Raw genomic sequence first — 72,089 nt, forward strand, 5'->3', positions numbered from 1 at the left:
CAGAGATTGTGAGTTTCCAGATATCAGCTGGTGGCCTTTGGCTCTTGGAGAGCTCTTGATTCTTGAAAATTCACAAGGGAAACAGCAGGCAAAGCACAGTTATGGCACAGGGTGCCAGGGAGGCAGCTGACTAGAACAGGGGGATGATTCCTGCTGGTGTGTCAAATCTCATCTCTTTGTAGCCAACTCACTTGATAAAGTATGCCAATATTCTCCAACTAGTATATTAGGCCCCTGAAGCCTCACACATGATCAGTACTGGTCAGACTGAAGATCAGGCTGAGATGATACTGTTCAATTTGAAACAAAGTGTGTGTGCATGGAGGAAGCAGCATTCATTTTGAAATAAAAATAAATTCTATCAGAAATGATGCATTGTCAACATCTCAATACCAACTAATATCAGAGGTTGTATTCTTCCTGCATGAACTTCACTTCTGTCTCCCAGGTTAGTTAAAAAATCCTGCAGAGGATGCCAGAAGCTGTATGTGTTCAGATCACCACTGTAGAATGACAGAACTTGTTCTGTGCTTAGTCTCTTGTACTCTCAGTGCATATGCTGTTTGACATACAGTTCAGGAGGATGGCACAATGCAAGATAGTGGGTTTCAGCCTCAATGCTGAAGAAAAGTAATGTTAGAACACTTCCTTTTTTTTTCCTACCAAAAGTTTGCCTGCTTATAGCACTGCACAGCTTCCTTTGCTGCTTTAGCACTCTCAACAGGGTTTAAAAATTCTGCGCCAATTTCCTTAAGTTTTCTCTAATTACCACTGGTGACAAATTTTTCTAAGGATTTCTTTTGCTGTGTTACTCCATGCTCTCATAAACTGCCAGATTTCTCTTCCACTATATGCTCTATAGCAGAAAGTCAGAGGAGCTGGGGGACAGAAGAGAGCAGGATTTCTTGAAGATATATTTAAGCTAAAAGAAACAGAGTAAGAGCAAGTCCAAGTGGAATGTGCATCAGAACGCCTATTTTGAGGGCTGTTTATTAATCACAGGATCAGAAAGATTGGAAAAGACCTCTAAGATCATCAGCCCAGCACACCTGTGCCTACTAAACTGTGTCCCAAGGTGCCACATCTACACATTTTCTTAACACTAGCAAGGGTGGTGACCCCACCACTTCCCTGGACAATATGTTCCAATGCTTGACTGCTCTTTCAGTAAAGAAATTTTTCCTAATATCCAATCTAAACTTCTCCTGGTGGAACTTGAGGCCATTTCCTCTCATCCTATTGCTCATTACTTGGGAGAAATAACAAACGCCTGTACCACTACAGCCTCTTTCAGGTAGTTGTAGAGAGTAACAAAGTCTCTCTTGTACTGAGAGGCCCAAAATTGAACAAAGGACTCAAGATACCACCTCAACAATGGTGACTACAGAGGCACGATCACTTCCCTACTCCTGCTGTCCACACTATTTCTGATACAAGCCTGGATGCTGTTGGCCACGTGGGCACACTGCTGGCTCATGTTCAGATGGCTGTCAACCAACACCCCCAGGTTCTTTTCTGCCAGACAGACTTGCAGCCAGTCTTCCCCAAGTCTGTAGTTCTGCATGAAGTTGTTGTTATTGAAGAGCAAAACCCAGCACCTGGCCTTGCCAAAAGTCTCATACGATTGACCTTGGTCCATTGATCCAGCTTGTCCAGATCCCTATGCAGAGCCTTCCTAACCTCAGGCAGATTGACAATCCTGCCCAATTTGGTGACATCTACAAACTTGCTGAGAAAGCACTCAATCCCCTCATCCAGATCTTTGATAGAGGTATTAAACAAGACTGGCCCCAACATTGAGCACTGGGGAACACCACTTGTGACTGGCTGCCAACAGAATTTAGCTCCACTCACTACAACTCTCTGAGCGCAGCCATCCAGCCAGGTTTTTACCCAGCAAAGACTATGCCTGTTCATGTCATGAGCCACCAGCTTCTCTAGGGGAATGCTGTGGGAGACAGTGTCAAAGGCTTTACTACAGCCCAGGTAGATGACATCCACAGGCTTTCTGTCATCCACTAGGTGGGTCACCTGGTCATGAAAGGAGATCAGGTTGGTCAAGCAGGACCTGCTTTTTATGAACCCTGCTGACTGGGCCTGATCCCCTGGTTCATCTACACTTGCCTGGTGAGTGCACTCAAGATGAACCAGTCCATAATCTTCCATGGAATTGAGGTCAGGCTCGCAGGCTTATAGTTTATCCTCCTTTCAGCCCTTCTTGTAGCTGGGCATTACATTAGGGATGTCTATTCACACTTTTTCAGATCTTATAACCCGTTATTAGTCCCATTGATTCTGGCAGGGCTACCCATGTAAGTAAGGCAAGGTTCTCTCCTGTCTTCCCATTCCTGCATGACTGGCAAGAAAAATCTAGAAGAAACAGAGCAGAAGAATAGATTATCTGACAATTTTATTCATATCAAGCCTAAGTAGTTCTTAAGAATGCATACATCACAAAGACCACAGTTGAGGAACAGAGCTGAGATTCAAAAATATCTTAAGCACCAGATGAACTGTAAGGCAGCAAATCACACAACATAAACTACCACTGACAGTAAACATGGAATAAAGAGTGATGAGTGTTGCAAACAAAAGAAAGAGCTAGGGTTAATTCAGGTTCACATTGGGCTTTGGATCTGAACTAAAAATATATCTCTTAAATGCAAATAGAGAAAATGATCAGCATTTGCATGATTGACAGCCTTTCGAAACAGAAGTGTTGCTATAATTAAGCAATAATGTATGAGTGAGTGTACATTATGACAAATTGGAAGCTTGGTTGATTAGATTGAGCATATAAGCTGTCAGTATAATTATCACATTTTAATCATTTTTCTCCATTTTTTATAACAGCATTTTCTTCAGCCTCATTTGGTGCTTATTAGATTGATATTCTAAGAGGAATTGTACAACGTAAAACATGTCCTTTAACAGGATGAACTTTAGATAAGACTTCAGGAATGTCTATAAACATTTATAATGACTGCTGTTGTGTCTAAACTTTTTGCTACATCTTATATGTCAGACAATGTTGGTTTAGAGCTTTCTTTATCATGTTAACATATTATAAACTGTAGATACTTTATCTCACTAAATACTCATATACTCACTGTGTATTTCAAGCTGTCATAGTGAAGACATCATATTGCTACATCTGAACAATGAATTGATGATACATATTGCAGTGATTAACAAGATGCTAGGTTGATCAGTGTGGGAAGAAGATTTCTCCATTTTCATGCAACTATGCTGAAATGTATGTAATTTTTTTAAACAAGACAATGTTCTTTGCTAACACCAAGGCAAAACCAACATTTTAAGCAATATAAAAGTTTTGATTTTATATCAGTTACATTTCTAAAATGTAAACCACTGGAAGAGTACCCCTGCAGTATTACAAAGAAAACAGTGGTTCTTAACATGGTCATGCTCTTACAGTCTTATCCTATCTCAAATTAGATCTGAGCAGCTCTTCAGCACTGTTGAAATAACAAGGTGGAAGGTGGATTGGATGTTAAAACACAAGTCTGTGAAACAAAATTCTCCAGATGCTTTCACCATTTCTGCCACTGGTTTGCATCTTGGCCTTGGGCAAGATGCTTATCTTTTCCTCAGATTAGTGGGCCAGTGGGAAACAGAGAAGATTAGTAGCTCGTTGGGAAACAGAGATACACATGTGCGCTGCAGGGATTATTGGAAAATTAATGTGCTCTAGGTCTCAGTTTACTGCTGTTAAAATTCACATTGTGTAGCCTATACAAGGCTTTGCAGCTGCTGTAGGGACAGAAGTATAGACTTTATACGGCCTTTCTGGCCACTGGTGAATTTCCTTGTTAAGGATAACTATCAAAGACAACAGTACAATTGTTCAGTAAGGAATTACATAGAACTAATCACAGCAATAGAAATGTCTTAATTATTCTCTAATTACTTCAAAGTGCTCAGTAGCAATGGTTTAAATTACCTTTTCTGTGAAAATTTGGAAAACAATTGCTTGAGACAAAATTCCAGGCAAAATAGGTGTCTTCCAGAAATTATTCCTTCCATGTCCTCTGCAGTATATATTAAATAAATGGACAGCACTATCTTTTCTCAAGGTACCTTGTGATATTGACAGTGAAATCTGAGATAACAAAGTCCTCATTTATTGATCATTTTAAGAAATGGAAAATTGTTGAATAGTCCTGCTTTGATATAGCTTTCTTTGCCTGTGTTTATTACCTTTCTTAGGCTTTCTACAAATTTTCTTTGGAGTTGATGCTAGAGATGTTCTTAAAAAAATATATATTGTAGGCTCAACTTGGAGAATATTTGCAGAAACTTATTTTGAATTCAGACCTGCAAATTTTCATGCAACAATTTCAATATAGAATTTTCTTGATCCTTTGAACCTTCTAACCTCAGATTTTAACTTTCCAATCTTCCAAAAAAATGCTTCAGCATTTCAACAATCTTCACTAAGTTCAAGGTGAAGATGTTATTTGAAGTCTTGGATATTGCTGTCAGTGCAGAATAATCATGCACAATTCTTAATTTTTCTGCTACTACTTCTAATGACCCAATTACCAGTAAAATGCATAAAAGCAAGATTTTAGTATTGATTTTTCCCTTGATTTTCTCAATAGCTTTCACAAACCTGAACTTAACATGCTTTTTGTCAAAATTATAAGGGTGTGATGTTGGATCTTACTAGGTTTATTTAGCATTTCGAGAGACTAAGTGAAGCCCCTTCCATGAACTTATTAAGGATTATCAGTTACTAAGTGTGATAGGTAAAGCCTCATTGTGATATGAAAATTATGTTAGAAAATTATAAGTGAATAGTGAAGTCTTGATTTTAAAACAACAACAGAGTACCTCAAAATCCAGTATATTTATGTCATTGTTGTTCAAGAGATTTAGTCTGCTAAGAGGCTTGAAGACACAGATGACTAGCAAGGTACAAAAGCTTGCTGATTGAATCCATCAGTTAGCTCAGTGAAGTTAAGGGACTCTTCCAGGTACAGCTTTCTATTACAAAATTTAGCAAGGGACAGGTGAAAACCCCCTGGCCTGACAGGCTCTGGTTGTATTTTGCATCACCTTGAGATGTCTGCATGGGTAAGTAACTGCAAAAGTGCAGTGAAGATAAGAAATGACATGTCTTGAAATTGCTGGCACTACTGAGGGACTAAATCAGTGTTTGTGTTCATTCTATCAAAGGGCACATGGATGCAATACAGTTTGCAGAAGCAGTATGAGGATATGTGCCAGGAGACCTAGTGCCACCACCCACTCGAGGCAGGAACCCAACTCACAGGGAGGTAGCTCAGGTGATCATACTAGGCTCAGCACAGCAGAAGAAAAATGCTGTACCTTTCTGGGCTGTGGGTTCAGTAAAACAGAGTGTGTGCACCTCTGAGATATGTTTTGAGGCTTTCAGATCAGCTACACTAAGAGCTGCAGGTATGCACAAACTGATGGAGGCAGCAGGAGCTGCTGGGGCTCTGTGCTACAGCAAGGCAACTGTATGGTGTCCTGACAAGATTTGGCTGGCAGCCAGCCACTGGGGAGCATGTATAGAGCAAAATTACACCTGTCTATATGCATCTGTGTATACCACCCAGCCAAATCACACCAGCGCTCTCAAGGACACTTTCTCCCAAATGCCGTAAAGTGCCACAAAAATACAGTTATCTAAACATGTTAGGCAACACTGCCACAGAAAGTGACACTTGAGTATCTGTGCTGGGACAGGTAAAAAGCAAAGGTAAATTTAGTTTTCAAATTACAGAAGGCTAATTTCCTTGCTGGTGAAAGCAGGCTTTCTCTATGGCATTTATCTCCTCATACACCAGTGCTAGCTCTGGGACAGCAAAATGGAGAAGGTGATAGAAATCATAGTATTATAGAATCACAGAATCACCAGGTTGAAAAAGACCTCTTGGATCATCGAGTCCAACCATTCTTATCTGCCCCTAAACCATGTCCCTGAGCACCTGGTCTACCCATCTTTCAAATATCTCTAAGGATGGTGAGTCAAACACCTCCCTGGGCAGCTTGTTCCAGTGCCCGATGACCTCTTCTGTGAAAAATTTCTTTCTGATATCTGGTCTGAACCTCCCCTGGCACAACTTGATGCCATTCCCTCTTGTCCTGTCCCCTGTCACCTGGGAGAAGAGGCCAGCTCCCTCCTGTCTACAACCTCCTTTCAGGTAGCTGTAGAAAGCAGTAAGGCTAAACAACCCCAGTTCCCTCAGCTGTTCCTTCTAAGACTTGTTCTCCAACCCTTTCACCAGCATCGTTGCTCTTCTCTGGACTCACTCCAGAGCCTCAACACCCTTCTTGTGGTGAGAGGCCCGGAACTGAACACAGTATTCCAGGAGCGGTCTCGCCGGTGCCGGGTATGGGGGCAGAATAACCTCCCTGAACCTGCAGGCCATGCTGTTTCTGATACAAGCCAAGATGCCATTGGCCTTCTTGGCCACCTGGGCACACTGCTGGCTCATGTTCAGTCGGCTGTCAACCAACACCCTCAGGCCCTTCTCCTCCAGGCAGCTTTCTAGCCACTCTTCTCCTAGTCTGTAGCACTGCATAGGGTTGTTGTGCCCCAGGTGCAGGACCCGGCATTTGGCCTTGTTAAATCTCATGCCATTGGACTCTGCCCAGCGGTCCAGCCTGTTCAGATCCCTTTGCAGAGCCTCCCGACCCTCCAGCAGATCGACACTTCCACCCAGCTTAGTGTCATCCACAAACTTGCTAAGGGTGCACTCAATGCCTTCATCCAGGTTATTGATAAAGACATTGAACAGGGCTGGACCCAGCACTGAGCCCTGGGGAACCCCACTTGTAACTGGCCTCCAGCTGGATTTCACACCATTTCCCACCAGTCTCTGGGCCCGGCCATCCAACCACTTTTCCGCCCAGGAGAGTGTGCGCCTGTCCAGGCCAGAGGCTGACAGTTTCCTGAGCAGAATGCTGTGAGAAACTATGTCAAAGGCTTTACTGAAGTCCAAGAAGACCACTTCCACAGCCTTTCCCTTGTCCAGTAAGCGGGTAACCTTGTCATAGGAGATGACTGGGTTACTTTGGCAGGACCTGCCTTTCATTCACATTTTGTTAGGAGAAAAAAGAGCAAGGTCTTATATTTCTTCCTATTTTAAGAACTTTGTTTCACTTCTCATGGTGTTAGAAGATTAATTTACTTTCCCTTTTATTTCATACCAGAATGTACTCCGTAGCATTAATTTATTCCTCAAGGTCTGATAACATCAACTCTGTGTCCATTGTCACCAAACTGTATGGCTGATGTGTAGAAATGATAACAAGGTTGCATTTTTTTTTCCTGTGCTTGATGCCTGTTGTACAAAACAGTCTGCTAAGCATTCTTCTTCCAATTTCTCTATTGTTCAGCTTGCTGGAAGATCTTGAAATATTTTTCTGCCCTGTAAAAAAACCCCAAGATTATTTACTTAGTTTAGATATCAGAGAAATACTGACTTTCAAAAATAGTTAATAACTTTTTTTTGAGGTCTTCAACATAAGCACTCTTTGTTCTTGAGGTAGTCTACAATTTCTATTATAAACATTGTATTTTCACTTCTTACGCACTTGGCAAACTTTAGCAGACTCCTGCTAGAGAGAAATGCTTTGCCCCTGCTAAAAATTCTGCATATCTCTTCAGAAAAATGTAGCATTCTCATACTCTGACACCAGTGATTGAAATCTGGCAAAAAGATGGCCTTTATGTAAGGGATGTTCTTCTGTCATTCAAGTGAGCCAATCTGTAACCCCTTTAAAACAAGAAAAATCCCCTTTTAACACATAATACAGGTTTTTAAAAGTTAGCCATACAATCTCCTAGTGGTGCAACCTTTCTGAACAAGGCTGAGTAAAAAAAAGCCAAGCAAGACTCTTCCTGCAATTGTATCTTAGAGTTGCTAGTTTTGCATTGCCAAATGTTGCAAGTTAATCAGGTTTAATAGAGTCTACATTTATCTAGAAAGTGTAAAAGTTGCTGTTTTAAACTTACTCGAGAGACTTAGGCTCTTTGGTTCCAGTTTAATCAAGAGATTAACTTTAGGCTGCTACCTTTCCTTGAACCTTAAATTTATAACTGAAACCTTCCATATGGCTTCATGTTTGTGTACCATATTCAATTAGGGCTCCTGTCCTGTAGACCTCAGACAAACCCATTTTTCGTGGTGACTGTTCGAAACGTATTTTTTCTGTTGTTGTATTATTTGCAGAGCTACATCTCTACTGGGTCTAGCCAGGTTTTAAACTTGCAGAAATTATCTTGATCAATGGTTTCATAAGGAGAAAGATACCTGAATAAACAGAGAGAAAGTAAACATGAGATTACTAAAAAAAAATACATAAACACAAGGAATGAGAAGTGCTTTGTTTGAAGTTCGGAAATACACATTTGTTTTTAGAAATGTGTTTGAACTGTATCTACATGTGGAATAGATCTTTCTAAACAAAGGATTTATCATCAATATATGTTTTATGGAAGTAGAATTTGCCATTTGTAAATGCATGGATACAAAGTTTATACATTACACAAATATTTGGAAACTGTGCATCTTTTTTCACTTTTATGCTTGGAAGGCATCTGTTCTGTCCATTGCTAATTATCTATCCAATGCTAATTACAGGTTTCAAAAGCAGAATTCCATTTTCTGAACGACTGCTATTTTTCACAAGAACTAAGTCACTGACAAATTCTCTTTTCAAAGCAGTTTCCTATGTACTTGTTCAACGTTATTCCACAGATTTGCTATTGAAATGAAATACTGCAGTGACCTTTTTAATTCCCCTGACTTTTTACAATCTTTGAAATTTAGCACAACAGCAGGAGTTTAATCATATTCACTGATGTAAAAGACAAAATAAGGCACCTCTACATTCAGATAGAGATATGACCTCAAAGGTGCAGAGCCTTCAGAGACATGCTGGAGATCCCCAAGGACAATTACAGCAATCTTGCTTGTGGTCTTTCTGTAATCTCTGACTTTGCCTCCTGATAACATTAGCAGAAATTTTGCACTTACACTGTGTGCTGGAGTATTTTGTTTTTGCTCCCTGAACACTGTTGTTTTCCTATCAAAGAATAATCTCATATTCACTTTATCTCTCTGTTCTGGTTTATGTTCATTTCACAACAGTTTCCAGATGTGATTTTCAAGGTCTTGGATTCTTTAACTGCTGTAAGGTCTGAGGCTTTGGTTTCAAGCTCATCTTTTTTTTTCTGTCACTGTATGAAAGTTCAGCAACAAAACAACCTAAACCACTCATCTGCTGGTAGTTGTCTGTTCTGCCAGTGGGTTTATCACTTTTGTTGATTAATGCCAAGTGGGCCAAAGGAAGATTTTAAAAAGTCCCGGCATTTTTATCTTTTGCCCCAGAGTGATGTGGCAGATCAGCTCTCTTAAATTCTCCTCCCACACAGCAACAGTGATGGGGTGGCTGATGAAGAATCTCATCAGGTCTGAGCTTTTTCCAGTGCTATATTGGAGCAGAGATTCAGTACAAGTTCTCTCTACATATGTTTTTGACAGCTTAAGAGTTTAAAGTAACATGTGAGTGCTTTTGCCTGAGTGTGGCCGCACATAAATAAGCAGTACTACATCAAGACACTCCTTTATTAAGCACTTACAAAGATAAAAACCTGCTGCTTTTCTTCCACAAATTGTGTCTTCAATGCAAACAATCATTCTAAATGCTTTTAAAATTATTCTTTTTTATGTTTATTTAGTGCAGTTGACCTAAGAAATAAGCTAGATGGAAGGTCTATTGTTAAGGATTAATATCAGAGCACTTCAACTTTTTTTGTAGCTAACATCATTGTCTTCTATCTAGGAAGATCAGCACTGGCTGGTACATTCTGTTGTGAGGCCTTTTGATGGCCTCTGTGAATTAAGTCAAGAGCTGTTGTCCAGTTAATCAAAGGCAGAGACAAAATCTGTCATCCCGAGCCACCATCAACAGCAGAAATAACAAGGACTTGAAGCATGGTGGCTCCTGACACTTCTCCTGAGCAGGAGATTTGCATTTATACTGCTTTGGATGTAACTGTTTTGTTAAAGGAGACTATGATTGTTTGGAAATTATTCAAACACCAGACATAAGCACTAAATTCAATGGTTTGTTAAGAAATGCACCTTACAATACTTTAAATCTTGTTCTACTTGCTTTTTGCACATAGCTCTCAGTTATGCAATCTTTCAATAGCTTCCAACATTGTTGGAATTAATAGCAATGTACAGGAGATGCTTAATGTAGTTGCAGAAAGCCTTGCAAAACTTTTTATGTGAATTCTAGAAGTGATTATTTTTTGTGCAGAGTTTATGATGTGTCTTGATTTTGTACGGAGATACTTTGATGATATATTACATAAATCAGAAGCCTTCTTCAGTGTATGCTCTTTAAGAATTTTATAAATAAGCAAATTTATTGACTGATTTGATGAAAGTACATTCCAAAGCTGCATTTTTAGTTACGTATCTAACAATAATTTTCTAAATGAACAGCTCATTGGAAATCAAGGCTCAGCATCAGTCATGAAACTTCTCTGAGTGATCTTAATTGACCTAAAGTCTTCAATGAGCAAATGCCAAGTTGTCCTAATCTGAAGTTTTCTAGTTAATCCATAGATTAAGTCTGAATAGTGAATAAATACAAGAATTCATCATCTGCTCAAAGGGTTGCAGAAAAAGGGTTTAACCATCATAGCCAAATTATTCATTGCAAATTATTTGCTTAGCTCAAGTTCATAATTTTTAGAGTGAGGCTTGAGGAAATTCAGGTGGCTGACGTGGCCGATTAACAGCCAGATGATAAGCCTTCTGAGAGAAGCTAATTCACATGTTCAGCTGAGATACTATTCTTAGATTAAAAAATGCAGTCTTTTATCTGAGGACACATGTTTTTGACAATATTTTGTTTGACCAAAAGCTACTAAAAAATACATTAGTATAGCAATACTTGCTGTTAAACTTGACATCCACACAGGGATCTTTAACAAGTCATTTGTGGTCCTTCATTACAAAATTTACTGCACAATACTTTATGTGCTTCATATCCTTCACATAAAGCACTGTACAGTAGTTTCAATAAAAATTTGTGTGCAGTGCTTTACAAAACTCAATCTCGGCAATGGGATTCCATCAGAAGGACCGAGTATCACAGTATTAAACTTTTATTTGTGAAGTTTTCCCCTGTAAATGACTAAATCGTTATTCAGATGAGAGACAACTCACTGCAAACAGTGTATTGCTTCTGGATATATCACCTCTGATCAATAGGCTTTGTTTCTGCCTCAGCATTTGTTAATATTATATACAGGTTTGATTAAATGTTTAAAAACGTTTTGTAAGTGGCAGAATTGAAAAGGATGGACTCATTATAAAAAACATTCAGCTTTTAATGTAACACTAGAAAACATTTACTGGTGCTATATCATCTGAGGATGTGATCTAATCACATCTAATAACTTACATCAGGCTGCCCTTCATTAATATCTGGATAGGGGACTCATGATCCAAGGGAACTCTAAATTTTCTGAAAGAGGTGGCACAGATGAGATCTCACCACCTTGTTGCTGTTTCTCTTAATTCAACATCATCTAGAGTTCCTTTTTATTAGCTTTTGTGATTACTTCCTTTTGCTATGTTATTTTTTCAGTCTCCTTTGCTTGTCTGACAAGTCTTAAACCCCAGGTTTTTCACAGAAGAGCTACTAATGCCATAAACATGCAAAATTATACGGACAGACCCACTCCTTGGCTTGTCTAAGCATTTGTGACAGTGACAAACACTTCTAGCTTGATATAGGAAGTGCCTGTGTTGCTGGACCCCACAGGTCAGAGAGTCGAAGGTCAGTGTTGGAGGCCAAAGTCTGTGATTTTTTTGACATTTGCTCTTATTTATTGAAGTAAGGTGTAAACTATTTATTTTGTTGCGCATTCATCTTCGGGATCCACAAACACTGTACCTGAAACATATCTGTGAAAGAAACTTTAGAAGGGGGTTCATGTGGGAATACTCAGAGTTTGGGGAAGGCAGTTTCCTTGACCCACTCATTTGATTATGCTCAAATGACATGATCATTAACTGTATTTTCTACAAGATTTTTCTCCCCTTCACTGCATGGGCTGCATGACGTGTACTTAAAAAGCAGCTATTTAACCTCAATTTTTAGAGTATGTCCCCATGCTGTGAGTACACACAACTTCAATTTGACTTTAAAAACTTGGATTAGTTTATCTTCACATGTTCTCTGTGTAGTGAGGTTATATCCCTGTTTAGTGGAAAGGGAAATGAGGCACAGAAGGATTTAATTTAGAAGGTTCTGATACTAACACCCTGATTTCTTTGGTGTACATGGTATTAAGTAACACACTGAAGCTCTGAAGCTCATCCCTGTGGATTCCAGCTGCAGCTATGACTGGTGATTGGTGAGTGATCCTTCTACCATCTAGCTTTTCTTCCTTTTCTTGGAGGCCTCTGGGTGTATTAGTAAACGCTTTCCCAGTTTGACTCTAAACAAGATCAAACTATATTTAACTTAATTTGGCAAATCAGCTAAATGACTTTTCCATCACACAGTCTCTTATTTGACTTAACAATTAGTCACATCAATGCAGAGACTGCATGTGAAAATGTTATTGCTGAATCTGGCAAAAAAGCTCAGCTTGACTTTGCCTCTGAGGCTGGCCTTTTAATAAGAGCAGACTCCTTTTACCATGCCAGCTTGAACAAACTCAACATCACTGCCAGAGGCAAAGAGCTAGTACGTACTATTCTTTAGCCTAGCCTTCCCTCTGAAGATCTACTTTTCCTTTATGGTTTGTCTCAGTTGCTCTTTATTTACCTTCTAGTCTTGAAAAAAGCAAAACAAACCTAAACTAGAAAACTCCCAATGCATTCTTGTCCCACTCTATATTTGTTTCCCATATCCATTTTCTGTTCTTTGTTCCTTCAGTGTTTTAGACTGAAGGTTCCTTTTAATCTGCTGAACCAGTGCCAAGGACCAAAGTCACTGGAGTACAGGACAGGCAAATATTCAGACCTAGTTACTGTCTCTTTTCTGGCCTGGTATAGCCATTTCCAGAAGCCCAATTTCATTTATCTGTGCCTGGACTGAAATGAACTAGTTCTACTGCCTATGAGGATGCTATTTGCAACCTGCAACATCTGTGTGTGCAAAGAAAGCAAAGCAGAGAAAGGAACAGAAGAATCTGAAGAGTTTAAGCTGCTGTATTAAAATGGTACGATTTTTCAAACCTAAATCTTGGCCACAAGGCAGGTGGTTTTTTCAACAGGGACAGCAAATGGCTCAAAACTCATATTGTCTGCCAAAAGACTCAGGAAAAGTTGTATGGTTGGTGTTTTCCAGTTTCATCCCTTTCATCATCACCATCCTCCTCTCTCACAGCCAAACTGTGCGTTAGTTTCTTCCTGGCTTTCTCTGTAGTCCCAGCCACCACGAAGAGTAGCCAAGCTGAAATGAAAGACTATAAGAAGTAAGTACAGGTACCTACAAGTCAGTAGGGACTCTAAGCACACCTCCCTTGTTCAAGATCAAACTCTCTCACCTGTATTTGTTTAGGACACTGTAGAGACATAGAGGCTTTTGCTGTTTCCCAGATCATCATTGTTTTCAGCCCATTCAACATTCATCCTCTGAATGTTGAAATGCTTATTTTCAATAATGAATATTTCAGCCATTGAGGTAAACAGCTCTCATTTTACAGAATTATAGAAACTGGTTGCACACGCTTCACTTCCAGGTGCTTGCCAAGTGCAAGGATGACTGAACTTCACAGCCACAAATCAGGCCCTGAAAGTCAGGAGATTGCCTCTAAAATAACAGAATCATAAAGAATAATCAGTGCTGGCATTTTTAATTTGATGCCTGGTTTCTAAGCCCTTGGGGATTATATTTTTCCTTTGCAAATCCACAAGGACAGAAACTTTCACATATTTTTAATGAAAGAAGAGATGGGGTAAGCACAGGGTAAAAAGCAAAGAGTCCATGAGAGCTGACAAGACTGACAATGGCAGGCATGCTCTGCAACTACAGTGAGAGATGAGACTTGATCCCAGCCTTTGTGGTTTGCACAATACCTTGAGAATTCATGCTGGTCTCTACTGCAAACAGAATTCAGCATCAGAAACCATCTACAAAACCAAGTGTTGAAAATCAGCCCCAAAAAATTCTTAGGCTTTCTTGGTATGCAATAGAAGTAGTTTTATATACTAGCATCGTATTAAAGATATTTTTTCTCTTTCTAATACAGGAAATGCTTAGAGGTGGAAGGGAATTGTAACTGTATATCAGGTTTCTCAAAAAGACTTTAAAGCCTGACCAGGAAAGGATATAGTGAATACAAGTGTAGATTCCCTGGGTAGCATTGTCTCTACTAATGTTCTATACAGGGAGTAGTGGTCATTTCTGTGCTCCTGAGGGCAGACTAGTCCTACCTTTACAGAGCTATAACAGTCAACAACTTTTGTGAATAATATCTCCTTCCTCCCACTAAAACATATCCTCCAACTTTTCTCCTGTGTTTCTGTTGTTCCTTAGCTCTTCAGGTGTTTGTAGGTGAAGGTCTGTGGGGCTGGAAAGAAGCTGGACCAGCACTAAAGTTTCTTTTTCATGAAGAGCAATATGTTCTCCATGGTGTGTTGGTTATGAACATACATCTGGGGAAGGTGAAAGGGAAAGAAGAGGAGTGAGAAGGACAAGAAGGAGAGGGACCTTATACTTTTGAGGAAAGAACCACCTGTGTGGTGGTTCACAAGGCAGAAGATGAAGGGAGGGAAGAAAGGAAAGAAGTAGGGTTGGACATGGAAAATGGAAATATTCCAGTAGCAGGGATGGCAGGAGTTGCCTTGAAGTCAGTGCATAGGAAGCAGGACGGCTAAACCCTAATCCCAGTTCCGGCACTTGTTCTGAGTGACGCTGAGGAAGTCACACCCATTTCTGTGACTTTTTCTTCATCTGTGGAAAGTAGAATGACACAGATTCAATCTTCGAGTTAATGAGAAGTCTTGATGTGGGATTGTCATCATTAGCACTACTTAATAAAGGTGCCTCTGCCTGGCTTGTGGGCTTGTGTCATCAAAAATATCACTCTAAGAGCTACTTGGGAGCTGACATTGCTGCCTGCGGTTTCCATTCATTCTTGGTGTATCAGCCAGTCTCATCGGCTCATTTGTGTACCATGTTGCTGTGCAATGAAAAAGCCCAAACTGCCCCTTTACTGAAGGGGATATAACCATTTGGCTGGTTTTTTACAGACTTCTTGTGATTGTTTGATGCACCCTCAGGAACTTATCTTTTAAAAATATCAGTAAGCCATACTTTTTCTTCTTCTTTATTGTACAAGCAAGACACAAATCTGTAAGACCCTTGAAAAGTTGCAGAGGTCAGTCTATTCTTTATCCTCGGTGAAAGAGCAGCACTTCAATGTTACTCAAATTTATTGTACTTAGAGTAGTTCTATGAACTTGACATGCGTCAATGATTATCATCCTTCCCTGAAAAGCTGCATGGACAATGTACAAAGTACAGAAGGCAAGTAACATGAAAATACATAACTACTTCTTGTTTTGCTTTTTATTAAATTACCTTTTTAATAAACAGGATAGTATTAGAAAAGTGTGTTTAATAAATACCTTGGGTTGAGCCATCTTCCCATTTTATTTATTTGGAAAAAAAAAAAGCAGATTTGCAGGGAAACTGAAGGACTTGGATGTGGAAGAAATCTGGCATGTCATTATGTCAAGGTTTCTAGTACTACCTAGAATGTTTTTGGAGCTCACAGGAAGAAACTTTCCAACTGGATAAATAATAACCTGAAAAAGGCACTAGACAAAACATCATACAAAGTATAAGATATGAAAAGAGATCAGCAAAATAACTCCTGGCTTTCAAGTCCAAAAGCATAACAACATTCTATGCATTGTCAAGAGCAAAGCTCAGTTACACCTTAAAATGCATATATACTGAAAAGTATAAACCCAAATACCTGAATGTGCTCAAGTCAGAGGGTTTGAATGCAAGATTTGGCATCTGAGATAAAAAGTATGGTAGCAAGTATCTGTTTTCTGTGTGCACTAGAGTATGTAAGAAGAACTAATATATTTAAGAAGGCAGGAACAGATTTGGGGAACATTTTAGTCTCATTCCTTTTTCTGTAAATCTTAACACCTAATTTTTAAGGAAAGAACAATTCCTAAAATATGGACACAAATGTAGAGTTTGAAACACCTCTCTCTGAAGGGTGGCATTGCCCACCTGATATCTGCTTTTGATTTCAAGACAAAGGTAAGACTGGAGACAGAGTACCTCTGAACTTCAGTAAGGCATCCACTAGTTTTATCTCAGGAGAGATCTCAGGTGGATCGCTGTTCAATCTTGGCCATCTTTCTTCAACGAAGATGATTAAAAAGTAAACTTGCTCACAGAAGAGGTAGCATGGTGATGAATGGAGAATATCTGAAGAGAGCAGGCTATAAGAACCTTTTGTCATTGTCTATAAGTGTGCTTTTGGTACATGAGGGAGGCAGAGTGTAATACTATTTAACCTCAAGGTAGCTTGGAAAATTAACAGATAATTCTTAGCTTGTTAAAGAAATCTGGATTAGGAAAAGTTTTTGGATGAAAAAATCTCTGTTCTTCAGTGGTGGAACTGTATCATTTGTGGACAGCGTTTATATGATGTCAACACGTGCAATGACAGGGAATGGACTTGATATTTTCTTGACAGTCCTTTTGTGTTCTGTGCTCCTTCCCCACACAGACCTTCATCATTTCCGCCAAGAGTTAGTGCAGTTCAAGGAAGTTAGGAAAGGATGTTATTTTCATTAATTTGGTTGTGATGTGACATATTGTAATGATTTGGAAGAGAATAGGAGGAACACCCCTTTCCCAGAATGGCACGTTTGTGTCTTGCCCTCCTAAAATTCTCCTAATTCTTTTCTGGTCTTCCATGTCTGCTTGTGGGGAAAGAAAAAAACAGCCTGGGGCAGTAAATACCGGAGGTTCCTACAGAAGCAACAGCCCTTACCTATGCATGCTCTGGAAATAATTAGTTTATGACAAGCTGATGAGCTAATTCAGGCTGGGACTGCCTTGCTTCTTTTTCAAGAGGGCTGCCATTTCTTCCGTGGACCACCAGATGCCAGACTTCTACTGTAAAACTCCAGCCCTCTGCCTTCACAATGGAAATAAGCGTTTATGGTCTTACATTTTCCTGGATCCCTTTAGTTTTGTGTTTTGTGAAAACCTTGTAAGCCTTTTAAGCGTAGTTCTTCATGCCTAAGTATATGGCCAAGCATATACTATAACTGTTTAAGGTCATTTGTAAACTAATTGTAGGTACTTACTGAGAAACAGCCTTTTTCTAAACTACTGGCCTCTGTGACAAGACAGTGAGTTTAATCTCTTACCTCAAAATTGCAATGAAAAATGGGCAATTAAAAAAAGCAGTGCTGAAATGCACAAAAGGAATACTATAACACATAGTAAAGAGAAACAGCAAAATGTTTAAATTCTTTAGCTCAGAATCAATTGTATTTGTCATCTTCATTGTTTTAGGTAAACAAGCAGCAAAATAATTACAAGCTCTCTTTTCCACAGAAATGTTAAGAGAAATGCTTCTTTTCATGTTTTTTTCAGTAATTCAGGATAGAACTGTTTCATAGTTTTCCTTTCTAACATAGACATTTTATCTACATTTAAAAGTTTACAAATCTATTTACTTATTTTTGATTCATTCTAAAATTTGATTATTGCAAAATTATGCAGTTTTGTTTTTCCTGTTCAAATTATTAAGATGCTCATTCCTATTGCAGAATGTATTATTTTAACAAATTGTGCATGGTTTTATAGAATTTAAAAATATCAAATTAATTTGTAATGAATAGACTGTTTAGTACAGAATGGAAATATTGAACCATAAATTATCCATACTGGGCTAAGTAGAAAGTGCATTGTGCAAAAAGCAAGAAGAAACCTACACAAACATAAATACAAATATAAATAAAAGAAATACAATTTTGGTAAAAAAAAAGCAATGGAAATGTAGCAATTAAGATGAACAGTGACATTATTTTGGTAAAAGCAACAGTAATTTTTTTTTTTTTTTTCAAAGTTGCTTTGCATTATTTTAAACATTTTTAACATTGTAAAACATAGTATCATTGTTGATTTATTTTTTTTTATTCCTTCACACCACTATATATCACATATCTATTACTCTGTGTGATACCAGTTGTTACTGCTTTCAAAACTAAAAATTCCAGGTTAAAAACATACCAACATATGCGAAATAAATTTGCCTATACATTCTCTTCCTATAAAGAAAGATCATGCAAATATCATAAGATGTTCATAAAAAATTCTGACAGTTAAAGGCTTTCATTAATAATTAAAATAAAGATGATGACAGAACACAATGCTTTATTCTATAATGAAATGATGTTGGTCTACAATTATGGTAACACTGGTTCTCAATTTTGCATTATTTTGTGGAAATTAAACAGAAAAAAAGACAACGCACTTATTGTTTGGGTACTGGGAAAGAGAGCAAAGTGATATAAAATACTTACCATAAAGGTTTCACCAAAAGTGTATGTGTTACTGAGATAATCAAATTAAAAACATTTACATTTTCACAGCTCAACTATCATTACGACTTTGAATTCGATTTCTCTTTTAGTATAAAAATGTTATATGCAAGAAAATATGTACCAGAGTATTCCAAAGGCTTTTTTCCCACCATCTCTCAGTGTAGAATCAGGATTTATTTGAACTTGACTGAATCACCCATGGATAGCAGAAATCACTATTTGTTCTTGATTCAAGAAGAGTCTTTTCTTGACATGAAAATGTCAAAAAGTTTCATAATGATAGTTTATGATGTCATTATAATTCTTCTCCATTCTTTAAAAACAGAGCATTAAGTCATTCCATTACACTGCCTTACTCTTAGTCTTTTCCTTTTTCTAAAAAATTGACATATTTATCATTGATTTTCCAGCAGATGTTGCACTGGATGCCCTTTTTTATAAAGTACCTCAGTTAATCTGACCTCTCTTAATGATTGCTCACATATTCTTTAGTAAGTGAATAAAACTTTTCTTTCACAGATAGCAGGTACTTAATCCTCATTATTGAGAATATGCTGAAACCTTGAATACTTGTCAAAGATTCATTTTATAATCCTGAGGTTGGTTTGCCGTCAGTGATTTACACAGGGGCTGCGCTTGCAATAATTGATTCATTCCATACTTAAAGTCTACTGCTGTCATTAAAATGACAGTGCAACACTTGCTGTTGCAATTTAGATTTACTTTAAAAGAGACTTAATTCTCCCCTGGAAATACATGGTATTGAAACAGAAGAAATAATTTTCTATGTCAAAATAAAATTACAATAACTTAATTTTTATTCTCAAAGTATTAAGCTGGAAACATACATAAAACACCAGCTAGCTCTTGTAAGGTTTGATATAAGTTTATCCTACAATTGTATGGACAACATACTCATATCTTTCTGTTACTGTCTGTTCAAAGAGTATTTTTCAAATCCTTTTAAAAATCTGCCTTTGAAATTAAGTTTTAAGGTACAGCTCCTATAGTTAATTAGCATCTCAGATGCAATGTATATCAATGCTAAGCTTTTATAATAGAGCCAATAGTCATTTTGAACTGTCAGTGACAATGCTAGACATAAAAGTGTATGTACATTTACAGTTACTCTATATAAAATTATACAAGCTGCATCCTCCCAGTATGTGTTGTCTTTTGTCGAAACAGAGCCTAATGAAAAGTGTTTAACTGATTCCTCACACTTACAATGTGACATGCAGCTTTCATTTTCTTGAGTGTGTTTGATGAGGGGATTAACTAAGTGCTAAGGTACAGTAGATTCCTCTAAAGGACACGGCAGTGTTTCCCTCCTGCAGATCCTAGTTTTGTGAAGCTATTGAGGAAAGAGCTCCCAGTGAATGCACTAATGCACAGCAACCTACAGTAAGTTAAAAGTTCTATTTAATTGGAAAAAAAAATGAAAAGATTATAGAAGTAAAAAGTTTTGTACAGATTTTCCAGTAATATCATGTCTTGTTAATTTTAATGAAGCTTCATTTAAGTTGTCAGGTAAGTAAGGAAGATAATTGTTGTTCATTAACATTGTAGTTCTACCCGTAGCTGAAAAATATGCTGGAAAACATTAATAAGAGGAAGGATTCAAGTAGATGGAAGGAGTGTGAAAGAATTAATTAAGCCACAAAAAACCTGCATAATTGGTAGTTTAGTAAACTATCACGAGACAAGAAAAAGTTAAGTTACAGTGAAATTGTATCCTTTCCAACCTTCATGTGCCTCAGCAGTAGGCCACATGCGAAAGCAGGTCACTCAGGACTGAATTCTGACCACAACAGCAGCTCACTCTCCTCTCATCGAGGTCTCTTTGTCTTTTGTACTTATTCAAGGACAGAGCAGGGTCTTCATCATTTAGTATATCTTTTGCAGAGTATAGTTAAAGGGTTAAATAACTGATTACTTTTTCCCCTGTGCCTGACTATGTAACCCACAAGATTTCTTATTAAATTTAAATACAGAATTCTAGTTGAATTGCTGTTGAATAAAAATATTTGGGAGAGATTTAGGGCTCAGTTGCATGTCTGAAGGAATTTACTGTGTGCACTTATGCACAGCCATGTAAATGTGTGGCCTCCAGAAGCAGATCTTGCATCTAAAGTTTCAGTGAGGAGGAAAATATCCCTGTCAGAGTTATAATTGCTCATGAAGAGGAGTCTATAATATAAAAAAACACTGTTGTTGGGCGTGCAGGGAGAGTGCTTAACCACAGCAATGCTTTATCTTTCTTCACATAAAATCTTTTACAACTAAACATTTCGCCATAATATCAGACGTTTCTTCCAGGAAAATAATCTCTAATTAAAACACTTGGGTTTGGTGTATTTACAAGTTTTTGATGGTTCACTTAAATATTTCTCTTTAAATAGATTATTTCTGAAACAGAGAAAAAGTTGCAGTAGCATATCCTATTAGTGGCAGAGCTAAAAGACTCCACATAATGGGGCAAATCAATTTATTGAAGGAACTGGTAATCAAGAAAAATAAGTGTTTTGACAGTATGTTCCACAGGTCATTGAATTTCATTTAAGGACTCTTCTAAAGAAATCTGGTAATTTGGAACAAATACTGCCTGGAATAGATCTCTTCTTAATTCAGTGAAAATCCCAAAATGCTTATTTTTCCTGAAATTTAAATGTTCTATTGGTCAAAATTAAAACTACTTTGTCCTAATATAGATTTGTAGCAAAGCTCTTAAAGTCTGCATGAAGATATATAAAAAAAATAGAAAAGGCAGCCACAAAGGAACTAATTACAATTACCTTTGTGTTTTTGCTATTAAATCCATAACTAGAAAACTTTGCTGTCATTTAATTCTCCATGAAACGTTTTGTTAACTTGCAGTTAAAAGTAATAATAAGCCACTGCTTTTTCACTGAAACTCTTTGCTTTCTTGTTCCCTGAAATATCAGTAGGAAACCTGCACTGGAGTGTTGCATGCAGTGTTAGAAGCATAATCTATGAACTAGCTTTGTAGAAAAATATTGATGTACACATTGCAGGAAAGTTTTGATTTGGTTTGATCTGGGTTTTTTACTTGCAGCTGAAAAAGTAATTTGCTCTGCATAACAGCTGAGTTGCATGTTTTGTTTAGGGGCATCGTGTGTCTCTGAAAAAATGCATTCTTTTGTGTCTGGAATACATTCAAAACTCCATGTGGTGTGCACCCATGTACAGGGAGCTACCTTGGTACCAGTTCGTGTTTCTGTAACTATTGTTAGGAGCAGACGGATGGTTCTTCCTGCCCCACAAGCTGTTTTGATGACTGAAACATTTCTAATGGGAGACGGTAGGAGGAGAAGGATTCTTTGCTCCTGGCAATTAGTCTCCACATCAAAAAGTCAGAAGATTATTGCTATAGGAACAAAGATGCTGTGCAGTAGGATGTGATACCAGATATACTATATTGGTCGTAAATCACAAGCAGCTGAACTAGCCTGCACATAAAAAAAATGGCACTCTAATTTTCTGTTGAAAATCCAGACAATCTTCTCACCTTGTATTTCACTATTCTGGTGCTGCTCTACAAAGGAGAAGAAAACTGATTAGCAAATTGTTAATCCAATAATTGTAACAAATAATTAGCTTTGTAATAATTAGACAGAGAAGCATATAGAATAGGAATTACATCAAATATGAACTCTCTCACTTCTCCCTCCCCCCCATTATGTTCACAACTGAGTATTTGCATAAAAATGTCTTTTATATGAGATGCCAGACAATGTTTTCTTCTTTTTGTATGAAAACATTAAAAATAAATAAATTGTAAACCTAATACGATTGTGAACTGAACACCAGATAAAAATAGCAAGGCCAAGATGTTTTCTTTGACCTTCCTTTCTTCTCATTATCCCTTCCTCAGGACATTCACTCCTTGTTGTGACCCTTTGTAATTTCTCTTTTATTATAAATTATTAATATAAAAATGCTGTGGCCCATGAAGCTTCAGGTATGAAAATGCTATTCATGTCAGGAATAAAATCAGATTGACGTGCCAGAAGAAAACACTTTTAAAATTGGTTAATATTCAGCCTTGGATAGGATTGCTCGCTGGTTAGACCATCTCACCTTATAATATTTCTTAGGTGTTTGTCAGCTAGAGAATCTACTCTTGCAGTTTTAAGGTCCATTATAAATATTGCTAAAAAATCATTTTTCATTTCAAAAATTATGTGAATACTTGTACTTGTACTGAAGCCATGTAATGTGACTCAGAACTAAGAAAAATTAATAATGTTTAAAGTACAAATAAACTGAATACAGATTATTTGACGAAGGCGACATATCCACCAGGCATGGGAGTTCTCTTACAAGTCCTTGGATGGATGAACTATGATGGCAACGCCTCGGGTACCTGGAGAGACTCCCTTAGCACAAGATAAAAAAGACTGTACTGCCGTGGCTGGGGCCTGGTTCTTGCATTTGGGACTGAGAGCTCTTTTTCTGTAAAATCACTTTCACTTCTTTGCTTGTAACCCCCATTCCTGCCGAAATCAGGCAACCTCAGTCTAGGAGAGCTGCTTGTGGGTCCCCACCCTTCATCACCTCTAAAAGAAGCTGCTTCAGAGTTCATCTCATTTGCATGGGGAGATTTAATTTCCATCCCTTAAATATGACGAATTGCCGAGATTTCCTTCAGTTAATGCTTTTAACAGCTCCCAATAAACTTCATTAATCAGGCCAGCTCTAGGCCCAACGTGCAGCCTGGAAGCAGCTAATTTGCCTGATGAGCCCACGACTTTAGTGAATAAACAGGTGGATAAGCCGAGGGTTTTATGGCCTTAATTACACTCTAATCAGTTCAGCGCTTGGCGGGCAAAAGGGAAGAAGGAAAAAAGAGGCGGCAGCAGCAAGAGCATCAGCAGCCACTGCTTCTCAGCCCTTCACTTCCTCGATCAGCTCTGCTCTCCTGCTTTACCTTCTCCTTTCCTGCTTTCTCTCTTTCCAGTGATTACCTCTCCCCTTCTTCTTCCTCTGTTGTCTTTCCCCTTTTTCTCCTCTTTCCAACCTCCTGTTCCCTTCCCACTGAAATCAACATCTGATGGAGAGAAAGGCTGTTTTGTTCTTTCTTCCCTGCTATTTTGCTGCCTCCCTTTCCCCTCTTTCATTTTTATTTTTCCCTCTCTGTACCTTGTTCCCTCTCACCTCTCCCCTGCCTCTGGGCCCTGTCTCCCCCCACCACCCCCATCCCTCTCTCCCCTGCTACATATTCTCCCTGTCACAGTTCGGCCGCCTGACAAATCACTTCAAGGGCAGCCTAACTTTGAAGGACAAGACAAAGCTTTAGCATATGGTCCAATCCCCAGATGTTTATCTCTCTCTTTTGCTCTCTTCCTCCCCTCTAAGAAAGGCTACTTGGGAAGCCCTTTTTTTTTTATGTTGTTGTTTTTCATCCTTTCCACCCTCCCTTCTAAGAAGGGCTACTTGGGAAGCCCGGCTTCTTTTATTTTGTTGGTTTAGGGTTTTTTTAAATCCTTTTGTCTCTTCCTGCTGCAGAGCTGCAGCCGGCTCTTGCCAGATCCTCCTTTCACCCCGAGATCTGCGGGTCTCTGCCCCAGTTCGCACGATTCAGCTGAAAAATACACAGCTGTAACAGCCTGAGAGGAGAGTGTCGCAGAGAAAAACTCATTCGGCAGCATGATTTTCCTGTTGGGATCTTTGTTGTCACTTCTCTCCATAACTTTTCTCCTCCAGTAACAGCAGCACCTTGCACCATGGTCCAGCCAGCATGAAAATTAAAATGTCTGCATCCGCAGCTGCTGAACGTACTTTAAAAGAAAAAAAAAGAAAAAACTGTTCAAAAGGTAACTATGCTCATGCCTAGCAGTGAGAAAGCGCAGCTTAACAAAAAGGCATCGCTGCTGCTTGCAAATGAACACCAGAACACGTAACTGGCAGCTAAAACTGGCCACAGAACTTCCTAGAAGCAAATATATTTTTCCTTTCCAAAAACTTGTCATGAGAAGGATTTGAGCTTTTTACCTCAGCTGTCAAAGACATATTAAGAGAATAAAAGATAGTATTCTCCAGTAGCCCCTTCTTAATACAGTTTTTCATCCTGTACTTATAACAATATTGAGACATAAAAAAATGAACTGTCACAAAAGGAAAATGGATTTCATCTTTGTCTTTCTGATTTCAGAGGAACTAAAATGTTCCTGTTATTTTGGAGGCTGACATGATTTCCACTTGAAATTTGCATGAGTTTCTTTATGATGTGTCCTATTTATTTTGGTTTTAACTGTGCTAATTAACGCATTTCACAGCTTCATAATAGATATCTATAGTATATGATTAAATTCCATTTTTAAAAATCCTTGGTTTATATGACTAGTATATATTATTAACTGTTACTTATTTTTTATAAAATCAAACACAGTGTATTCTTTGCAGATTAATTCAGAAACATTTTCTTTACTCAAGACATTTCCTGCTCACACTAATTTTTAAAGTGGAAGATTGATCATATTTATCTGTAGTTACTTAAAGCTTTTTTGACCAAAACTAATTATGAGGAGGTGACTCCTTCTTAAAATTATCTATGTAAAGGATACTTTTGAAGAAAGTTTTGCTGTGACCTGTCTTTTCATTTTCAGTGGTTTATGGTTCTAAGAATCTCAAGTGTACTTAGTGGTAGAATTTTTTTGTCTTGCTGTTATGATGAAGTGAAATCCAGACACTTATTCTATGGTATAAAGCAAATGGATGGCAAAAACTTGCAGTTTTTACTTATTGTACTCAGATTAAATTACCTACCCCTTAATAAAATTACACCTTGTATCGTTATGTTGCCTTGATGGAATCTGGGATTGTAGCACCCTACAGTTCATTTCCAGGTCTGCGTATTGTATTACTATCTGATAATCAAAGTGAATTAAGATATTTTTTAAGATAATTTTTTCCCCCCAAGTTCTGTGAATTCTCAAAGTGGCCCTGGAGAAATACAAATGCACAAAGCGACAGGCGAAGCCGGGCCTGTGTTCAGCACTCCATCATTCCTTGTCACAGGTGCAGCCACTATGCATTATCCTGCCGTGATTGATAGAGTGGGTTTGTGCAGACTGGGGGAGCTGGGCACGACTCAGATGGGGCCCTGTCCTTCTGGCTCCATTTCATACTACCTGTAGGGAAAAGGAAAACTTTGCTAGGATTGGAGGTTTGGCACTGGTCAGAAATTTTACTTCTTTTCCCATAATGTAAAGGTCATATTCCCTAAAAGTGAAATGATGCTTCTAGCTTTACATGGTAATGATCCAAGGATGGGAAGTAAAGCAAAGAAGTCCAGACCTCACTTATATGAATAATATCAAAATAATAAAATGGCTTTTAGGTTATCAAGTTTGTTTCTTTGTTTTAATTGGAAACTACTTCATTGGGCAGTGTAGTCAAAGACTCTCCTTGTCTTTTGACTCATTTATTCATCAGAAGAAGCTGACAGAAGGCCCATGCTTTCCATGCAGTGCTGCCCTTTTAAGATTAATGCGGTGTTGGTGTTACTGGTCAGGAAAATACAATAAAATATACATAAAGTGGATTATTATATGTAAAACCAAAGCATAATAAAATTCTATTCCCAGTATATAACAGGTGACCAGAAAGTCTACCTAAAGGAGCTGTTATTGCTGTAGGATATAATGTAATAATTTATGCAGTTAGAATCTTTGACACATTTGTGTTCAGCTGGGGAGAAGAGTTTCGTTTTCTTTGCCTGTGATCATTCAAGATCTTGACTAATTGATGTAAGATCAAAGATGACAACAATCTCACCAGTGTTATGTAAAACTGTAATATCCTCCAGTTCCTTCATTTCTTCCTGAAATGGCCAAAGGCAAAATAATTTGCATAAAAGGTCTCCAGTTTTAAAATGTAAAATTTCTTTCATTGGGACTTTTACGTGATCCCAAAAGATTTCTACAGATGTTTACAAACTTAATCAAAATGAGCATATAAATATTATTGCAAGTGATTCTGGGGGAAAACAGAGCTTTGTTTTAAAGTATTAACAAATTACAATAATATGGAATGACATTTAAAAATGTGATTTTTGAGTTCACATCACGATTCATAGTAATTATTTTCTGGAAAGGGCCACTTTCAGATACTAACTGATGAATCCTAATTTATCATCCTCTAAACTCTCCCCCTCCCCCATTTCATTTCTTTGGGCAAAACTGCCTTGAAATAGTAAAGCAAGAATGCTGTGTATTTTGCAACAATAAAAAAAAAAGTGAAAATTACTTTCTACAACCAATTACTTTAAAAATTAATCTTGTTATATTTTTCTGTGCGGGTCTCTTTTATATATGGATAATGAACAAGCAGGTTAAATGTATCATCACCTCTTTAAGACTATTCCATGCTAGAATTTGTGCTTTTAAATAATATTCAGGGAGTTTTAGAGACTGTGTCACACCAGCAGACAGATATCCATGTAATTTTGGAAAGATCATATTTCTTTCATGAGTATTTTAGATAAGAAAGGAGTTTACTTTATGTTGCATCTAAGGTATTTTAGGCAAAAAGAAAGCATTGACCTACTTGTCCATATATTAATGTATATATTTGCATACACTCACTGATTTATATATAACATGAGCTTGTACAAATGACTTTGTTTATTTTATTTAAATATGAAGTAAAGATAGCAAGATCATTCAAAACTTCATTTCTTTCTCTGCCCCTCACCTGACTGGCAGCATTTTGGAATATGTTCCCCTTAAACATTTAGTTCAGATGGAATACTTAACTGTGGTTTAAACCTGCCTTTGCAAGTGTGTTATACCTAAACACGTAAAAAAGTAAAGCAGCTACTTAAAAAGTGCTTACCAGTGTAGGATAATTAACATCACCCTGGAGTAGTACATCATAGCTAATTCAGTGAGCCCTGCTTTACAGCTGCCACCAAGCAACAAGCAGTAGTTATAAAATGCTCACGTATCAGGATATTCCTTTAACACCTCATTTATTATTGTAACATGAAAAATGTCCTCTTCCATTATTTTATTATAATATCACTGCATTAAGGATCTGAGTCACAAAGAAACAATTTGTATATGTACACATATAAAGGTGCAGGTTTCTTGTAAAACAGAGAGAATTTGTCTAATGGATTCTCTCTGATGCAAATGAAATGGATGATTATTGAAAAGAGGACAGCTAAAGTTGAAGAAATGGAGTTGTGTGCATAGGTAAAGATAACTTCACTTAAATTAATAGCTAGGGAGTATCTTGTGTTTTTCCGTGTGTTTAATGCTTATTTTCTGTAAAAAAACACAGGGAAAAACCAGCTATAAGCAGATAAGAGGAATGCCGACAAACAGACACACAGGCACACACGTGAGTGTAGGTTGACAGTCCATCGCCTTTATAAACATATGATAGACCCAGAGGCAAATCCAAAGCTGCCAACATAACTACTAAATGAGTCTGCCAAAGAGCCAGATGCTGCAGCTGGAAAAGCGTTTTCATTGTCTTAGCAGCTGCATATTGTGATTGCTATCCCAAAAGGAGGGGAAAGAATTGAAAGTATGGTTATCAATGAAATGTTACTTGGTTATGCTTCTCTGTATGTATGCTTGTGGGTGCATATGTGTGTAATTATGACAGCAGCTATGTATACTAGCTAGTGAAATATATTATTTTTCATTTTCTAGTGACTTGTCAGAGAATCGTTTGGGGGGGTGTCATATTTTAAAAATATTTAATATGACTACTTCTGATTTTCTGGGGTTTTTTACAGTTGTTTGCTGAGAGAGGAATGATAAATGCTCACTTGTGCCCTTCTGGGGATCCACAGAAAGATATAGCCTTCCCTCCCGCATCCCCCACCTCTAAGCTATGTATGTAGGATTTTGATTTGGTAAAATGAATCTGAGCAGTCCAAATGTCTTTAAAGTACGGTTTAATAACTACCAGGCTCAGAAAGAGCCCCAGAAAGCTTGGAAAGTAACGCTGTTACCTTCACTCATGCAGGGCTCTTCATGAAAGCAGGGATGACTGGGAGAGCCTGCATAGCAGAGAGAGCATGTGGCTTCACAGGGATGCTTGAGTTAAACAACCAACAGGAACAGAGCAAACCTGTCTCTGTAACGTGGTCTTTTTACCCGGAATGAAAAAAGGGAGAAAGATGTGCAGGAACACAGATGACCACACCAGCTCTGCTGGTGAGGCAGCCTGTGGTCTGCACTTCCATGGTGCTCAATTTAGCTACTGTAAAGGCTGTGCAGCCACTTCTAGCACAAGGTGATATATATTTGAATTTATAGTGACTTGCAGAGACAGATGTGTGTAATTTATGGAACTGGGCCACTTGCAATTAGGAAACATGAAAGTTGAAGAGGTGTTCCCATCCTTTTTCTAAAAAGCTGCACAGATTTGTGCTCTGAACTAATGGAGAGGCCTTTATATAAAATTAGAGATCGGGAAAGTATGTGCTAAAGCCTCCTTGGATAGATAATTACTTTTTTGTCATTATAATGACCTGTCGTACTAATAAAGTTTCTGGTCTTTTTGGGTTTTGTTTTTTTTTTTTAAAAAGTTCATCAACCCTGGAAAGGAAGAAATTAGAAGAGAAAATCAATTGAAATAATTATTTCACAGGCTAGATGTATTTTTAAATCTTACCCCTTAAGTGGTTTTATATCATTACATACTATTTGTATCATAAAAGTGGCAAATTATTAAAAATCTCAGCCAATGAACTGGTACTAAGTGCAGATCTTGTCTGGTGAAAAGTGCCGATAGAGCCTATGTGTATGTATATCTATATGCTTTTAGAGGCAGTAGAACTGTGCATGTATTTATGATATTAAAATATTGAATCTGAAATAACATTGCATACATTAGCTTTCAAATTTGTCTTGAGAGAAAAAGAGGAAGGGTACTGTTTGAGAAAGAATAGTTGTTCATTTTCCTGCACCTAGTTTTTACTGGGAAATTTTTATCTTCACTATACAGCAGAAGGAGGAGTAAATGTTTTCGCTTTAAAATAATGGTGCACAGAGAATGTGAGTTCCATCACATTTAGAGACAGCAATTTTCTGTCTAATGGAATATCCATGAACACTTCAGAGACTTTTAGTAAGTAAATACTATTTTCATACTTCTTTTTTTCACACAATCCTATTTTTTCCTTTCATTTTTGACTTAAAATTTAGTGGCTACTTCGTTTTGTTGCTCCTAAGTCAGCTGTGAATTAGAACAGTGGATGCAAAGAAGGGACAGAATTTCACATGGAGCTGGAATAAAGTGGGGAGAAAAAGAGAAGGCAGTGTCCTACAGAGGAAGTTGCAAGGTAGATAAAAAACTTTTGTTCGCCGTTTGGTGGAATACTTTAGTCTCCCAGTAGGCTGAGCAGCCTGGCTGATACATCCAGAGGGGACGGGTGTCAGGCTGGTGCAGGTGTCAGTGGCTGCCAGTGAGTGATTGCACCATCAGCCTCCTACCGTGATCCATCATGCGGGCCCAGCCGGTGAAGAATCACAGCCTCAGCAAGGTGGTGAGCCCAGCAACATATCATTAAACAAGGTTAACGCCGGCAGATTTGTTCCCATGATCAATCTGGTCAATAACTGTTCCACCTCACTGTACATTTCTCCCCCTTAAAATATAAGCAAGTATTATGAAAGTGGTGGCAAAACAACGTAAAGCTTTAAGATGACTTCATTTCTCCAATGGCAAGCTGCAGGTTTCTTGTAAATACCTTATAAATCATTAAAAGTAACCATTCCTACAAAAAATTATCTTCACACTAATTCTCTGAGCTAATTCCTATTTTATGAATTGAAGTTGTTTATTTCTGACTCATTCTTGGATGGGTTTTTTTTTTCTTTATAATGTTCAACCCCCAATGTGAATTTCTAATATATATGAGGATGTGGTGTGCTATGTAATACCTAGGTCAATTTAGATATGTCCATAAGCAATCTCTCAGAATATAGAAGTAAAGCACTGCCTTCTGTTATTGCTTTGTTTTAATTCCAGTCTCTGTTAACCCTCTGTCAGATCTAAGCAGACCTTTTCCCGCTCTCACGCACCCAGCATCATTGAACTCTGCACAGACACCCCCACTTACAAAGATCCCTGTGTTTGTATTCACACAAAAGCAGAAACCTCCTCTGTATGCACACAGGGACATTTACTTTTTCTGCTGCATTGGTGGGTCACATATTCCAGGGCATTAACTAGGAGATCCCAGAGTCCCTTAGCAGATAGCTACTCACCAAGAGAGTTGTTAATACAGTCTTCATGCTGCACTCAAATGGTTATGATGTGAGAGATGAGGGTCAAATCAGAGAGTTTTATCAACTCATAGGCAGCAATGAATAAGCTGAATTTCTCCACAGCAGGATACTGAGCTTTGGAAAACAAGTAGAGGAGCTTAGAAGGAAAAACAGAGCTGCCGTTCCTCCATCATATCTTTAACAAACAGCTGATCAGAAATACAGATGTGGGAAGAGGCTGAGAAAGGAGTAAATGTCTGCAGTAAGTAGCAGAGTAGACTGTGAACTGGTGTCTTGTCTGTTTGGTAGCTATGCCAGTGGCCACAATACAAGTAATCCTCCTACTAACTGCAGTTTCTGGAACTGTGCACACCATGGTTTAAGAACAGACTGTAACATCTTACTGTGGTAGCAGGTAAATCACAGATGTCATTAGTAATGCTATGCTCAGAAAGAAAAGTAAACCAAGTCCCTGTCCCATATATATAGAAAGTAGTAATTGTGATGCTAATATTTAATGGGCTCAGAGTTAGACTGTTTATACAAGGATAATTTTTCCTTTTGGATGTTGCCAGGTGGATAGAAAAGCTCAGCTGAAATGCTACCTCCAGAAGAAAGTTGCATCCTTCAGAAGAAGGAAAAACATCTCATATTTTAACCTCAAAAGTGTTTTTTAAAGGTTAGCTAAGTGGTTTCAAAAGAGTTCATGAACACTTATTTGTGTTGACTGCCCTGTTTTCTTTTTCCTGTCTTCCAAGCTAAAGAAAGAAGAAGCCAAAACTAACTTCTGCTGAATTAAAAATAATAATTGTGAGATGGTTGTTTCCATTGGTTTGACTTAATCAGTTTTAGTCTTCCCATGTAGACAGGCTGACCATGTCTGTGAATGAATGGCTATTGCTAAACCTGTCTGACCTTCCCATCAATAAGGGTGAGACTGAGGGCTCAGGGGAAATGTGGCACATGGTGCTCTCCTCTCCTTTGTACCTTAGGTCAAAAATTGCCTTGGGTATAATGTCAGCATCTGCAGCCAGACCTGTAGTCCCAGCAGCCTCCAAGCAGTTAAGACTCCATTGCTGCGTCAATCCTAGGGGCCCAGAGAATTACTGGTACCTCAGTTACAAAATTGATGGTTTCCAATATACCAAAAATGTATGCTTTTTTTATAAGCCCCCAGATATCGCTGCTTTGCATTAATTGTAGATCAGAACCCTCATCATATTGTTATGCTTGTAACAATAAATTTTTTTCTATGGTCAAAAAGGATACGTAAAGCCAAAAATCTGTTGTAGATGTAATTGAAATTTGAGCAGTCTGATAAAAGTATTGTTATTATTATATTAATCAATATTAATTTCTACAGAAGAAGAAAAAGAGAAAGGCAAATGAGAAAGGAATGAAAGACACAAGAGAGAAAGAAAGAGAAAGAAAGAGAAAGGAAGAGAGGGAAGGAAGGAAGCAAGGAAGGAAGGAAGGAAGGAAGAGAGAGAGAAGGAAGGAAGGAAGGAAGGAAGGAAGCAAGCAAGCAAGCAAGCAAGCAAGCAAGCAAGCACAGGAAGGAGAGAATACTACTAACCAGAAAAATTCTTATTAATAGTCAAATTGTTGTGCACATTTCCTAATATCCATTCCTGGTGCACTGCTCACCCTTCTGCTTCTCCATTGCATCCTTAAGTTGATGGCTTCATCCTGGTGTCTGATAAGTCACCAACATCATGAGTTCTTCCTGGGGAAGGAACAGAGTGTTAGTTGATGATTTCTTCTTCCTCATTCAAGGATCCACTTGTGGTCACATTTAAACGTTTGCTAATGCGCTTTTACTCCTTGAGCTGAAACTCTGCATTACATATGGCTTCACTATATATGGTGGTTTTTATGTATGTTAGATACTATTTATTTCTCTTTGTTACCTCTAAAACGTGTTCAGTACAGCTCTAGATCTATATTTCTGTCAGTGACAGTTGGTGACAGATGAGTTGTTTATGGCCTTGGGGTCTCCAGTGCCCCCCCACTCCTCAAGGCCTCTTTCCCGGTACACCAGACTCCTGTTTCTCTGCACTGCTTCATTGTGTTAGAGTCCTGCATGGAGGAACTGCTTGTTAGTATTAACTAAATAAAAACAGTAGTTGTACTATCCAAAGATAAGACATAGTCAGTTGTTCACTAGAAACTCACTGTTATAGCTAAATCAAGAACAAAGACACAGGCAGGTAAAAAAAAGTTCAGACAAAGTCTGAGAAACCTCAGTCCTGAGGTCTTGCAGAGTTGGTTCAAAGCCCTTGGCTGGTAGCAACGGTGGTGACATGATATTGCAAGGTTAAAGGGCTACAATCTTCTGCTAAGATGCATTAAGCAGACATCTTCTTGCCTTCCTACAGGACCTGATGGATTATACCTAAACTTTGAAGATACTAGTCATTTGTCGTTTGCACAGAGCTCTATGCAGAACACTACAGAAGTCATACAATAAGATCTTGGCCCTCAGAAATCAATGGAGATCACCAAAGATTGCAAGGAGATGAGAATTTTCAGCCTGGCTCCCCGTGCGGATGTAATGCTTTTTAGGCTTTACCCTGGATGTTAACTTATTAACCCCTACTCAAAGCCTTAAGTAAATTGCCAGCCATGCTGTAATAACTTTAGATAATTGAAAACATGTGTGTCTCCAAATCTAGGCTAACAGAATGATCATGAAGTACTAGCTGTTTTCTACAGTAGCTCTTAGCTGGATATCCCATTAAAGTATCCATGAATCTTCTTGTGTTTCTGGTCAAGCAGAAGCAAAATTAGAGATTCATCCATACCTCCTGATGCTTTCTTTTCTGGTAAAGTTCATGGAAGTGACAATAAGTTTGGGAACCTTACCTGAACATTTATGCTAGCTTTGTTTTAAAGAGTTTTGAGATATTTCTTTATGGAGTTCACTTCTCTAATGTCAAAAGACATTTCACAGTATTCAGTATTTTAAAGTAATACATTTCCTCAGGTTACTGATTAAAAGTGTATCATTCACTGCCTACACTTCTGTATTTGAGAGGAGCTCTTATACTATCATATTATGGAAATAAATTCATAGTGATAGAATATAATCACTTGTGGAGGGTTATTCCATGTTTTTTTTTGTTTGTGTGCTTGTTTATTTGTCTAACTCACAGTGGATTCATCTGTTGTAATCATTGCTGGTAAAGCCTGTATCAAGACCTCATCCACACAACCTGCCAATAGCGGACTTCTAGCCTGTATTGATATATGCACTAGAGAATTGATTGCCTGCCTGGGTAGATAAGAACGTGTATTGTTCTTCAGTGGGTGTAGTGCATTACTCTTTCCTGGCTAATGTGGTCTCAGAATCATTCTCAATAACCCAATTCCACCAATCAAACCAGATGACAAAATGTAAGTTTTATAGAGTTATGGTCCTCAATTCATAATCCTTTGTAAAAGACAAATATGGATGTGTGAAGTTTCCCATAATGAAAAAAACATAAAATTTCACCGTCGGCCAAGGTTCTCTTTCTGATGCATTTCTTATTTTCATTCTTTTAGTTTTACTACAGATTGAATCTCCTCTTTTTGACAGTAATCTTGTGATTGTAGATCTAATTATGCTCTTAGTTAGTAAAGAATAAGTCCCTGAACTACTAAAACTATTTAATGTAGTCAACACCTGCATGAGTTATGGCTTTGTTGATGCATTGCTTGTAGCTTCCTTATAGTCACCAGTGGTTTTTATGTTGAAAGGAAGATTGAAAGGAAGCCTAATAATAGATAGTCAATAATTCTGTAAAAGGATTTAAATAATAAAATATGGTTATCCACATATTCTTACTAGTGTCTTTTGTTTGTTACTAATTAGAAGCTGAAGGACATAATAAACTTTTATTAATCAATATGTTTTTCTCATCATAATTGTATGTATATTGATCCACTGTAAGTTATTTCTAACTCTTCTTTCATAAAATGAATGCCTATTTATTTGTGTCCAAATACCAAAATATCAATATACCTTTAAACTCACAAAAATAGGAAACTTCTTTATCCCAGCCTCTAGAATACTATTCAAGGTCAATGTAAAAATTTGTTTTCATATACTCAAAACACTGTTACTGCAATCCTAAACTTCCTGTTGTAAACCTCAGTAGCATGCAGCCCACAAACCACAAATTCTGTAAAAATAGCCCAACTAAATCTTAAATAAAAATTTTGTATGAAAATCAATCAAGAAATTTTTCAGATTCAACTGTCATCTGCTGCTCACTATGAATTTAACCCTTACAGAATATATTACGCTCTGCATGGTGTTTCGTCTTAGATGTTCAAATGTTTGCTTGAAACCTTAGTAACAGAGAGTAATTATATGTGATAATAGGAGGAATTGAAGGAAATTGTTATAAACAATGAATAACTGGAACCCAGAAATAATATTTATAATTAATTTCTTTGTTTCTTTTCACTATACCTTCACAAAGAAGAGAAATAAAATAAATCTCATTGTTGGTAAGTGACTATATTATACCAGCATTTTTTTTTTATTAAGTTAAATCTTTATTGAAGTCAGTGAGGAGTTCTGCTGAAAAATGAATGGAGAAATACAGTCCATGAAATGGGCTGGTTGAGGAGGAATATTGCTGTTTATACTGACCATTTCACAGCACTTGTCATTACCCTCCAATGGCAATAAGGTTATGAAGAAATAGGGCTGTAAAAGACGTCCTTCCCTAAGGTGGTACATGGCTCCATGCCAGACTTTGTAGGCAACTGCATCTGGTTTGGAAATTGTTTCTTAGTCAAAGCAAGCTACAGCCTCAAGTTTTTAAAAGAAGTAAAACCTATCGACATTGCCCATTGATGGCACCAAGAATTGTACCTACATGACACAAATCCACCCCAAATTACCTAATTGCATTCATAAGAATGTAGTGGTCAGTCAGCTGCATATTGTCAATCAGCCCTCATTAAGATGTTTTTTCCTTTTGTCCTGTATCAAGACAATGTGTGTTAGTAACTTTGAATAGTTATCCATGTTTCTTCCTTGCTCTCCTCCTCCCCACTTCCAAAATCACTTAAGTACGTTAGGGTCTTTGAAATGTTTTTGCTCTGAGGCATATTCTATCTCCATTGATCCTCTTCACTTCTGTCAAATTCATGTTTAATTAATAATTTTCTAAAATATCTTAACTTGCATGAAATCTGTGAAGTGCTACAATGTCCTTTAGTCATCACAGAAAATTAACTGAAATTTGAAAATCATAGTATCTCTTCAATGTTATTTTTGAGAAGAGTGGCTGGCTTCAACACACAGCACATATGAATTCTGAAACTTCCGTAACAGTAAGACAGAAAAAGAAAAATAAAGAAACAATATTGAAATAAAATCTCTAGAACATAAGAAGATGAAGCCAGGAGAATAATTTCACTGGCTGAAATGTAGTCTGATTACATAAAATAAATACAAAAGTCTACCTGTCCTTGGAAAAACTGAATAATGTTTTTGGGTTGTATTCCAGTTTTATAAAATTCTTTTCTATCTCCTTTTCCTGTCTGCGGAAAAGAAAGAGTCTGGGATGAACAACAGTCACTTGTGTGTGATAATAACACTTTAAGGAGATATACGAGAGTTTCCCATGGAGTGCATTTGCAATGCAATAGCAGCATTCAAAATTTTGTACCAGTGCTTCTGAATTCCCATTTCGAGCACAGCTCATACTTACATGGAACGTGGACTAATCATGAAAAAACAACATAAAAAACAACAAAAAAAACCAACATTTTGTCTGTACACAAATTTCTCTGGAAGGGTGAATAGCCTCAACAGAAAGAGTGTGCTACATTTCTTGTTTAGTTCTTTTGCTTCTAGCAATTCACAATGTTAAAAGAACACAATTTAGTTTAAAAGTTTAACATGTTTTAAGAGAAATTTAAAACGTCCGTAAAAGCAGATGAGTAACATTTGCAGACTCTTGAATAACCTATATGTAAATTGCAGTCCGTTAATCAGGAACAAAACTCAAGAAACCTCCCTGACTCAGTGCCCACCTGTTCTTTACTTTGTGTCATGTAGCCGTCATAGCACATCATGGTTCTTGCTTATTTAAATGTCATTCATGTAAGTGTAAATTACCTTTCTGGCCTTGCAATCAAAATAAAATGTGATACATCATGACTGAAAGAAATACAGGTTCTCCTGATGATAGCCGGGCATGCATTTTCACATAAATACCTGGTTATTGCTTTACTAAAGTCAAGTCAGCATATTAAAATAGCGTACAATGTTGATGGCCAGATAGATGAGAGATTATTCTGATAGATGCCAGCTGGCATGACATGAAGTGGCTCTTGTTAGACCAAAGGCAGGATGAAAGGATTCCTGCACTGTCAGAAAGGGAGATGGAGGGCTGAGTTGAGCCTGGATGGCAAAACCATAATGCCAGAGCTGGAGGGCAGGAAGCAACTAAAGGAGAGTCATATGCAGGAAAGGAGGAATACACAGCTATGAAGTGAAATGACTGTGTTTTGAGTGTTACACTTGCAGATGAGAACTCAGCATAGGGGGTTAGGCAAACGTATGACATATTTGTATAAGAAAGCAAGTTGATGATTTCACAGCTGATCATAACCAAGGGTTACAACGCACCAGTTAAGATAAAAGGAAGGAACATTCCCCAGTTAATATTAACATTACAGAAATCTCTACCTCAACAGGAGAACAAGACCCAGCTATCTTAAGGAGGGAGCCTTCTTATCCTAGTCTGCTAATTGCAGGGAGACCAAACAAACTTGTGTAGCATTAAAAAAATAATACCTTCTATGAGAAGCTGAGGAAACAGTGTGTTAGGTTATGCAATAAAACCTCTGCACACCCATGAAAGAGCGCAAGGAGATGATGAATGATGGGAGGACCCACAATAATCCCCTGCTGGGCTACACACAGGCCCTTCAGGGAGAGTCATCAGCCCATCAAAGGTTCATCTTCACAATAACAGAGGAGCAGAGGGGCCAATAAAGCAGGCAGATATCTAGTTCATCTGCAGAGGTTGTTGGAAGTTTTAGTTCATGCACAGAAACAGGAATATTATGAGAACAGAGACAATGTCTGACATTCAAAGGCAAAATGGAGGAAATAATCTTGTTCTATAACACAGAGCAGAGAGGGGCTAGGAGCCATGAGTCATAGATAAAACCATACAATTTTGTTGAGGTCAGTGATTAGTTGTATCCAGTTGACCTGGATTCATAAAATAAAGACCCTGCTGAACATGAAAGACAGCTATGCTTGAGCATGTAGATGTCATGCTGAGTACATTCTTGGATCCAAATAATTCATTGTGAGGAAAAAAATGTTTCTGTGCAGGAAAACTCCTAGCAAGATAAATTTATAGGAAATTACATTAAAATGTAAATGAAAAGATATGTCTTACAGGTGACAAGTTGGTTCAGGAGTTGAGTAAGGAAGCAGGAATAATATAGGGTTGACATCTGGGGTTCAGATGGTATTCATAGAATCATAGAATCATAGAATCATAGAATCATAGAATCATAGAATGGATTGGGTTGGAAGGGACCTTAAAGGTCATCTAGTTCCAATCCCCCTACCATAGGCATGGACATCCCACTAGATCAGGCTGCCCAAAGCCCCATTCAACCTGGCCTTGTACACTTCCAGGGATGGGGCATCCACAGCTTCCCTGGGAAACCTGTTCCAGGGTCTCACCCACATCATAATGAAGAATTTCTTGCTAATGTCTCGTATAAACTTCCCCCTCCAATTTAAAGCCATTCTCCCTTGTCCTATCACTATATGCCCTTGTAAAAAGTCCCTCCACAGCTTTCTTATAGGCCCCCACAGGTACTGGAAGGCCATAATAAGGTCTCCCTGCAGCTTTCTCTTCTCCAGGCTGAACAACGCCAACTCTCTCAGCCTGTCTTCATAGCGGAGGTGCTCCAGGCCTCTAATGATCTTTGTAGCCCTCCTCTGGACCTGTTCCAACAGTTCCATACCCTTCTTATGTTGATGATTCCAGAACTGGACAATTTATTCCAGGTGGGGTCTCACAAGAGCAAAGTAGAGGGGCAAAATCACCTCCCTCGACCTGCTGGTCATACTTCTTTTGATGTAGCCCAAGATAGGCCATGTGGCCTTCTGGGATGCAAGAGTCCACTGCTAGCTCATGTCAAGCTTCTTATCAATGGGCACCGCAAGTCCTTATCTGCAGGGCAGGTCTCAATCATGTGATCCCCCATCGTGTACTGAAATTGGGGATTGCCTCGACCCACGTGTAAGAACTTGCACTTGTCCTTGTTGGATCTAATGAGGTTCTCACAGGCCCACTTCTCCAGCCTGCCCAGGTCCCTCTGGATTGCATCCTGTCCTTCTGGTGTGGCAACTACACCACTCAGCTTGGTGTCATCTGCAAAAGTGCTCAGTGTGTGCTTGATCTCGCTATGTCATTGATGATGATATTAAACAGCACTGGATGGACCTCTGAGGGACACCACTTGTTACGGATCTCTATCTGGACATTGAGCCGTTGACCAGTACACTCTCAATATGACCCTCCAAACAATTCCTTATCCATTAAACAGTCCACCCATCGAATCTGTATCTCTCAATTTAAAGAGAAGGATGTTGTGGGGAACCAAGGACTTACAGAAGTCTAGACAGATTACATCTGTTGCTTTTCCCACGTCTGCTGATGTTATTACCCCATCATAGAAAGCCAGTAGGTTGATCAGACAGGGTTTGCCTTTGCTGAAGCCATGCTGGCTGCCTCTAATCACCTCTCTGTCCTCTATGTGCTTTAGCATAGCTTCTAGGAGGTTCTGTTCCAAAATCTTCCCAGGCACAGAGGTGAAGCTGACAGGTCAGTAGTTCCCAGAATCATCTTTTAAAAAATGGGCACAATGTTACTCTTCTTCTAGTCACCTGGGATTAGTTCTGAAATGCCACGAGTTTTCAAATATCATAGAGTGGTTTGGCCAACCCAGCACCCAATTCCTTCAGTTGGGGTGCCTATTACCTAGGTTAAGAGATTATCTTCCATAAACTCTAGGAGTCTTCTGGATTGACTACCTTTCGCCATGCTACTTTTCCAGCATATGTCAGGGTGGTTGAATTCCCCCAGTAGGATGAAAGCCTCCTGTAGCTGGAGGAAGAAGGCTTCATCAACAGGCTCTCCTTGATCAAGTGGTTTATAGTATACACCCGCCATGAGATTCCTTTTGTTACCTCAGGTTTTTATTCTCACTCATAAGCTTTCAACCTGTTTGTGGTTATTCTTCAAAGACAGCTCTTCACATTCTATCAATTCTCTGATATAGAGGGCAAAGCCTCCACCGCTCCTTCCCAGTATGTCCTTTCTAAACAGCCTATAGGAATCGATAACCACACACGAGTCATAGGATGCACCCCATCTAGTTTCAGTAATGGCAATCAGATCATAGCTTTCTAGCAGCATAGTAGCTCCTACACCCTGTTTGTTGCCCAAGCTGCATTTGTTTGTATAGAGGCACTTCAGTTTGGCTGTTGGCTGTAGCACCTCCTTAGTGGAACACCCCTTATTTCCCTTAAGGTGTTCTGTGGAAGTTTCCTTGCTGGCTCCTACTACTTCAGGAACCCCCAGCCCACCTCAGACCTCAACTGTGGCACGGTACCCCCAGCATGGCCCTGAGGCAGCAGGTGGAGGGCTCATACCAGCACCCCATCCTTCCAACCATTGTGTGTCCTCCCACAGCTTGTCATAGGCAAGCCCCTCCCCCTTCACATCTTGTTTAAAACCCTGACAATGAGCACTGCAAGCTCCTGAGCAAAGACCCTCCTCCTCCTTTGAGAAAGGTGGCTCCCATGTGATACCTGTAAACCTGGTGCTCTGTAGGCCATCCCATTGTCAAAAAACTCAAAGTTATTATGGTAACACCAGCCACAAAGCCATATATTAATAGACTGTGCCTGTCTGATCATGACAATATTACTGTCCACAACTGGAAGGAGGGATGAAAAAATTGCCTAGGCTCAAGATCCCCATCACTAGCTGTCCCAAGGCCCTGAAATCTCTTTTAATCACCCTTGGCCTATGCACTGCATCTTTGTCACCTCTCACATGGAAGAGCAGTAATGAATAGTAGTCTGAGGACCTTACCAGACTGGGGAGTTTCCTAGTGTTATCCCTAACCTGGGCTCCTCCTGGAAGGCAGCAGACTTCCCTAAGAGTAGGGTCTGCTTAGCATATTGGACCCTCTGTTCCTCTCAGCAGGGAGTCTCCTACAACTGATTCACATACTCGTATTTACTTTCTGAAGGAAGAAACTGAGAGTTTTGAGGTATGCTTTGAGACTGGGTTTTGCCACAGAAGTTTCTCAGAAGTAAAAGACAACTCTAAAGAAGAAAAATACAGTTTTTCACTTGCAAAGTCATTGGTTACTATAAGCCTTCCTTGTTATGATTCCCGTCCTCATGTCTTTCTGTACATGTTTTGCCAACATGATATTCAAATATTCTTGTGTCTCAAAACAGAGAGAGCCATAAGCCTATCAGCTCAGCACCCAGCAACAAGACCTTCCCTGGCCGAACAATGTAATACCAGCTTGGGGTTACCAGAGTGTGGAAGTATAGCCAGGTGGCTTATCACAGACCTTGAACTTGGTACATGGTTAGGAAGACTGCTTGATGATTTTATCACAGATGTTTCCTTCCTTGGAGTGTTCTTCCTGACTTTGCCTAAATTCTTATCAGTAAATTATTGCACAGCCTTGTTAAATTCAAGCAGCCTATTAATGGGAACCTGATTACCATCTATGTTTTCAAATACTTATAGAAAAAAAAGAGAAATATATAAACAGATTTGATATCTGTTGTTGGAATTTTATCATGCAGGACTTCACTTCTTCAGTGCAGAGAAGAGAGCAAACAAGAAAGAGTCAGAGAAGTAAAGAAGAGGTAGGAGGTATGTTTCTATGTCCTAGAATGCTGGAAAGATTTTTTTTTCTCTTCTTCTCCTTTTTCTTCTCTCATTTTCACTGCCTCTTTTGTTTTGTCTTCATGTTTTGCTCTTTGAATTTTTACCATGTATATACGCGTACATACGCACAATTCATGCAAAATTATCTGTGAATCTATATGAAATAAAAATATAAAATACATTATATCTGTGTTAATATACAAATATATATGTGTATATACTGATCATATATTATAAAATGTTCCCAAATTAATATAATTATATATTGCATCCTATCATATATGAATGAACTGGTGAAAATTTTCTAGTTAATCTTCTCTAATACAACATTCTGCAAGGTGGAATTTTGCATTTTATAGAACAGTCACTGCCTGAAATACAGCAATGGAGACAAGGATGCAAATTAATACATTGGTGGGTCATAAGTCATACTCATCATCTACACTGGATGAAAAATACAGCTAGTTTTCATAATATTCAGGAAATTCTGTAACCTTGTTACCCTTCTCTCATTTTTCTAATTCATCTGTGAAACTCAAAGATGCAGGATATGTAGGAAAAAACAGCTGACTAATATTGAAGGATTGGTTTAATAACTTTTGAAGAATGATAAAATTAGAAATTGATGTGGACAGGATTGATGAGGACTTTGCACCTTCGTATCTAAGACATAAACTGATCACCAGACAAGGTCAGAAATGTGAATCTGAGTCCATTTGTGAGTATCTGCAATTTTGGCAGGTATCTTCTGAAACATTAATGTCTGGCAATCCTTAGAAGACAACTCCACATGATTTAAAATAGCAAAATAGAAACAAACACTGAAGGAACTGTGATACTGCTGACTTAAGATCTATATGAACCCAGTATAACATTCCCCCAAATCCAGACAATGTGATCATGTGTCTCTTCTCCTGGGTGTGCTCTCAGAAAAGCCTCTCTGCAGACCTGCTTCCCCACTCATGGGCACACCACACTAAGGGCAGCAATAATTGCAGCGGGTGGTAGTAAAGATGTCTTCAGTACATGTTTAGTTGAGTTTCATATGGTCATTGCTCACAGGAACAAATTATGTTTGCTGACCATTCAACTGTGTTTTGTTATATCCCTAACACTGTAACTCACACAGGAGCTCTCCTCATGCTTTTCCTTGTTAGTTTTTCAGAAGGCAAAATCCAGGCAGCTGGTTCCTGTCCTGTGATCACGCTCTTGGCTGTAGCGTTTCTCCTGTGTATCTATATGCTGTGCCGGCCAAAATTTACCTACTACTGCTTTCAAACAGACCACGTAATGACTTCAACAGCATATGCCAAATTTTATTGCATACTTTTTTGATGAAGAAATTTCTTTCCTCTTTCATCCAGTTCATACCTACCTGCCTACTACTGAACTTCAGAAATAAGCTTGGTTAGTCCTGGGGAGGGAAATTTAAAGTTCACTTGCAAGCTTCAAACACATATGTTGAAGTTACTAAAAAGACGCAAGCATAGAGATATCTCTTTGATCACATTTGGAGAACCTGAGTTCAAATGCTGATCATTAGTTCATTAGTAGTTCAAACAGCAGAAGTAAATACCAGCTATTTAATAAGCTCCGTAATACAATTTAATGACTGCTTTTTAATGAATCTAAATGTATGATTCCACCAGGTGTGACTGGGTGTTGCTATTAATTGAAGATTTCTATTTCATACTCTTCGAGGAAATGCATTCTTCATGTTTTACAATTATATTAACTGCTAAGTATTTTGCAGTTAACATGCAATGACTTGACTATTTATAGAGAGATTCTTTTTTTATACCAATATGTTTTATCTGTGATTTCATGTATCTGAATCATAGACTTTCAAAACCAAGTTTTCACCCTTTATATTTGAATAAATAATTATATATTTTTCTAGTACCTTTCAAATGAGTTTTATGTCATTATATCTGCTTTTTTTTTTCTTCATTTGGTACCTCTAGTTATGCAAGCAATTTATTTTGTTTGACACTAATCATCTTAATGTTCATAATGTGCAATAAGGAAGAATTACTAAAAAATGAAGATTGTCCCAAATTAGAACTTCTGGATCCAAATTCAAAACCTCTCCAAAGCATCAGGGCATTCAGCTTTGATGAGTCATAAAGCTTAGATCTAAAATCAAGAACACCCAGTAGTAAAATTGCATTTCTGACATGTGGATAGAGACATGATTCTGAAGAGCTCTAGTTTGATTGCATGTTCAAAGCAGTTAGGTGACGGATACTTCTTCAGAACAGATTGCTCTCCTCCAGCGTGCTCTGTCAGAAGAAAACACTTCTTGATGTGCCCTGTGAGTCTGCAGAAAAGACAGGGTAGAGGAACTAGACCCATTGCTGAGATTGTCCACCATCCACACATCGAAGTGTCCGTACATGTCCATTACTGGAACTGTCCAAAATCCACAGACCAAAGTGCCCATATGTATCTTGAAAGTGCAGGAAGTGCAGGAAGTGAGGGGTTAGCCACATAATTTGTACTCATTGAGAAGTTGTACTTGTGTGGGATGCTTACCTGTTTAAATCTGTATATGTGCTTGAGAGTGGTTTTCAATAAGAAATTAATTTCTCATCAAGGATTCTTTCCAGGCACCCAGTTAGAGGCCCAAAGCTAGCTGGTGAATTTAAGAAAAGACCATCACAAACAGTTCCACGTGTGACAAGGTACCCCCTCTGTCCAAAGCCCTTAGTTAGAACTGCTTTGTGATGTTCTCTGTGCATCTGGCAAGAGGGACCCATACCTGCCCTCGAGCTATTGTGCCAAGGAAGTTGTAAACAGATGCAGGCTTTGTTCGGTGATATAGGTACCTCCTGTTTTGCAGTGCAGGAAGCCTTATGCCTTACATGCCCAGTGGGGAGAAGGACAGCCTGTGTTCAGCTTTCCATCTCATTCAAGCAATGAAATACATGCCACTGTAAGCTGATGGGAACATAATTGCTTACATGACAGAGGATGGCTAAGATATAAGATTTGCAGTAGAGTCATAGTATCATAGAATCATGGAATAGTTTGGGTTAGAAGGGACCTTAAAGATCTTCTAATTCTGACCTTCCTGCCCTGGGCATGGACATCCCAAAAGATCGGGCTGCCCAAGTCCCCATCCAACCTGGCCTTGAACACCTCCAGGGAGGACGCATCCACAGCTTCCCTGGGCAACCTGTGCCAGGGTCTCACCACTCTCATTGTGAAGAAATTCTTCCTTATATCAAGACTAAATCTGCCCCTCTCCAGTTTATACCCGTTTCCCCTTGTCCTATCATCACAAGCCTTTATGAGTAGTCCCTCTCCAGCTTTCCTGTAGGCCCCTTTCAGGTATTGGAAGGTCACTATAATATCTCCTCAGAGCCTTCTCTTCTCCAGACTGAACAAGCCCAACTCTCTCAACCTGTCCTCATAAGGAAGGTGCTCCAGCCTTCTGACCAACTTTGTAGCCCTCCTCTGGACCTGTTCCAACAGTTCCATATCCCTCTTACGTTGATGATTCCAGAACTGCCAGATGAGGTCTCACAAGAGAGGAATAGAGGGGCAGAATCACTTCCCTCGACTGGCCGGCCACACTTCTTTTGATGCAACTCAAGATATGGTTAGTCTTCTGGGCTGTGAGCGCGCATCGCGGGCTCATGTAGAACTTCTCATCAACCAGCATCCCCAAGTCCTTCTCCGCTGGGCAGCTCCCAATCACATCATCCCCCATCATGTACCAAAATTGGGGATTGCCCTGACCCAGGTGTAGGATCTTGCACTTGTCCTTGTTGAATCTCATGAGGTTCTCACAGGCCCACTTCTCCAGCCTGTCCAGGTCCCTCTGGATGACATTCTGTCCTTCCGGTGTGGCAACTCCACCACTCAGCTTGGTGTCATCTGCGAACTTGCTGAGGGTGCACTCCATCTCGCTGTCAATATCATTGAAGAAGATATTAAATAGAATTGGTCCCAATATGGAGCCCTGAGGGATACCTCTAGTCACAGATCTCCATCTCGACTTTGAGCCATTGACCACTACTCTTTGAATACAACCATCCAGACAGTTTCTTATCCACCGAGTAGCCCATGCATCAAATCCATATTTTTCCAATTTAGAGAGAAGGATATTGTGGGGATCATGTCAAAAGCTTTACAGAAGTCTAGATAGATCACATCTGTTGGTTTACCTGTGTCCACTGCTGGTTACCCCACCATAGAAAGCCACTAAGTTGGTCATATAGGATTTGCCCCTGATGAAGCCGTACTGGCTGCCATTAATCACCTCCCTGTCCTCCATGTGTTTTAGCAGAGCTTCTAGGAGGATCTGTTGCATGATCTTCAAAGTCACAGATGTGAGGCTGACAGGTCAGTAGTTCTCGGGGTCGTCTTTTCTACCCTTTTTAAAAATGAGCACAATGTTACCCTTCTTCCAGTACTGAGGCTGCAGCGAGGTTAGAATTGTTGACAAACCAATAAAAGCTCCATGTAAAAATATTTAGTTAATATCAAAGCCATTGATGACAAATCTAAGGAAGACTATATGTCATAGTTGTTAATCTGCCTCTCTAGTATCTGACCTCTGTGAGGCTGGAAGTAAAATAAATTAAATGAACTCTGCATAATTCCTTGTGGTTATCTGTCACGAAAACCACCTCATGATTCAGCACTCATGTCAGCCTGTTTGGGGGAAGCCCTGCTGTGAGAGCAGAGGTCTGTTGCTAACCAGGACCAAGGCATAACCTGCTGGTGACCATGTGAGCGAGGACATTCGCACCTTACCTGCCTACACTTTATCTTTTTTCTCCCCTCTGATGTTGTTGGCTCCAGATTACGGGTGTTTGAGGACACAGTCATTTGCTGTGCTCCAACTTTGAGGGAGAATTTTTCAATTTTTGACAAGGCCCTTATAATCACATTGCAGTGGAAAGGGTGTATTATAATTATCAATATCAATAGTAATAAAAGTTTATTAAAGGTCATTAAAATGAAAGGGGATGGCTATAGATCCCATCACTCTGAACTGACTCCCTCCTCTTGTGTTAATTAGAAAGCTCAGATAATGGTTCTATGGGGGAGTGCAGGGGAAATTTAATTACGAAAGTTTAATGGGCCACTATCCACTTCCTGCCAGATTAAAAACTGATGATTTACACTATTTTAGATACTACTCTGGGCTCACTAACAAACTATGTTGCAGAACAGAGCAATGCAAGACTTCACCCAGAATATTTTGCTCATTTTTAAAACAAGGCTGTCACAGGGAACACCTGAAAACCAAATAGCTGTGACAGAGCTATTACACCAAAACCTGAAAGAGAACTATGAGCAGCATTTGTTTCTAGTTTATTATTTATTACAGCCAAATGAAGAGCACATCTGCATAAGCAGAAATGTCCAACCCCTCAAAATGCAAAAAAAACCCAAACCAAAAGCAAAATAAAAAGAAATAATATCAATCCAAATTATCTGTAAAGTCATTTATCAGTCACTGAGGAAAGCTGGAAAGTCACAATGTTAATTTTCAGAAGTTCTTGGATTGGAATTTGTGTTCACAGGCAGCCAGGCTCTTCAGTCCGTGGTCTTCAACCCATCAAACTTCATGGAAGTTTTTAACAGATATTTAGTGAATTTCTATGTAATATTTTTGTCTTAAAAAATGAGTGTTAGGCTTTGAGGAATTAAAATGCTTATGACATATGTGTTAAATTGATAAAATCAGTTGATTTTAGGTCCTCGTGTTCAGATGTCCTAGACATCCAGTTTATGAGGAGTTATGGCTAGTGAGAACCTCAAAATTATTCCCTTTCTGGAGAACGTTGAAATCTAGCACTTGAAATTAGTAGCTGTTTTGAAACATTAGTCTTCATCAGCTCATTAGGAGTGATACTTCAGCAAAATCTGAAAAACAACTCCAGGAATCTTTCTTCAAGTCCTCTGTTCTACCTACAGGTTCTATTTAATGCAGAGATTTAACTCCTCCCCTTAACAAGCCTTATTTTTGGTGAAAACACATTGTCTTAGTCAAGTACAATTGACACATAAATTTCCAATTGCATTTTTTTTAGAATTAAATGTTCAACTTTAAAGGGCTTTTCTACAAGAAGAATGGAGGAAAAAAAGATGTATCAACCGCTGTATTTTAAAAAAGGGAAGAAACAGAAGAAGAAATAATGCCCAAAAGCAAAAAAAAAAAAAATTAAAAACATAGTACTGTTTCCTTTTCTGGATAGGTTTTGGTGTCCAAAAGTTGAGAACTCAGCATTATAAAACCAGGGCTGGTTGTCAGTTCTAATTTAGGTAGATGTAGACAGTTTTATACAGCAGCTTTGTGGCCTGGAGCTGTCTGTCTTGCAGTCAGAGGCCCACTGTGTCAGCTGCATGTCCTTGAACATTTCAGGTAGAATGTATCTTTGGGAATTGCCATTCTCTTGGACTTCAGGTGTGTAAACAAAGCCTCCTACCTTTACTAATTTATTACCGGATAATGAAACAACATAAAGGAAGGAAAAAAAAAGGTGTTTGAACAGTACTGTTCTCCATATTCTTCAAAGACCTTCAGCCACCTGGATGTACACATGTTGGGAAATACTCATTTTTCATGATCTTTTCCACAGAAATAGGGTTTGCGAACCTGCTCTACAGTTTGGCTCTCTCATTATACCCATTCACAGAGTACAGTAAAAAATATTTATGTAATGAATATCAGTTAAAGCTAAATATATTTGCATCAACATAGAATTCAGTCTTTACTGTGCATAATAGCCTTCTGTGTTTTGAAGATGCACCTAAATTAATCAATAGTGTGAAAAAAATGACAGGGCACTATGAATGTTTAGGCTTCATTTGTCTACACTTCAAATATGTAATGCTGAATAGATAACAAAATCAAGTCCTCAGAAATATAATTGAGAAGAGGATGCATAGGAACATTTGCGTGCCTTTTACTTGCAGTGACTGATTCACAGCTAAGCTCTGTAAAGTATTAGTCAGTTCAAATCATTGTAACTACCAAACCTCAGGAAAAAAACCTTAGTCTTTGAGAAGTTACTTACTTTATTAAGACAGCTGTTACAGCCATAGGACTTCATTCCATTGGTAATTTATATAAAGAGAGAGAGACAGAGAAAGATAGAAAAAACATGTAAGTTGATTTCGAGCATGGGGTTGGGGTTTTTGTGTGATCCTTTATTTGATTAAGATAGTATCATAATTGGTCTCAATGCACTAATATGCTGTTGTTTTTTCCAGACACTTAATAAGGACCATTCATCCTCCCAGGGGATCACAACCTGAAATCTTGCGGAAAGACTTGTGCTACAACAGAGGACAAAGAGAAAAGGAAAGAGGTGGATTAACTGGGAAAAATGCCAGTTACTGTCTTGATCACATGAGTGACCATATGCTGAATGACACAGTAAAATGAATGGATGCACAGTGTGTTGATTTAGTTGCTTTCTTTTCCCTTTTCTTTCTTGTCTGATTGTACATGATGTAATTGTTCCACATGGCAGTGTCCACTGTTTCCTTACCCCATCCACTATTGTGAGAATAATCAGAATGTGATCCAGTCAAAATAAGAGATTAAACCCTCTTCTAAAGTGATACAGAGCTATGAATGTAAGTCTCAACTGGAGCAAGTTGGTGAACAAAACTCTTCAAAATTATGTATGCAAATGAGGAATCTCTTCCCTTGATGCCAATGGATTTGCCTACCAGCCTAAATTTGGATTTGACTGAAAAGAGATGCCAGTGATCTTTTCTTGGCAATTCCTGAGGAGCTGGACACTTACTTGAGCATAAATGCAGATCTGGCAACATTTATGCTCTGGATCTTGGGATACAGATCTAATCCTGTGAGATGGTTAAGAGGACTCATGTACTGCCCAGCATGCTAGTCTCCTTCTGCTGAGTCCACACACAGATGTTGCATGCACTTCCAGCTGGGAATTCAAGTGGAGAGTTCCAAGTGGAGAGGTTGGAAATCAAATACTAACGTGTTAAGGTGCAGAGTCTGTGCTTTTATAAGCAGAAGAAATAAAAAATTCTGGATCTAGTACTAAAGATGGAAAAAAACCCCAAACTGTGGCTGCACACTGGTTTTATTGGTATACTCATAAAGGGACTCATCTCAATACTTTCAGGATTCTCTCCAGTCTCCTATGCTTTGTCTACTTATGTGCTTTTTTCCCCCCCATAATTAATAACACCAAATAGTTATCATAATAAGATTCAGGTATTTGATTCTTCAGCTGGTTCTATGACAGATGACAAAACAAGGGATGAAAACACAGACAAATAGAAATATAGGAAAGGAATATTAACCTGCTCTGCATTCCTTGAGACGAAGTAGTTAAATAAGATGATATTCGCATAACTCCAGATTATTTAAGTGGAAAACTCTTTGCAGGAACAACCACTTTTTGTTATGTGTTCATTAAGTCCAGCTACCAGAGGACTGCCAGCAGGGACTGCAATATTAATCATGAAAGCCAGGGCATCTTACAAGTCAAACCACAGGATTTATTTTTTTTTTTTGTACTGCACATTGATTTTGAACAAACAAGTTACCAAGACAATTAAACAAGTTAAACAAAAATTATGTTGTTTCAGGCAATTATCCACACGTGTGCTGACCTCATTTGGGGAAATAAAGCATTTCACATTTTATTACCAAGAGTGTCAAGGAAAAAATATTCAGGTGATAGCTCATTAATGGTTTCATTTTCCCAAACACTGTACAAAGTCACTGCAATACAATGCCAAGTCAATCTATCCATTTGATCTTATATAACCTTCAGGGAACATTAATAAAATTCTGACTCGGATATGCCCTCTGTCAGTCTCTTTTTAAGCATACGGATTCTTAAATGTCCTTTACATCCTACTGAATGAGACTTACATTTAAATTTAAGCACAAATGTCAATACTTTTCTGGACAGAGGTGCTTGGTAGAATGAAGGCCTCTGTATCAGAATAAACATAGTGGTTGATAAGAGTGTACACAGAGAATTTTGATTCAGGTTTACACAATATGTGATTGCACATCATGAGGTTAGAAAATCAAATTCCTACAGCAATTTAGTTTATTCTTGCATCACCAGCTTATTTCTACTGTTTGCGCTACTTACTTCTTTTTAAGAGATTCAATATGTATTATAAAGTATTTCTAAAGATTTTGAAGCATTTCATTCAAGAACTGAGTTTTGTCAGTGAAGGAAAGAGAAAAAGAGCTTTTACAATTCTTTAGCAATGTTCTAGCAAAGGCATTTAGGACTCCCAGAGGAAGACTGGAAAAATCTATCAGCTGTTGTAGAAAGTGCATTATAGTGGAAGGAGCTTAGCATGAAACACATGCAATCGATGATGGGATACTTGAACTTTGCTTGTACAGTTATCTCCTTAGGGAAGGTATTCTGTAGGTGTCGAACCGCTTTTTCCAAGATCAAGAAGCCACGGAAATAAATGAAAGTGATTTTTATTTTTTTGTTAGGCCTTGGCTGAGCATGGAAGAGTGTGGCAGACTGTTCCTGAATGCTGTCGTTTAGAGTTACCAGGGCAGTTGCAATGACTCAGTCACTGGACATAGAGGTGCTATCAGATCCTAGGCAGATAAAAGTCAATGTGTGAACTGGGAACTATTTACAGGTACCCTGTTTTGTTTTGACATGTTCCTTTGGCTCATTTGTGCAACGAGGAAAGTAACACACATAATAGTTGATGCTAAAAGAATTAAGTTTCCAGCCCCCACAGCACAGATCCCATGGATCATCTTTGCTACCACTAGCAATGCCTGTGACCTGCTCTGGCTGCTTCTGTGATTTATCCAACGTTAAGGGCAGGAGAAGGGACAGGAAGCCAGGGTTGCCTTAGTTGAGCAAATTGCCTGTTATCTGTTCAATTATGCTGCTCATTTATTGCTTTTTCTCTGTCCTGGTGAATCTTGTGCTCTTTGCTGCACAGTGTGTCCACTTCCAGAAGAGTGGGAAAGTTTCCCTAACAGATTCATGCTCAGAGTATTTTGCTGGGACGTCAAGATATTTTTTTATGTCTTCTTCTTTATAGCTTCTGTGCATTGGTGACATAATGTCACCCAAAATGCATTAAAATAAAAAGACCAATTATGATCTTGTAAGCTGATTTTTTTTTTTTTTAGTGTCTGGAACAGGGAAAGTGAAACTTGCAAACTCCAAAGTCTTCAAAATACTAACTATTTTTAAATAACTCATTAAAATAATGTGTTCACAAATTGGTCAAAGGCAAATATGTTCTATTCTGAATTTGACTGGACAATTTGACTTTGACTTTGCATCTCACGTGGGTGAAATTCTCAGAGAAGAACGAGCAAGTTACTGTCTTTGTTCAATAGACATTTCAAGGAAGATTTCTCATCCAGAGTCTCCAATATGGATGCATCAGGGGAATTCAGATCAGACTGATGGGACAAGCCATGAAATCATGGCTACATGCAATACTAAAGACTCCTGTAGCTAGAGCCCACCTTCCTAGCACTGGCAGGGCAGCTCCCCAGGCTCGTTCCCTCTGTAGCTTCTCAGTCTCTCCCTCACCTAAGCAAGAAGTTGCAGGAGTCACCTGCACACCCTGCCCTACTTCCCCTGAGCTCCCCACCACTGCTGGAGAAACTGTTACTTACCCAGAAGGTAAGGAGTATGGAAGGAAATGAGGCAGATCAGGCACCTGCTGTCCCTGACTCTTCCTCTGGCCAGCAGTGCCACACCGGGCTTGTGCTCAGCACTGAGGGAGAAGCTGAGAGTAGCAGCTCATCCTGCTGTACAAGCACTGAGTCTTTTGGCTGTGAACAGTAATAAACAGGGTTTAGATGTTGCATAGTTTCACTGCTGGAAGACATCAGGGAAAAGACAGTGCTTGGGAGACTCGCACTGCCGCTGCCACAAAACAACCTTTGCCTAACCTGCTGGAAATGTCTCAGTCCTGTTGCGAACTGTGAATTTTTGCACTAGCGATGTTTCTGTAGAAGTTACTGTCCGTGCTAGTGAAGCATTCATAAAGAAAACGTCAGTGAGAAATTTTCATAGTCAAATTAAAAGGTGTATTGGAATAGAGGTCCTGCTTTTGATGAACTATCTGAAGCTTTCTTCTCTACCTTCTGATCAACAGGAGATCCTTCAGCTAGACAGGGCTGTCAACATTTCTATCTCAGTAGCTCTGTTGGTAACAGAGACTAGGAGACAAAGATTTGCTTACCCATGAAGAGGAAGCACAAGTATTTGAAGAGGAAACTTTATAACTGATTATGGGGACATGTTAGATGATGAGTTTGTTTCAATATTAAGATATTCTGTAACTGGTGCATGTAATGAATGAACAGCTGCATTCTTAATGTTCTCTTTAGTATGTATTAGAGATTATGTTTATTATTGTGTTAGCATTGATTATTTTGGTATTAATAGGATGAATTAATGTGTTTTGTAATCCAATATGCTTTTCAGTACTGTCTCTAACTTGTTGATTTGATCCAGCCTGACAGCTGAATTGCTCTCTTCATAGGTTAGTAATTATGACTTTGGTGACATACAGTTTTCAATGTTTGAGTAACTTAATAAAAAGAATAAAATCAAAGCCAGCCATTTTTTTTTCAATAAATAAAATGAGTCTCAGTCCTCTGAAGACCTGCATGTAGACAATCAGCCAATCAGCCTAAAAGCTTCCCCCAGCAAGCCCTTTGTTGTCTCGCAGGAAAAGTATGTGAACTGAAAATTTACTTGAAACGACCACAATAAATTTGTTTGTTCAGGGAAAATTAAAAGACGTGAAGCGGCACCCCTGACATGACTACAGTTTGGAGAAAAAACCTGCTTGTGTCCAATACACAGCAGTAATTGCTCAAGAACATTTTGTCCTTGTGTAAGGATTGCCCTATAATGCTGCTAACGTCCGTAGGTTGAGACCTTGGTTTGTGTATGTGCCGATCGTGCAAGTTAAAACTGCTTTTTTTCAAAAAGGGGCTTTTATCTTTGTGAGTTCATGACACTTGTTCCTTGAAGCCAGATCTTCTCCTTCCCCTGCATTTTCTTTTCTTTCTCCTTTTGGCCTGACTTGTCTCCAATGTGGGCTGAATGTGCTTCCCAATGGCAGTGAAACCTCCAGATGGCACATTATCAACTTCTCATAAATTAAAAGAGGAGAGATGCATAAGGCACTGGAATTCTTGGAGGTTTAGGTTTATAGGGATTACAATAAATTCAGTCAGATGGGGAGATTCATTATGTATCAGTGGAATGCAGATAAGATTGTGCTGTTTTTATTTTTTTCTTAAAATTGCTGTGAGGTAATTTCTTGAAGGCTGCAGAAGGTGTTCTGCACCTGAAGGTCTCCATGATTTCACACATGCAGATCCTGCAGGAAAGGGAATCCACAGATGAATGACAAAAAAGACAATACACCCATGAATCGAGCCCAGTTCTGCAGTACTTACATACACCATTCAAGGCATGCAAGCCTTGACAGTTCATACTCTACCAAATAATAGCCTTGAAGCCAGATCAGGGCAAACAATAACTCTAGTTGAACATTCTAAAAGCTTTTCCTAAACAAGGGCTGCAAAAGAAAATCCATTCAGTTTAGGCAGAACAACACATTAGTGCCACACCAGACAATCCTTTCCTTTGGCAGGCTCAGAATCAGCCTGCCTGATTACAAATTTGCTCCAGTTATTAAAAGGCAATTAAAGAAATGCAATACCATGAAAAATGTGAGATGAAATAGAGCACTCCGTTCTGAAGCAAAATAGAAAACTAAAAAGGATGTTCATTGTATTTTTTCTTAAGCCACAATTTTATTTCACCAAGAGTCGGAACATCATTCCTCCTAATCACCTGGTTAGGCCCCTAAATTTATTCCTGTTAAATGGAAGTCTTAGCTTATACTGTCCTGATTAATTAAGAAGCAGTCTTTCCCATTCACTGTCATCGGTGACCTATCATTCAGTGTCACTATCCTTCACTGTCATCAAGTAGAGTATGCATATACTGCAATAGGTAAGATGATTTTTGATACAACCATTGATCCTTTCCTAGTGGTCTATTGCTAGTTAATGAGCATTAGTTTCTTTAATGATTTTTAATGTTGGTGAGTTATTTTTAAGTGATACATGGCCTGACCCTGGAAAGTGCTGAACACCCTTAACTCCTATTGACTTCAGTGAGAGTTGAGGGCACTCATGAGATCAGCTCATAGGTCTTGTGTCTGAAATGGTAGCAAAAGCTTCTTTCTGCATTCAGGAGGGGTGAGCACCACTTAGTGGAGCAGGTTCTCATACAAGGGATTTTAATGTCTTGTTTTCCTTCCTATCATTGAAAGGGTCAACTCTCAAGATAAAGGACAATCTCTACACAGGACAGACACCATTATTCTGCCACCTCTTCCCTCCCTCTAATTTTCTTCCCATACCTGTCACTATCTTCTAACTTCTTCCTGTGCCAGTACAGAGGAAGAGGCATCTCTCAAACTCATCCTCCCCATCCTGCTCGCCTTCTCACTTTCCATTTAGTTCTAAATTAAGTGGACAGGCAGTGTATCACAATTACCTTGAGTTCACAGAATCACAGAATCACTAAGTTGGAAAAGACCCACTGGATCATCGAGTCCAACCATCCCTATCAAACACTAAACCATGCCCCTCAGCACTTCATCCACTCATCTTTTAAACACCTCCAGGGAAGGTGACTCAACCACCTCCCTGGGCAGCCTATTCCAGTGCCCAATGACCCTTTCCATGAAAAAAATTTTCCTGATGTCAAGCCTGAACCTCCCCTGGTGGAACTTGAGGCCATTTCCTCTTGTCCTGTCCCCTGCCACTTGGGAGAAGAGGCCAGCTCTGTCCTCTCCACAACCTCCTTTCAGGTAGCTGTAGAGAGCAATAAGCCTCCTCAGCCTCCTCTTCTCCAGGCTAAACAATCCCAGTTCCATTAGCTGCTTCCCATAAGACTTGTTCTCCAGCCCCTTCACCAGCTTCATTGCTCGTCTCTGGATGCACTCCAGAGCCTCCACATCCTTCTTGTGGTGAGGGGCCCAGAACTGAACACAGTATTAAAGGTGCAATCTCACCAGTGCCAAGTACAGAGGGAAAATAACCCCAACACCAACTCTTCTGAATCTCTTCCAGTTGGCTTTCATTTTTACACTCTGATGGAACTGCCTTGATTACCAAAAGCTGCCTCTTTGCAAAATCTCAAAGTCAAAGTTTCTTCTCCTCCTCTTTGACCTTACGATTTTTGTTTTGTGACTATAACACTGTTCTTCCCAGTATGTTGTTCTGCACATGCCTTCCCCAGTGCCTCTTCTGTTTGCACTGCTATTCATTACTTTATCATCCCTCTGGTGTGAACTCCCCCTCCCTTTCCCAACTCTCCATCCACATTCCTCTGTCTTATGACACCCTCTTTAAACAATCAACAATTTAAAAAATGAAGGACAAAAAATATTTGCTCTCTCACTCTTTGCATGTACAGTTTGCTTCCATATTTATTGTCTACTATGTGTAAGTTTGTTGCACCTATGATTCAGTCCTAGGTGATTTTCCATTTTTCTCTTACATAAAAGAGATGATGTCCTTAAATTCTTGCACATAAGAATGGTACAGAGCTAGGAAAAGGAATGTATTTGACTAGAGAGAATCGAATTTGTTTCCCAGAGATTTGGGCAACATTGAATTCTGTCACTGGAAAACAGTGTAGTGTTCTGCATGGAGGCCTAAGAGTTACTGTATGTCCTTTTTTTAAAAATTAATTCAGTTTTTTTTCATTTTTTAAGTATTATGTAAATGATGGTAACTGTACCACCTGGCTTTACAGAAAATGCATTAAAGAAATAATCCCAATAAGAACAGCTGATAACTTTCATAGAAAATCTAAGATAGAGTAGGTGTGCTGCAACATGTGTGCCCAGCAGTCAAATTTATCAGTTTGGTGGGTAACTTCGCATATAGGAGAATGAAGAAAGAATACATCCTTGGCAGGCCTGTCTTGAAGAATAAGTGTCAGAGACTGCTCATGTTAGTATTAATCCTCAGAGAAGGAGATCAATGTGCAGATGATGCAATTGTAATTAGAAGATAAGTTGTACAGATGCATATCTTTGTCCTGCGCAAGCATAATTTATTGTATGAGCACTTTCTGTACACTGGAAGGGAGTGGGGGAATGCAGCTCCGTACAGTATGAGCAAATTCAGAGACACTATTTCTTCATCTGTGTACAACAGGATGTTTTTCGTCCCTTTCGTCAAGCATCATCATTCCCCATACCCTCCTCCCCAGAAAAAAGCAAACAAACAAAACTAGTTGTTTTTTATTGCTCTTCTTGCAAACTCTTGAACTCTTATTTTCTGGCTGGCAGACATACCCACGGTGCTCCCACTGGCCTCACAGAGGCTTTTACTGCTTGGTGTACTGTGCACATCCCCCAGCTTGCTCCCAGGAGCTGGATGGACCATGTCTCACTCTGGCTGCTTGCACTTTTGCTTACCACTAGTTTGTTTAAAAAGCCTAGAAATTGCTCCATTCCCAACAATTATCGTTCTCACTAGTAATGATAGCTCTCTGGATGAAACCATACCTGGCAGGGCTTATAAGTAACCTTACTGACCAGAAGGAGGACTACAGTTGCTGGACAGAGCTGCTTATTTTAGGTCTTGATTGCTTTCTTAACCTCTGGGTGCCACTGAAAGAGGGGTTTTTGCTAGAGAAAGGGTTAACAGGGATTCTCTATAATATGTTCCTATTTCCTTTCCCTCCCTTCAGCTCCTTCACAAAATGTTAATCTAATTGTGATAGTATCACTTTGATGACAATATGACAAGACAGACAAATTTGATTTTATTCTCCACAGAGCAAAGCATATGCTGCTTGGGAGACTTTGACAGAGAGAAGGACATAAAACAAATGGAGTTCATGAATATACAATTTTTATTGTACACAGTAGTGACATCCAAACTTGAGAGAATAGGTGGGTGAGACTTATGCTTTACTATTGAGATTAATGGGTACGTAAAAAAGTGCCAACAGAGAGTACTACAGTTTATGTTAAAAATGTCTACGTGGATAAGAATAATTTTCTTCTCAAGATGAATGATGCATTTAATGGCTGTGAGACATTCATGCCCAGTAGCAGTTTCTCAAAAGTAATTTTTTGTTGTTATTGTAAATTATATAATCTTAACTGCAATTATAGCCCTGTTTAGGTAAAGGTCAAGTTAGTACAGTGGATGGTTATAAACTAAGAGGGAAATTGGTAAATTCATTCCCTTGATGAAAGCTTATGAATGATTTTAAGCAGGATAATTTTTTGTAACTCTATTTCTACTTTAATGTAATATAGCAAGTAAAGACAGCACACATTAACAAAGGGTAAATTAGATTTGTCTAAGTAAACATGTATCTGCAATAGGAGTAGTGTTGCTGTAGTAAGGACAGTCTGAAGGTTAAGCGCTTCATGTAAATGGTATAGATTCATTTTCATGGAAAGCAGAAGGAGGGACAACCTCTGAAAAATTGCCTTTGATGGAATGCAATCTGTGCTCTCCTGAGCAGCACATGAATACTCTGCAACACATGAAACTGTACCCACCTCTCAGTCATAAGAAATTGGTTAGAGGCCTTTTAGTTTCAAAAGTCTGCCCTTAAACAATGCAACCTTTCGGTTTTGTTAATATAGATGTTGTTAAAAAGAACAAAACAACAAAGACTGAGGAGGTGCTGTGTATGGTTGTTTGCTAATCTGGGGCCTGATGTAAATTTTAGTGCTCATTTTTCACATTTTAAGGGAAAACCTCTATGAAAGCAGTGAAGTCTCAGGAAGCTGTTTAAAATACAAGGGAAGCTTTCTCAAGTCAGTGGCATACTTTTGCTCTGAAAAGCCTGCATTAGGCTATTTCACTTTTTCACAGTATTTAAGTGAAGCAAAAGCATCATTACACATAGTTGCCATTTTTCCTCTGAGAACTTTTCCCTAAGCCTGTTAGCTGTCATTGATCAATTTATCAAGCTGCTCTAAGTACGACTCAGGGTCTTCTTCACTCCATCAGACCACAGACATGTTATCTTTACCCATTTGTTTCTCTTCTAGAGATGTATATATTAGGAAATTAGCTGGGGAAAATCCACTTTCTATTCCTGATGCCAGAGACCTCCAACTAATTTACATACATATATGTGTAATATGTATCCTAATAACAAAATAAACACAATGCTACTTGAGGGTTTTTTCCTTCTTTGACAGATGAGCAGCAATGGCTTGTTACTTGAGTTTGCCACCAATTAAAATGCACATTGGATCAGCTCTGGCCTGTCATCTACCATTACTGGGAAAAGCTGGCTGTGGGCCATGCTTTAGATGGGCAGGACTTTTCTACTTGACCATAGTGCTTCACATCTCTGCTCTGTAAATGCTGCTTGGTAATTTAGATGCTGGGCAATCCCTAGATCTCCTTTCTGGGCAGTTGCATCACTTAAGGTTCTCGGGAGCACCCGGCCAATTGTGTTACATGCATTTTAATTGTGGTGAGGGAAAAGTCTCCCTAATCTGTCCTGGGCATGAAGGTATTATTTGAGCTGGTCTGAATCCAGTACAGCACCTTTGGGTCATGATTTGCTTAGATATTCATTGGTTTGCAGAACTTCTGTTAAATTTCTCTTTCAGCCTACCTACCTTTGGATCCCTTCAATCTTAACAGTAGAAGTAAAACAGCAGCATAAAGAGAGATTTGAACCTACCAGCAGCAACAGCTGCATTATTAATTTTAAATTTGAACTTGAACAAGTCCCAAATAGCATAACCCTGCTGAATAACAAATATGAGATATTAGTAATATCTGGACATGAATATCAGCTATTGTTCCAGGTCTGGAACAAAGATGAAATCCAAAGAGGTGAAGGAAATCAGAACAAAACTCATTTAAAACATTGCTTTCTTGAATTACCTGCTACAAGGCTGTTCAAAACAGCAAGACCAGAATCTGATTGTTGATAAACAGTGCCAGTATATAACAAAATAAGGTATAAAATGCCTTGACTCAGAACTCATTAAGAAATTCAGTTTTCAACTTAGTAAAATGGTTAGATAAGATTTTCTGAAGTACTCAGATTTTTGTCTTCTTTTATGAATGAGGGTTCAACTTAAAACATGCTGAGCTGCTGAGGAACCACGGGGCTTGCTAATGTCACCTCTTTGACACTTGTTTTGTGTGGAGGTAAATAGCAATAAGATGGAAGGCAGTAGAAAATAAGGTCCATAGTCATTGCTCATTATTTGTACTTTGTGGAGTGTGACAGTGTGTTCAGCAGTATGCACAGCAGGAATAGAGACAGTCTTTGCCTCCAACAGCTTGCAGTTTAACCTACAGATACAGATCAGACTGAATGTAAAACATTTAGTGAAAGATTTAGTGGTGTGTTTCTTACAATTTTTATCAATCACCTTATTGTCAAATTTGGAAAGGGCATAACTATTGGAAGTATGCAGACATATGTTAAGATCTGATGTTGAAAAGTCTCTGTTTAGGAGGGATTGGAATGATTAGGAGTTGCTAGAAGGAAACTGAAACTGAAGAAAAACGCATATAAAATGAAAGGCAAATGCAGACTTAGGCTTGAAAACACATGGGTGAGCTCATATGAAGCTGACATTCTTGGTGGGATGGAGTTAACTGTACTGGGTTTTACTGCACTTCAGTGTTAATAAAAATGGCTAATTAACTGAAACACCCCCAATATTGATGGTATACTGTAAATGTCACCTCTGAAATACACAGCATGTCCTTAAAGCAACACATTCCTGAAAGCACTGGTGGCCCCTGACACTCGCTGCTTTTGTAAGGATTTGTTTCGGGGGAGCACAGCATTGTGTTAATTCTGAAGCTGCAGTTCTGCCTCTCTTTCTCCACCAGTCACAATAAAACTTCTGTGGGAAAATTTGCAGAAGGCCTGTATAACTCATTGTTTCACTTGCATAGTAATTAACAACTCAAACAGCGGCAAGGAAGCCGCCCATTCCTCTTGGCTGAATGTTAAGCTTGACCTACCCTCCCCTCTCCCCTCAGTTCACAACTCCTCTCATCTTCCAAAATTATGTGAGAAATGATTTTTCATGCTATTTGCATGTTTTAGAGCATCCATCATTATCACGTGCACTGACAGCTTTATACCTCAGCTGTGACATAGCTTGAAAAATGCTAGTCCTATCAATCAACATATTGTAGGCTTCCAAAATGAGATCTTCTGCAGCTGACATTTCCTTTTGGTTTTTTTTTTCTTTTATTCTCTTCTCTTCAGCAAAAATCTATGGCTTGCTTTTCATTTAATTGGACAACATCTATAGATTTTATAACAACACATTAGAATGAAATACGTTTTAACCACTTCAGATTATTTGATTGAATTACTTTGCCATAAATCTTATCTATTTTCATCACAAATACGGACCTCAAAGTTATCTTAGTAACTCTCCCATTTCCTCTGTGCTCAGCTTCACTCACCTACGTTATTTATGCGTACTAATTTAACTCTCAGTCTGAGGTAATAAAATAGGGCTTCCCTGAATTTCAGAAATATTTTATTCCATTGAATAATTCTAAGTGGAAGTAACATGAAACTCAACAAATACATACCAAATATATGACTACATCCTAAAGCTGCTTCTCATTGCATTATTTTGAACTGTTTCTAAAGTCACTTTACAAATGTATATTTGCTAGTGAAGACACCAGCCATTAAACATTTGAAGCAGCTGAAGATCTTTTTCAGTGTTTATGTCATTTTTTTCTTTCTTGTCTCCTCATTAAGTAACAAAATAAAAGACTGCTTCAACAGCTAACATTATGGTTTGTTGGCAATCTATGGAAAGTATAGCAGCTTATTTTATTTTTAAAATGTTTCACTAGCAAGCTTCTCAATACATAATGTCTCAGTCTCAGGTAAAACCCATAAAGAAGCCAAAAGAGCGATTAAGATACAAAAGAACAGGATGTGGGAGGGAATCAATCCTGATGCTGCAGCTTTAGTAGAAGTTGGTTGGTTCAATATTAGTGTTCAACTACATTTAGCAAAAATCACCCGATGTGCAAACTAGGGAAAATTGGCAGAAATTTTTATTTATGGGAAATAGTAAGAAGAGTTAGTCATACTTTAAGAATAAACTGAAAAAGCTGCTCTGTGAAGTTTTGATTGAGAACTATGGCAATATTCTTGTTTATGTCTGAGAATCTTCCTGAGTCAAGATTTTTAATTGCTGCAAGATATCATGTCTGCCAAAGGACACATAAACTGGAAATGAAAATATGCTGAAAAGCAAACCTACTAGTTTTTCATGAGTGATATTTTTATTTTATTGTCACATTTGAAGATACAGACTGACCTTATTAATATCAAAAACAGTTTTACCACTGACCTTGCTGAGGCCAAGACTTTAGAATTTCCTTCTCTGGACATGTTCAAAAGTCACCTGGACACATCCGTTTGCAGCCTGCTCTAGGTGAACCTGCTTTAGCATGGGGCTTGGACTAAATGAACTCCAGAGGTCCCTTCCAACCTCTACCATTCTGTGATTCTGTGATTCACTCTCGGAAATTGTTTGGCCATCTATGCAGAGTTAGCTCTTTAAGAGCTAGACACAGACAAGAAGGGTACAGATCACCTGGAGATTTAGTTTTGCTTCCTCTCCAGTCACATGGCTATCAGGTTGCAACACAACCTCAACTGCTTTGTTTGTTGCAGTTTTTCAGGTGGCGATTTCAATTGGGTATTTAGTATGGAGTTATAAAAATATTTTGTTGGCAGGCAAGCTTAGCCTTGATTGTTTGCTGATGTCATTGTGAAAACATGCAAAGGACTAAACCCTGAGGATTTTATTTGGGACTCACAAAACTAAGAAATCCATGAAGTTTATGGCAGGAATAAATGTTACTGCTATATCCATCCTGGAATAGGGTAGGGACTGTGGGGCTAAAGCCTCTGAACAAGAAAACCCTCTCCACTACCAGGTCCCCTCTGGCTGCATAATTTCTGGTATCACTCAGTCTGCCATGGAATATGGTTGAGCACCAAGTGAAACCACAATATTAGAGCATGTTTATTTTTCTCCTGTAGGTTTTATAATCAGAGGACAAAACAGGTGAGTAAGATGCAAGAGCAACAGAGCAATTAGTCTTCTGCCTGTAGCTGATACAGGTTTCACAGAAGTACTGAACAATTGATTCAGTGTAATGCTGAATTTTAATCAAATGGGAGAATAAGCCAACTTTTAATCAAGATTTTCCATAATGGATTATTTCCCTAATTGAATGAGTTCAGGAGACAAACAAATACAGCCTAGTGCTCAATGGTGTTCTTCAAATATTGGTAAGCTTTCAACCTCAAATCACAGTGAAATGCTCTGGAATAAAACCTCTGCAGAACACAGTTGAAGGTTACATTCATCTTCTTATAATTATCCAGGATATGCAGAAGAGACCACTATCAAATTAATTCATATTTCAACAAAATTATGCCTACTAAAAAGTACAGTAAAGAGACCAATCCTAAAGGTCGGTTGTAGATCTAAATATGAAGTTAGTTACTTTTTTTAATACATAAGATAGAGAAATAATTTACAGAAATGTGGAAATTACTCTCAATTAGAATCATAGAATCATGGACTAGTTTGGATTGGAAGGGAACTTAAAGATGATCTAGTTCCACACCCCCTGCCATGGGCATGGACATCCCACTAGATCAGGCTGCCCAAGACCTTATCCAATCTGGCCTTGAACACCTCCAGGGATGGGGCATCCACAACTTCCCTGGGCAACCTGTTCCAGTGTCTCACCACTCTCATTGTGAAGAAATTCTTCCTTATATCAAGACTAAATCTGCCCCTCTCCAGTTTATACCCATTCCTCCTTGTCCTGTCACCACAAGCCTTTATACAAAGCCTCCAGCTTTCTTGTAGACGCCTTTCAGGTACTGGAAGGTCGCTACAAGATCTCCTCAGAGTCTTCAGGCCTCTTCTTCAGGCCAAACAAGCCCAACTCTCTCAACCTGTCCTCATATGGGAGGCACTCCAGCCTTCTGATCATCTTTGTAACTCTCCTCTGGACCCATTCCAACAGTTCCATATTCTTCTTATGTTGATGATTCCAGAACTGGACACAGTACTCCAGATGAGGTCTCACAAGAGAGGAATAGAGGGGCAGAATCACTTCCCTCGACCGGCTGGCCACACTTCTTTTGATGCAGCCCAAGATATGGTCAGGCTGCGAGCACACATTGCTGGCTCACATCAAGCATCTCATCAACCAGCATCCCCAAGTCCTCATCTGCAGGGCAGCTCTCAATCACATTATCCCCCATCATGTACTGAAATTGGGGATTGCCGTGAACCAGGTGTAGGACCTTGCACTTGTCCTTGTTGAACCTCATGAGGTTCTCACGGGCCCACTTCTCCAGCCTGTCCAGGTCCCTCTGGATGACATTCTGTCCTTCAGGTGTGGCAACTCCACCACTCAGCTTGGTGTCATCTGCAAACTTGCTAAGGGTGCACTCCATCTTGCTGTCAATATTATTGATGAAGATATTAAACAGCACCAGTCCCAGTACAGATCCCTGAGGGACACCACGGGTCTCCATCTGGACTTCGAGCCATTGACCATTATTCTTTGAATATGACCACCCAACCAGTTTCACATCCACTGAATAGTCCACCCATCAAATTCATATCTCTCCAATTTAGAGAGAAGGGTGTTGTGGGGGGGCCATGTCAAAGGCTTTACAGAAGTCCAGATACACCACATCTGTCAATTTACCTGTGTCAATTAAAGTAGAAAATCTTGAAATCTTGAGATTTAAAAAAATTGAAAGAATCAGAGTCCCTCACTGTGTTTAGGTGATGACTTAATTTTTAGAAAATACAGAAAAAGATTTTATTTTTTTAAAAATTGAAAATATATTTGTAATGATGACTGAGAAGTAGCACGCTTATTGTATTGGATTGGCATATTACTCTTAAGAGATAAAAAAATGTATTATCGGTCCAAATGAATGATATGATAGTCTTTCAATGGAGTTACCCAAAGGAATGATAGACTTTAAAAGAGAGTAGGAAGAGGTGAAATAAAGTCCATGAATTCTTACCTTCTACTGATAGAGTAGAGGCATTCTAAGGGGAAATGGTTTTACTTAGCAATTTTGAAGTTTATTTTCTTCAAATTCATTTTGTGTCATTCGTTCTCAAGGATTATAAATTGCATCAAAAATCTCTGTTTCGAAATTTCTCACAAAAGTGTTTCTGCTTCAGGTAGAAATTTGGTGTCAGCTAGCAGATTTCTTTAAGAGAGTTGTCCAAAAGTAGGGATATTATTATTTGCTCTGCCAAGGGCATTTAAAGTAGTGTATTCCATCTTGCAATACGTGCCTTGAGATCTTTAATTAAACACCAGACAAATGTTCATCCAGGCCAGAAACTCCACACAATCTTGTTGGTTTAGTCTGCTGGCAAGAAGAAAATTTCTCACTCAGAGGCAGAGCCTTTAATGTCGTACCCAAATTTTCTTTGAAGGTCTATTATTTTATACGTACAATTCTTGACCTAAATATTCCAAATCAATTTAATTAGACTTTTTGCAGCTCTGCTTGGAGAAAATTTTGTAAAATACTAAAGATAGAGTGATACTAGTATCTGTTTCTTTCTCTGTATTAAAAGAATCACACTGGCTTCTGTATTTTTTATTCTAAAGCCTGCAGCAGTTAGTAGTGTACACTATAATATGCATTTATCCTTTATCAGAAATTGAATCCTATTTCTGACTTTCTGCGGAGCTGCTTCCCTTTAGTATGTGAGTAACACAAAGGAACACCCACCAAACTCATTATATTTAATATTAGTAAATATTAATATTTGATCAGAATTCTCTCTTCTGTTGTCTCCTCACAATATTATGACTGAAGTAGAGCTATAAGAAATACTGAAGAATGTCATATGCTTTTGAGGATTTTTCTGACTGCTTCATCCCATACCCTGAGAACCTGCTGTGCAGCTGGATACGTCAGTAACACTTCACTATCACTAAAAGATAGCACCAATAATTAGCTAAAGATGTACAGACTGATTAGGGATAAAAGCTATGGTTTAACCACTCTGTGTTGTAAAATTGATATTAAAAAGGTACATTTATATTTTAATTGATGTGTAAGGCTAATTCTCATCTATGTAAATAATCCAGTTCTCACCTGAGTAAATAAGCCTTTCCTCCAGGGTGCATCAGAAGTAATTATCTTTTGGTAGTAATCATGAATATACTTGATGGTATGAATCAAATTTTGCCCTTAAATGCACACAGATTTTGCTGCTTTAAATAGGAGCATGACTGTATTCAGAAAACAATATTAATTAAATTAAAAGGTCTAGGACTTGAAGCTTCTGTCAGTTCCAAAACCCGAAAAACAAATAATCAAAATTTTGCTTAAAGACCTCAAAGAAAATTGAATCAAGGAAATATTTTACTTGAAGATCCACTAATAACTGACATAAAGATAAAACTTTTCTACATGAACATAGTGAGGTAATTCAGATCTGATATAATCCCCAGCAGTGCGGTGTATATACTGTGACTTTTGGTTTTTAGCAGGTGGAAACTGCTGCCAAGCCCTACAGCAAATGCCATTATTTAAATGAAAGGACAACTGCTCTCTGATCTCTGGTGTTAAGATAAAGCCATCTATGGGTATTAAATAATCATATTAAAGTATAGTAAAGTAGTTACAAATTATAGTTCAAGAGTTAGTTTTGCAGACTCTCTAACAAGATTCACTCATAGGTTAGTGGATAAACTGAGGACAAACACGCGACTATCAAAAAAAAAAAGAGGGTAAAAAAACCTGAACAACTATTGCATTGTTTAGGGCAAAAAATACCAGATGTGCATAAGGAACAGTCTAGTCCTTTATTGCAAAACGTCTGTAGTTTAACATTCTACCTGTCGCATTAGCTATAAAAAGGGTACTTCTAAACCCCTAAGTAAGTAGGATAATAGTATCCTAAATCTAATAAAATGTGACATCAGATATCAGAAAATATGATTTTCTGCCAACCAGGCTGGTAAGCTACTTTATGTGACACTTTTCAAAAAGAGAACATTCTTCCTCTGTCTCTTAACATTGTGTCTGAGGGGGTAAACTGCCAGCTAGGGGACATGTGTGATGATGAAGAGACCCTCTGTGCAGCTGACATGTTGTCCACTCATGTATGGCTGCATGTCACCTCAGTTTTGCTGTTGTAGGTCCTGGGGCAAGTATTTGATGCAATACTGGCTTTTTTCCGTCTCACTCAATATTTATTTTGTCTTGTTGTTTCCAAAGCTCTGTAAAACTGCTTTGATAGGGAGAGGGTTTTCTTGCTTGTTTGTTTGATTGGTTTTTTTTTTTCTGTTTGCCTAAATACCTTTCAAGGAGTCTAAGAGACCAAATGTGCAAGATGCTTGAGACCAGAGATGTTAGCATCTCACAAGTGATGCTTGTTACTTCACAGGATTTGTAAGTGAATCTGGTTCATTTTACTCCAATATACAAGACAGAAAATTAACAGAAAGAGATTGGTATGGCTGGGAGTCAAAAAGGCATGAATTGTGTGCAAGGAAGGTGTGCTCTCGAGGATGTACCCATTTTCCATCAGTATGCACAAATCCCCTTGCAGGAAAGATATTTCAGAGCATAACAAATAGACTGCAGAGTGCTCTTTCCCTCTCATCTCCCTCACATCTACCTACGATGAAGTACTCAGAGGAGGTAAAGTAATTAAATTCTTTTTCAGTCAGCCCATACCAACCTCCCTTACTCATAGTGCCAATGAGCTGATGCTTTCCTTAACTGGTGCCCACCTTCATATGGTGGGTGAGGGGCAGCACTTGGACACAAGTGAGAGGACTGACCTAGGGCTGAAATAAGCCAAACAGGCTTAACACACTGGTGTCAGAATACACTTGATCTCTTTTCTGCCTCCAGTCCTGACTACACAAACAGCAGGAACAAAATCTCTTTGCACTACATCTGGATGTGCATACATTTATCATCATAAATCTTCAATATAAGTTGAGCTGGAATTGCTTGCTAATCTGGAGCTATTGTCCTACACTTCATGTTCATAAGTCATTCTGAACCTGAAGAACAGAATTGGATACGTAATCATCATCTGTGGGGTACTAATTATTTTTTTATTTTTCCTGTTAAATTAATAGTAGAAGTAGTAATTGAACCAGGCGCCTTTTGGTAGCTTTGATCTAGCCTACCATGATTATGCCAGAGTCAGACTCAGAAAAGTATGTATCATACAACAGCTGAAGCTTACTTACATCTCTTTTGGTTATACCTTAAAAATCTACTACCCTAAAACAGAGCTGAGTTAGGAAAGGAGGAAGGCAGGAAGGGAGGCTTGTGAATTATCTACACCAGAATGAAGACTGAAATGACCAAAATCATGAAATCTTTCCAGAGAGAACACATATGCTGTGAGCTATGTACATAACAGAAGACACGAAAATATATTGCATAAAAAGCACATACACAATATTATCAGATTTGCAGATATTGACAATAGGCAAGACAGTTTGTTTTAAGAAGCTCTTGACAACTGCTGTCACATTAGTACTTGTACAGTCAGGATAGGATTATTGTATGGGAAGAAATGCAGAGATATGTGAGGAACTACTCTTCTCCACTCATGACCTGCAGTCAGCCAATTAGACCACCAGTTTTGCAGATCCTAGACATTTACACATGGACATATTTTATTATGTGCAAATGCAAAATCATTTGTTTTCACCACACAAAATTCAGAAATGGGGAGTTCATAGAATTATAGAATAGTTTGGGTTGGAAGGGAACTTAAAGATCATCTAGTTCCAACTACCTTGCCATGGGCAGGGACACATCTCACTAGATTAGGCTGCCCAAGGCCCCATGCAACTTGGCCTTGAACACCTCCAGGGAGGAGGCATCCACAACTTCCCTGGGCAACCTGTTCCAGAGTCTCACCACTCTCATGGTGAAGAAATGCTTCCTTCTATCAAGCATAAATCTTCCCCTCTCCAGTTTATACCCATTCCCCCTTGTCCTATCACCACAAGCCTTTATGAGTAGATTTCTTGTAGGCTTCTTTCAGGTACTGGAAAGTTGCTATAAGATCTCCTTGGAGCCTTCTCTTCTCCAGGCTGAACAAGCACAACTCTCTCGGCCTGTCCTCATAGGGAAGGTGCTCCAGCCCTCTGATCATCTGTGCAGCTCTCCTCTGGACCCATTCCAACAACTCCATATCCTTCTTATGTTGAGGATTCTGGAACTGGACACAATACTCCAGATGAGGTCTCACAAGAGAGGAATAGAGGGGCAGAATTACTTCCCTCAACCTGCTGATCATGCTTCTTTTGATGCAGTCTAGGATACAGTTCCCTTCAGTGCATTACTTTTTAGAAGGCATTGGAAGAAGTACTTGTAGGTAAAGACTTGCAATACAAATAGAATCTGGTTACATCAAGATGTTAAAACTTCATTAAACATTTGCAGGATCACTCATCCATCAGATGTATTGTATTTGTAAAGAAAAACCTGTGTCGCTATGAGATATAAAGGTTTTATTGTCGGTAGTCAAAAATGACCCCATCTCCATTGTAGTCATATAGAATATTCTCTAAGTTATTCCAGTGAATTTTGAAACCTTAACTCACCTTATTACAACAAGGCTTTCATAATTTTAAACCTCCTGATAATTTCATGTAGTAATAAATAATTCTGTCTCCACAATAACTACTTTTTATACATACCTTAACATTTGCCTTCCATTCACGTGTTTGACAGACCTGGTTATGCAACGTAACAGCAGAGCATTACACAAAAATAGAGCAGCTTTTGTCAATGGCTGGAAACAATCTAGTTCTCTTCCATGACAGTTTGTAGTATAGTGTCAATGCAGGTTGTGAGCTTCTGCTATATGGGGCAGAAGGAAAGGCAACGGTGGCTCTGCCAAACTCTATACGAGTTTAGAGCTCACGTTTCCCCCTGCAGCAGAGCTGATACAATAGAAAGAACCTCCTATTGTGGTGCCATGCTTAGAAGCCTAAGTGAAAGAATTATTTCAGAGAAAAATTGTCCCACCATAAAATACTTCTGCAACACTGAAGCAGCACAAGTGGGGCCCAGATGTGATAGCACCCAATTGACATACTTTGAAGTTGTCATTCATTAGTGGTAGTGAAGCTACAGGCGTGATTCATGTGGAAGCCTGAGTGGATGTATTTGAAGGTCCAAATATTAAAATATTGAGAGAAAAGAAGTGTTTGCATCTTGAATTATTTTTATTTTTATTTTTGAATGTGTTTTTTTTCAGAGACAGTAGTTTTATTTAGCTCAAAACCATGCAGGATTTCCTAATTTTTGGTTTTCCCATGTCTGTGTCAGTTAAGTAGGTTTATACACAACTTGCTGGGAGCAACAGTTCTTGCAGTGAGGAAAAAGTGTGATAGCCTCACATCAGCCCTGTGGTCAGCCAGGAATGGCCTCTGTAGCCATATGGATATGACAGAAAAGGATTGCGTTTGACTTCACAAGCTTCAGTTGTTTCCTGCCATCTCTATCAGAAATTAGCATTTTTCTTTTTATGACCATTTTAATTATAGTTTCCCAATTTCAGTTCTACTAAATATGAATGAAGCAGGTGAAGTGTAGCCCAGTTGGAGCATTATACTGTTTAGTGCTGGTTACTATCTTTAGGAGAGAGGCTGGAATTCATTCTCATCTCATTTGTTGAGCCCTCTATCATTAAAGTGTCATTGAGAACTGACACCACTTAATTTTAGCAGCTTTCAATTCTCGTTTGCAGCAAGAATAGCTTTAAATGGAGAGGAGTGCAAATTACAGAGAGAGGGATATTTTTACACCACACTCAGCATTTTATCAAACAAAGCAGCCTCACGGGGAATAGGGGACAATACATTATAAAACCAAACTCTCCTCTGGTGCTGGTAAATGGGTATTTAATCTTCCTATTGCAGGCATCCACTCTGATGAGGCTGTAATGAATATACTGCCTGGGACATTATCTGAGCTGTTGTGTTTTGTTATTCTCCAAAACATCCTATAGTTTTTAGTTTGGGTGTGGTCAAAGAATAAGCTGAGGAGCTCAGCTGTTCTCAGCAGACCACAGAGGAATCTGTACCTTGTTACAGGCAAAGCAGTTTTCCCTTCTTCTATTCATTGCATAATTGCTTTTTTCTCCCAGTTCGGTTTGAATCCCTAGGGGGTTAAGAAAATCACTTACGTTGGATCGTGGCAAATTTTAACCCCTTCAGCTTGGCTCCCTGCCTATTTGGATGTAAAATATCCTCCTGCACTACACCTTGAGATTATGCCTTTCTGCTAGAAATCTGGTACTGAATCGATGCTAGGTTTTACAGTTATCTCTTACCTTTTCTCATCACTTACATATGTGAAAATTCAAGGTTTTGGCTCCCAAATTAAATATTTCTGTTGCAATTAAGACAAATTTGGAATAAGCAGGTGGATCACAGCAATTGATTTTGATGCCAGAAATACCAATAAATGCCTTTTTTGGGTGGTGAAATGTTAAAATATTTTTATGTAAGGATAAACAGGTATTTGAAGACATGTGTACTGTAGTATAGAAGTTGATGTTGATGCCCATGACAATTTCACCCTATCAAAGGAGGTATTTGCATTCTATAGGAAGTCAGTACTCTGAAGTCTGAGGTAAGAAACACAGACAGTGTAAAGATTCGTAGAGAAATTGGGTACCTTTGAACCTCCACTCTAACCTATGATGATGCCATTTGACTGAGTTATAAGTATATTACTACAGTTTGGATTAAGCTTCTTTTTATAAACACTGTTGATTTTATTCATACATTTTTCCTGATGTTTTCACTTGAGGAACTGTTAAGATTAATTGTATGTTCAGAATGGCTTCATTTGGATGATGTGAGATCTTGTGAGCTTTTTTGCCCTTCAGGTATTGAAGTATCCTTCATCCATTAGTTCATTTTAACATAATTTTTGCCTAAGAGTTTTTTTGGGAGTTGGTGTTTATTATGTGGCTTTCCTCTTCTCCTACCTGCTAAGGTTCTTGGTAGACTCACACGATGGTTGCTCATAGATATAAATTCCTCTACCAAATGATATCAACATCACATTGCACATCTAGAGGAGAGGTGTCTGTTTCCCTTTCAGAAAGAAAGAGTGGTGGTAGAGAGAAAAGCCCACTGA

The sequence above is a fragment of the Phaenicophaeus curvirostris genome, chromosome 2 (genome assembly GCF_032191515.1).
Source record: "Phaenicophaeus curvirostris isolate KB17595 chromosome 2, BPBGC_Pcur_1.0, whole genome shotgun sequence".
NCBI classification, from domain to species: Eukaryota; Metazoa; Chordata; class Aves; order Cuculiformes; family Cuculidae; genus Phaenicophaeus; species Phaenicophaeus curvirostris.